A 71,591-nucleotide genomic window follows, 5' to 3' on the forward strand; every position below is an offset into this window, starting at 1 on the left:
CCCTGCCCTGCTGCCCTCCCAGCAACCCTCCGCCCGGTCCAGGGGCTTCTGCCTGCACACTGCGTTCCCTCCCCCTCTGGGTTCTAGCGAGCTCCATCTCAGGTTACAGCCTGGATGGTCTCTTTATGTCGGACTTTGAAAATGGAAAAGGAAGAAAAACATTTCAGACTTTGTCCCTTCCCATCAACTCAGAGCTGCATGTTATCAGCTAAGAGGAGATCTGTTACCTGAAACTACACGTTTGCAATACAGTCAGTGACATCCTATCAGGGCCTGATCTCTGGCTGCAGGACCATCGTTACTAGGACGGTCAAATCCTTGGAGCAACTCGGAGAGGCTCTAGAACCCCTAGCCCTCTGTGTACTCACTCCCCGCCGGCCCTGTCCCCTAGGAACCTCTCCTGGGCTGGCGTTCCTCTCCTTGTCTATCAGGACACTCCTCTGCCTCTCAGCCTGCTCTCCTCTCTCCAAGAAAACCCAGCAGAATCTTCGGGTTTTACATTGGAAACAAAAGCCAGGACAGGGGCTTCCCTGGTGGCGCAGCAGTTGAGAATCCGCCTGCCATGCAGGGGACACGGGTTCGAGCCCTGGTCCGGGAAGATCCCACATGCCGCGGAGCAACTAAGTCCATGTGCCACAACTACTGAGCCTGCGCTCTAGAGCCTGTGAGCCACAGCTACTGAGCCCTCGAGACACAACGACTGAGCCCGCGAGCCACAACGACTGAAGCCCACGTGCCTCAACTACTGAAGCCTGCGCACCTAGAGCCCGTGCTCCACAAGAAGAGTAGCCCCTGCTCGCCACAACTAGAGAAAGCCCGTGCACAGCAACAAAGACCCAACGCAGCCAAAAATAATAAATAAAATAATATTTTTTAAAAAGCCAGGACAGGAGGTGTTTGGTGACAAGGACGTGCAGAGCTGCTCCCACTTCAATGGCAGGAAATGGGAAAAACACATCTCAAAAGCTTGGCCAAATGGGGCTCTGTTATACTAATTTTTCTACTTTTCTATAGGTTTGCAATGTACCATCATAAAAAGTTTTAAAAGCTAGAAAAGAGACGGACAGACATACACACAGAGATAGAGAGGAGAAGGGGATGGGAGGGGAGGGAGAGAGAGAAGGAGGGAGGGAGGGAGGAAGGAAGGAAGGAGGGAGGGAGGGAGGGAGGCAGGCAGGGCAGGTCCCAGGGCCTCGCAGCATCCTGCGGCTGCCCCTGGCCCAGGTAACCCCCCAGGGTACCACCAGGTGGTCCCCCGCAGAGCTGCCATACTTACGGAGCAGAGAAAGACACCTGCCCTCACCCTCACAGATGATCACCCTCCACCCTTCACCTACTGGAAGGTGTGCTCTCACCTAAAGGTTCTCTGCACCTCATCGTGGTTCGTTCGGTGGAAGCACTGTTTGTCTTTTCTCTATGCTCGTCAGCATCACGGACAAGAAACTGCGTTCACTCTTGCTCTGATCCTACCACAGCACAGGCTGGTCTCTTCCCCTTAGCTCATAAATGAAACCTCAGTTCAAGATGCTTATTTATCTTCAACACCTGCATGACCGCCCAGCTCCAAGGTGAGGTTGATGGCATGGGAACTACAGTAAGTACCTCGAAACGGTTCCGTTCCCGACTCGCTTCTTCCTCGGCTTGTAATTCCCATCAGGATCCCACCCCTCCGAGTGAAAACCGCCAGAGAGGCGGTCATGCTGGGTCAGACTAAAGAAGGTACCGGAACATTTCCTGTTCGCCTGTTACCTCTCACTTTGATCTTTAGTGTGCCCGAGCGCTTGGTAAGAAAAGTGCTGTTGATTTGGATATTAGCAACAGGCCTGTGACCAAAACGCTAAATTAAAATACCTGAGACAAGTTGTTGCCCAGAAGCCCAAACAATTTTAATCTGATTCAACCTCAAGACACACATGAAAAAAAAAAATTCCTTGCACCATCTGTTCCTTTGGTTAAGCATGAAATCACCCCCGTAATTATGTTGTAGGGAAGATCGCTCTTACAGCGTAGAGAAGGGAGCAGGTGAAGGGCTCAGCCAGGACTGACAGACGCATGGACACACAGGGATGTGTCTTTTACTCAGTGACCCCTTCTTCTGTGCTCCAAGAAGGACTTGATCCATGAGGGCTTCACGCATGCCTGTCGTGGTCCTTGCTCCTTAATCCAAGAGATAGAAATCCATAAACTTGAAACAATGAGGGATGTGGATTAATGTATTAACTACTACTTGATTATTTACTAATGCCCTTCTTTGTACCAGGTCTTGCACGTTTTTACAACGCTGGGGTTAAATGTGCAGTTATCTCCATTTCATAGATTGGAAAACTGAGGCACAGAAGTATTGTATCATGCTAACACAAGCATTTGTCGTCTGCAGAGAGATACTTCTCACTTATAAAGTAACACACCAGATCTCTGATTATACAGCCAAGGCTCCACGAGTCTGGATGACTATTCCCACCACAGAGATGAACTCGTTCCGGGCGTGCTCGGCCAAGGCAGGGTCTACACCTGGAGCACCAGGGGCTGGGTGGACCTGAGCTAACATCACCAAGACATTGCCACCCGCAGAGCCTTAGGACTAAGTGGTCTGAGGCCTCCTAGATTCCTACATCACCCCAGCCCTTCAACTTGAGATCTCTGTGATAAGGACAACTCTAGGGAAGTTGGAAAAAGAGATGCTTCTTGCCGGCACAGAAGAAGAAGTAGGCATGAGTAAGTGGAAAGCAGGAGGGCTTCCAAAAAAGAGAAACGTCAGCTGAGGTGTCTTTGGAAGCTTCTACAGGTCTGCTGCTCTCCTGGCTCACACAGTTTGTCTCTGGCAGAAGGTAAAGGAAAGAAGAAACCATTCCAGTCTCCTTCGAACGCTTTCGTTCCTGGACCACCACCTGCGGCAGGGATCTCCACTTGGTCACGCGTGTTCTTTCGGTTCCTGGTGGGCACTGCCTGCACCAGCCCAAGCTGGTCACTGCCCACGTGATCCCCCCCATGGCTCGTGGGACTTTCCCAGGGGCCTGGTGCGGCCCGAAGCTGCTTGCCCAGCCTCCTGGTTCCATGGCCACTCTAGTCACCTACATTCTCTACTGCAACATTCTTTTTAGTTTTTTATTTTTTTTGCGGTACGCAGGCCTCTCGCTGTTGTGGCCTCTCCCGCTGCGGAGCACAGGCTCCGGATGCACAGGCTCAGCGGCCATGGCTCACGGGCCCAGCCGCTCCGCGGCATGTGGGATCTTCCCGGACCGGGGCACGAACTCGCGTCCCCTGCATTGGCAGGGGTACTCTCAACCACTGCGCCACCAGGGAAGCCCCTGCAACATTCTTTTTATTGAAATTATGAAACATTTATTTCTCAAAGGAAATAAAGATTGGGCCTGTAAAAAGAAAATTTAGTCAAACTGTTAGTTCATTGGAGTCTTACATTTTTAAAATTGTATTATACCTTTAGGTAATTTTTAAACAAAGTATATACCAAATGATATATTGTTAATAATTCTAAAGCTTCTTCCATTGTATATATACACCACAGTTTCTTTATCCATTCATCCACCAGTGGGCAGTTGGCTTGTTTCCATGTCTTGGCTATTGTGAATAATGTCCCGCATGGTGAGTGCAATTAACAAGACTGTATTATACACTTGAAACTTGTTAAGAAGGTAAATCTTAAATGTCATCACCACATACACACCAAAAAAAAAAGATAATTACATGAGGGCATGGAGCTGTTAACTAAGTGTATTGTGGTCACCATTTCTCAATATTATACGTGTATCAAATCATCACATTGTACACCTTAGACTTACATATGTTACATGTCAATAGTATCTCAATAAAGCCCAGGTACGAAAAGAAAACAAATAAGCAGCTAGCTCGGTGCACTGCTTGCTGTGCTCCCAGCACTGTGGGCCCGTCCCCTCCTGTGCTTCCCCTAATAACCCTCCCCGAGGGCACTGTTGTTATCCCCACTTTACAGATGAAGAAACAAAGACTTAGAGAAATTAAGAAATAAAATCATCCATTGGTAGGATCCATCTGAATCCTGGGCTGGGTTCTTACACCCTATTATATACTTAGCACTTCTTTTTTATTTAATTTATTTATTTTAATTTATTTATTTTGGGCTGTGTTGAGTCTTCGATGCTGCATGCAGGCTTTCTCTAATTGTGTTGCGCGGGCTTCTCATTGTGGCAGCTTCTCTTGTTGTGGAGCATGGGCTTCAGTAGTTGTGGCACGTGGGCTCAGTAGTTGTGGCTCACAGGCTCTAGAGTGCAGGCTCAGTAGTTGTGGTGCACGGGCTCAGTTGCTCTAAGGCATGTGGGATCTTCCCAGACCAGGGCTCGAACCCATGTCCCCTGCATTGGCAGGCGGATTCTTAACCACTGCGCCACCAGGGAAGCCCCAGCACTTCTTAAAGATGAGTTATGAGGTTGGTATAATCCTTACAAATTATGTGAAATACTTATTTAACATCTGCACTGGAAAAAGAGACCCACTCAAACCACTTTTTTAAAAGGGGAGGTCCAACCTGCGTGAAGTCAAGTGATAGATATTTATCTCTCCTCCTTTAGGCAAAGAATAGAAGACTGCAGTGAATGTACTGACCATGCACTTGGCGGTCATGAAGGTTTATGGTCCCAGAGGGCAGCCCTCCTCTTCCCAGCACGGGAAGCCCTCGGCTTGGGGCTGGCTCCGCACCTGTGCACCCTGATGCAAGGCTGGCCCGCACTGGACCACCCCCGGGCACATCACACAGTGAGAGGGTGGGTGGGAGACTGCCCCCAGTGGCCCCCCTGCCTTGGGAACTCGGCAGGATCAGGACTCAAGATCGCTAGCATGGGCTTCCCTGGTGGCGCAGTGGTTGAGAGTCCGCCTGCCGATGCAGGGGACACGGGTTCGTGCCCCGGTCCGGCAAGATCCCGCATGCCGCGGAGCGGCTGGGCCCGTGAGCCATGGCTGCTGGGCCTGCGCGTCCGGAGCCTGTGCTCCGCAACAGGAGAGGCCACAACAGTGAGAGGCCCGCGTATCGAAGAAAAAAAAAAAAAACCATGACGCCGAAGTCAGAAATTAAATAGGACTAAACATAAAGTAAAAAAAACCCTCAGAGCACAGTGTAAAAAAGAGTCCAAAGCAGACAAATTAAACACACACACACACACACACACACAAGGGAACACAACATTGTAAATCAACTATATTTCAATGAAAATTTTTTTAAATGAAATTTTTTAAAAAAATAAGGGAAAAGAAAAATTAAGGCCCAATCAGTGAGGTCCAGCACCTACCTGTTAAGTATTCTCCACAAAGATCAAAAGGGAGAAAACTAGCAAAGATGTGAAAAAGGAAACTTTCTCAGAGTTGAGGGGCACATGGCTTTGGATTTAAAAGGCCCACTGAGTACCCAGCACAACAAACAAGAAAAGACTCATATCTAGACACTGCCTTGTAAACATTTTTCAGAAAGAAAATATCCAGCCTTCAAGAGGCAATAACTTGTCACCTGTGAAGGAACAGAATCAAACCCACTTCCAACCTGACCCCAGCAATGCTGAATGCCAGAAGGAGCGACGTCTCCCAGCCTCTGCAAGGACATTCTTTCAGCCTCAAGTGGACAGCCTGCCAAGTCATCGGTCAGTGGGAAGCTATGGAATTTGTATGTTACAGACGAGAAGGTAACACCAGCAGAGGTTAAGCAGCCTTCCGGAGGCGCCCAGTGATGGGAAAGTGGTGGATTTCACCTGCTCAGGCAAGCTGACTTTGGACTGAGCTACAGAACACCATCCTGGCCACACCCGTGAAAGAAACACGAAATGAAAGATAACAGCATCTTTTTTTTTTTTTTAAATTTTTGGCTGTGTTGGATCTTCGTTGTGGTGCACGGGCTTCTCATTGCGGTGGCTTCTCTTGTTGTGCAGCACGGGCTCTAGGCGTGCGGGCTTCAGTAGACGTGGCACACGGGCTCAGTAGCTGTGGCTTGTGGGCTCTAGAATGCAGGCTTCAATAGATGTGGCACATGGGCTCGGTAGTTGTGGCTCCCGGGCTCTAGAGCGCAGGCTCAGTAGTTATGGTGCACGGGCTTAGTTGCTCCGCGGCATGTGGTCTTCCTGGACCAGGGATCGAACCTGTGTCACCTGCATTGGCAGGCCGATTCTTAACCACTGTGCCATCAGGGAAGCCCCGATAGCACCCTTTAAAAGGGTTTATCTGGGGTGAGAGTGTCCTCCTTTCATCAGTGTTTCCAAAAGTAACATTCTAGCAGCACTACAGTTATCCAAAGTGTTACCATTACGGGAAACTGGGGGAAGGGTACATGGGATCTTGCTGGATTATTTCTTACAACTGCATGTGACTCCACGCTTAAAACAAATAGCAGCGGCATCAACTACCATTTACTTACTCCACAAAATTTCTGTTGAGCATCTTCTCCGCTGGGGACACAGCAAACAACACAGACAAAACCCTGCCCTCATGGAGCTGGCTTTCTACTGGGGGTTGCCTTGTCCAAAGCTTCACTGGATCAGGCTGTTTATAATTCAAGTTATAAAATACATGCTGATTATGGAGATGTTGATTACAAAGTCTGGTCCCCCACAAGGTGGGTCTAATCAGGTTTCCCGGGTGATGTGACAAGGCTCGGCGTATTTGTGAAGACCAAGCCTTGTCCCACGTGGTAAGTAAGTGAGTCATCGCCACTCTGATGTTGAAAATACCTACAAAAGGCAAAAACTGCTCTATTCAACCCGTGCTTGGAAGGTCTAACCCCGTTCTCTTTCGTGCTTCTTTGCTCCAGGCCACTGAGAGCGTCCAAGTAGAAAGCTGCGGACACAGTCGGTTGTCACGGAGATGATGAGGCTGTGATTGATGAATCGCAAATCCCCGCCAGTTGCTCCCAAAGAGGGAGGCTCCCCCAGGCTTTTGCAGCGCCCTCCAGATCCAAGACAACCGGGAGGTAGATGCAGCCGGCAGGCAGAAGGCTGCAGCCCCCGAGGCGCTGAGGCCCCTCCCTCCCCCCCTGCCCCAGCTCCAGGATTTCCTCCACGATGGCCTGTAACCGCTCGTCCATCGAGACCCACGAATACCTACTGCCCAACGGGAGCCACGCGGCAGACCCCGGGCCCCCCGCGCCACCAGCGCCCCTCAGGATGTCCCTGGCGGTCCTTATGATGCTGATGGTCGTGGTGGGGCTCCTCGGCAACGCCGTGGTCTGCGTCATCGTGTACCAGAGGCCGGCCATGCGCTCCGCCATCAACCTGCTGCTGGCCACGCTGGCCTTCTCGGACATCATGCTGTCCGTGTGCTGCATGCCCTTCACCGCCGTCACCCTGGTCACCGTCCGCTGGCACTTCGGGGACGCCTTCTGCCGTCTCTCGGCCGCGCTCTACTGGTTCTTCGTCCTGGAGGGCGTGGCCATCCTGCTCATCATCAGCGTGGACCGCTTCCTCATCATCGTGCAGCGCCAGGACAGGCTGAACCCCCGCAGGGCCAAGCTGATCATCGCCGCATCCTGGGCGCTGTCCTTCTGCGTCTCGGCCCCGTCGCTGGCCGCCTGGCCGCTGGTGGAGGTGCCGGCGCGGGCCCCGCAGTGCGTGCTGGGCTACACCGAACTGCCGGCCGGCCGCGCCTACGTGCTGGCGCTGCTGGGCGCCGCCTTCTTCGCGCCCTTCGCCGTGATGCTCGGCTCCTACCTGGGCATCCTGCACACGGTGCGCAAGAACGCCGTGCGCGTGCACAACCAGTCGGACGGCCTGGACCTGCGGTGGCTGCCCCGCGCCAGCCTGAGGCGGCTCCAGCGGCAGCAGCAGCAGGTCAGCCTGGACCTGAGCTTCAAAACCAAGGCCTTCACCACCATCCTGATCCTCTTCGTGGGCTTCTCGCTGTGCTGGCTGCCGCACTCCGTCTACAGCCTGCTGTCCGTGTTCAGCCGGAGGTTCTACTGCGGCCCCTCGTTCTACGCCACCAGCTCTTGCATCCTGGGGCTCAGCTACCTCAAGTCCGTCTTCAACCCCATTGTCTACTGCTGGCGAATCAAGAAGTTCCGCGAGGCCTGCCTGGAGCTGCTGCCCCAGACCTTGCAGATCCTGCCCAAAGTGCCTGAGCGGATCCGGAGGCGAATCCAGCCGAGCACCGTCTACGTGTGCACCGAAAACCAGTCCACCGTGTAGGGGGTGGCGGTGAGCCCCCTGCCCCCCGCTCGGCTTCCTGAGACTCCCGTGCACTCAGCACTTGGTGGTGGTGGGGCCTCTTAAGCACAAAGGGACTCATTTGTTACCGGGTGAGCTGCGGCTCCCAGGTTGGCACGATGAATTATTTTTGTTTCTCCCTGCGGGTCTGATGGAAACTGGACGGCCGTCACGACAAAAGGGGAAACGGGTGGGTGATGGAGGAGTCGGGCCCAGCGTTAGGGAGGCGACGGGAGCAGGGAGGGAGGCTGGCTGCGGGGCAGGAGGTCTGTCTAAAGAGCTCTCTCAAGATCGGCCTCGGAGACAGCCGTGGTGCCATGTTCTGATGCGAGGAACCCAAGTAGGTTCATCTCTGGGTCCTCAGTCAGTGTGCTGGGCGCCAGCATTCTTCAGAGGCGTTTGTGTCTGTGGCACACGTCGTGGACACATGCCAGGTTCTTTACAGTGGTCAGATGTGCATTTGGACGATGCCGAATCATCCGTTCTATAAACCAAAGTCACGCGGGAAGCAGAGGGGCCCCTGGGCTTTTCAGCTGCCCCCGTGTGACACGTGGGAGGCCTTGGTGGCTTGAAGCCCAGAGAATGTTCGGGGGCAGCTCGGCTGAAATGACAAGCCCACCCCAGCGCACATCCTCAACCCTCCTCCCTGGACCGGCCCACCTGGACCCTCACCCTGAAGCCTGTCACCTCCCTGCCTGCCGTGACAGCCCCTGCCCCTTCCCTCTCTCTCACCTCTGGTCCCCGGGCCCCCCTTGTCCTCATTCCGTCTGTCCCCGTGAGTAGGAACCACACTCCTTCTCCTGTGATCCATCTTTTCAGCAAGTACTTGTAGCGACTTGCTTTCAGCCCCAGAAGCGGTCGGGGGCTCTGTCTACAGCGCTCTGTCGACGCGCTGAGGCTGCTGCTTCACCCCGTCCCAGGACCTGCGGCGGGGACGTAACGACCCACTCCCACCGACCTCTGTGTTCCTCTACCTCACTCAGGGCCGCAGGGGTCTGACCGCTGCCGTCGGGGCCACCTCCCCGGGACCTTGGTCCCCCAGCCCAGGCAGGATTGGGATCCCAGGAGGGCAGCTGCCTAGAGGGGACCTGCTTGTCTCGTACGCCCGGCCTCTACACCCAGGGCCCCCTTTACCACTGGGAGCTTCTGATGGGGGAGGTGACTTTCCTGAGGTCAGGGCACATGGTCGAGTTCACGGAGCTCTCTTTACAGCTTCAGATCTGAAGAGAGTGGGAAATTTAAGGATAAATGTAGAAAATATGGTTCTAAGTCTAACCCCATCAGGAAGTAGTCATGTGACCTTGCTCGTTTCACCCCCACTTCTCTGGGCCTCGGTTTCCCCATCTGCCAAGCGAGGAAGCAGGCCTAGAGGGTCTCCCACATCCCTGCCGAGGTCCCTGCCATGTGCATGTTTTCCACTTGCAGTCACCAGATCCCCTGCCTTCGTTTATCCATCCATGCAGTGAGCATTCATTAAGTGCCTACGAGATGCAAGGCACTGGAGGGGACCGTGATGGGTCACGCCCGTTTGGGCCCAAAGGCACGTGTCTGATTTATCTCAGGATAACGGTAACTCACACACACACACTCCCCTCTGTGTTTTTCTTCTCCTTTCCTTTCCAAGGTTGTATGAAGAGACCAGCTCCCCATTCCCATGCTTACCTCCTGTGACAGAAGCAAAAAAGAAAGATAACATAATTCACATTAACCTAAGTCCAGACGAGGGCTTTTCCAGAAAATAATTGGCACTTTTTCTCACCAACTTCACCCTCGTTTTACACCCAGGCCCAGACCCCCCAGACCATTGTATACCTAGAGTGAGTGGGAGGGAGAGAGAGGAGAGAGAGGACAGGGAGACAAACAAGAGAGGAGAGAGGAGAGGCACAGAGTTTGGTTGAAGATGGTCAGTGGCATGTGACTGATTGAGGTGGATCCCCTCACTTCTGTGTCCCGAGTGCCCGCCGCGAGGCAGAGCTGCACAGCCAGACCACCACGGGGACCAGGCCTCTGTGCACCTCCCCTCCGGTGGGCATTCTATAGGAGCCTCGTGTAAAAGAGAAATCACAAAACTGAACGAATGAAGGTACCAAAATGTACATCAATCAGCGTTATTTGATGTATGTTGGATAGTAATATATATGTTTCAAAGTAATAATTTTGTATATATTTTAAGTAAAGTAGTATTGCTCTTTCGGTGTATAAGACTGTGTTTCTTGCCAAAATTAGCACCAGAGCCATGACTAGTACACCAAGAATCTGGGGTCGGACACCTCCTAAGATACACCCACTTCGGGAAGTCTGGTCCAGAACCTGTAAGCCACTAGCCAAGCTGCAATGACTAAAGGGCATTACTGAAGACAACGGGAGACTGCACAGTGGGAGGGTCACAGCAGGGCGCCCACATTTTTAGAAGCTCCCCACCCTGCTAGATAATTCCAGACGGTGAGTTTCACCTCTGACTTTCACTCTGCCGACTTCCTGATTCTCTCCAGCCTCGCTGGGCCTTCAAGGAACTTCTTAAAATACTACATAAATAGCAAGTTCTTGTCTCCTGCCCTGATGCCTGCAGGGCGACCACTGCTTCTCTGTATTATGTTTTCATCTTCTCTCTGGCCCTGGACTTCCCCCAAACCCTGGGCGCTGAATTGTTTCTGTGGGGTCCTGGGCAGTGACTGTGGTGGTGACGGCCCGTGGGAGAGCCTTGCCTCAGAAAACGAGACACCGTAAGTCTCAGAAGTGTCATCCTAATTCTCACCACCCGGGAAAATCCACTACTTTGTCATCATGAATCTTGGCCCCCTGCTGTTGGGGTGAAATAAAGGCAAAGGTTCTCTAGGACATTCTGACAACCAAGATGAAGAGCAAAATCTAGATCAATTCCTACTTGGCTACTCTGAGCCCTGGCGTAGTTCCCCCTGACATGATTTACAGTACACGCTTTTTTGGGGGACTAAAAATCTGCCATGTTAAGTATTTCCGACGTTGCTATGTTCCCCTTGCTCACACAGTCAGCAGCCTTGCCTCCAGCAAGTGATTCCGTGTCCAGCTTCCTGGCCTCCTAAATGAGGGAGACACTCCCAGCCAGAGGCCCCCGAGAGAAACACATGACAATGTATATGAGGATCTAGTCCCACGCCTGGGTTGGATATAACGGGGCAGTAATCGCTAGGGTTGTATTGTCAACCTGCTTACGTCCCAGCTTTGTCCGCTTGGGGCAAGGGTAAAAATGTGTTTCAGAAACTGGCTGTCCTGCCCTTTCCTTATCTTCATGTGCTTGTAAGATTTTAGGGTCGGCTGACAAGAACACAACAGCTACTGAAGCCAGAAGCATGGACTCGATGGCCTGAAATGACCACTTCATTCCGCTCAAAACGCTCCCAGGGCTGTGAGTCAGCCTCCCTGGGCTACTAGGGGAAGGGGTGGGTGGGTAGTGCCACCCTATTCCCAGGCTGGAGAAACAGCCTGAGGCCACACCCCCACTGTTCTCGGTGGTTCTAAGGTACGCAGACAGCTGGGTGGCGGAACCGGGAATGCTGGGATGCAGGCGGGAGGGAGGCCGGTGGGGAGGCAGTGGGCTAGGGAAAATGGGCAGGGCTGCTGTAACCGACACCCCCAGCGCTAACTTTAAAAAATAACCCCGCCCACTCTCACGGAAGTCCAGCTGTCAGGTGGGCTCCCTACCCACCGGGTTGTTCGGGACTCAGGCTCCGCCCATCTCGGTGTGCATTGTCCCTGGGGCACCGTCCTCATCTCTGTGGTCAGTGCAGGCCGCAGCCAGGTCGGTGTCCTGGCTCCTCAGGAGGCGACAGTGTGCAGGCACATCCACACTCCCCTGGTCTTTCCTGGTCTTCCCTGGTCCAGAGCCCAGTCACATGATCACGCCAGCTGCAAAGGAGGCTGGGGGATGAGTCACATGATCACGCCAGCTGCAGAGGAGTCTGGGGGATGAGTCACATGATCACGCCAGCTGCAAAGGAGGCTGGGGGATGAGTCACATGATCACGCCAGCTGCAGAGGAGGCTGGGGGATGAGTCACATGATCACACCGGCTGCAAAGGAGGCTGGGAGACTGAGTCCCTAGTCAGGTGCCCACGTGTCCAGTCAAGCCTCTCTCAGCACAGGAGAGGAGGAGGTGGGGGACTGCCAGCAGTCTCTGCCAAGACTGCACGATTTTGAAAAACGAGCGGCCTTAGCACACACAGACATTCTTAAGTCCTAAGTACAAATTTCATAACTGAGCCTCTTCTCAATGTAAAATAAACACAATCAACCCAAGATGGTACCTCTCTCTTTACCTCTAGCCCCCAGCGCCTGGGGATGTGCGTCCAGACACAGAAATTGCATATGCATTGATGACTGGGCTGAGAAGAGAGTCGCCACATTTAACCTTTTAGGCACAATAGGTGTTTGAAAATTTGCAGCCACAAAGAGATGACTTTTGCCAAGATAAAAAAAAAACTTATAATTTAAAACTGCAATCAACAGCAATTGAGACCGAGTCTGCCAAGAATTTGATTATGCTTAAGGAAAGAGTATACTTTCAAAGCTTCGCCTATTGGAAGGTGCAGACCGTTTGCTGATGGCAAGGTGGACCTGCAGAAGGAGGGCCAGGGCCAGGCCATGGCGATTGGGCAGCTCAAGAAAACAGGGCTGGGGACCCTAGGGGTGGTTACATCTGGATTGTGTAAGAATGAAAGGATGTTGGAACACAATAGCATGGTGTGTGCGCGTGCACGCACATTATTTGGGGCGGGCGGGCAAGAGCACTGTAGCAGACAGTCTCGGTTTACCTTCCGCCCTCCGCCCTTTCCTCCTGGAGGAGCCGGGGGCGAGGTGATCTAAGAATAGGAGAGGTGCCAGCGTGCCTGGCTAAGAGGAAACCAGGGAGGGGCTGCAGCACAGAGGGATTTTTCCTACTTAGTCTGATAGGAACAGAAAGAGCTCACCTGTATGAGAAACACACAGGTGTCACCAGAACGTTACCTTCTGCAACCAGGAATCCGAGGGTGCTGATATGCCAGCTCAGCCTGGAGGTGTCCAGGTAAACGTCTGACCATCCCCAAGGCCAGGGTAATAAGGCCGGTCCCTTGCACGGATCTGCGTGTTCCAGCTCCCCAGCGCTGTCTCCTGCTGCCTCTGGCAGCTGCTGTCCCTTTGCCAACCATCCAGCCGGAAAAAAACAGCCAAGCTCATTTCCAGAAGCATTTTTGAAAAGACAGGTTTGCTGTTCCTTATTAAGTGTCCTTTGGGGACTCACTTCTCATTTCCTCCCTCATTGAAATGCTGTTGCAGTCTCCCCTCCTGGCCGTGCTTTGCTGTGGTGTCATGAAGACTTCGGATGTTTTATTAAACCATGAAGAAAGGGTCACTCACCTCACCATAAAAGACAAACAGGACTGAATAACTTTATAAATGCATATGGAAAAGTGCAAAGCGTAATTTGCTTTCAAGGCGTGAAGGGAGAAACACTGTGGCGAGCAGGAGGCTCTGTCTCCCCAAGGCTTCGATTGTCACGGGATTTGCCGGGCCTCTCAGGAAGCAGGCAGTCCAGGCTGCTAGGAACTGCTTTCCCTGGCGGGGAGCCCTGGGACCACTGAGATGCATCCGCTCAGACGTTCTCCAAGGTGAGAGGTTCCACCAGGTTTTTGTCCCCAGAGTCTAAATCTCCATTATACCTTCGTGTGAACCTACAGACCCTCTTCCTCCCCCAGATCCTCTTCACTCCCCGGCCCCCTGCTCTGTTTTCCTCGAATCTTTCCTTCTCAAATGATGCAATAAGCAGATATGGGTAAGTTCTTAACTAGACATGAGGTGATGCTATACCTTAAAGTTTAGATTTAGATTCTGTAAGAGAATGGAGTACTTTCCATCCTTAGGAATAAATGTTCCCAAGTCTTAGACAAGTTTTAAAAATCATATCTACTGATTATTTTTTATTATAGAGGTAATTGGCTCCTTGTAGGAGTGAAAACTTTTTACCCAAACGCATAAAGAAAAGTAAAGATATTCTAGTTTTTATAACTTACATATAAAAATGTGTATTTCTTTTGCAAAATTTAGATCATACTATCCCACAACTTAGCTTAGTGTTTTGGTAGGTTCTTTTTTCATGTTTTGAAGTGATTTCTGCTGGCTGGGAGTCATCCATTATGTGGCTGCACCAGAAGCCAAGTTACTTAAGTGCTCCCTGTTTGGTTTTATTTGTTTTCCACTATTAAAAAAAAAATCCTATGAGTATCCCCTACTCTGGGCAGCTGTTAGAAGTACGTTAAACTCGTCACGTTCAATTCTCTGTCCTGGGAAGCTGAGTACAATTGGCCACCCCAGTGGTTTAATCAAACATCTGTATTAACCACGTCTTTGATTTTCTGTATTCTGATGCTTTGACATCCAGGCCCTGGCTGACCCTGGAGAGGTTGCCGCTCCCAGGACTGGCTGGCTCCTGGGGACGGTGAACCATTCGCCTGCGAGCGCCCCTTCAAATACAAAGCAGCCCAAGCAGTGCCCACACCCCACCGCCTTCTCTGTGAGTGCTCACACCCCGAGCTGCTATCCGCCTGCTCTAATCCCCCAGGGCCAGGGCCAGCCAGCCAGGGGCAGCCCCTGGGCCCAGAGCCCATGGAAATCATTCCAACTCGCCAGCCCCAAGCCTGCCCAGCTGCTTCACCCCTTCCTTCCCTTGGAAGCCACAATAAAGGCTCCTGCCCACGTTCCCCGACCCGCCCTGTGCCTCCTGCCTGGCCCTGGTGCCTCCCCATGTGGCTGGTGTGCCCCGTCCCCTCTGAGGAGGGTCTCCGGGATCCGTGAGTATAAAAACTATCTTTTCAGTGGCAATTGTCTCCTGATCTGTTGGCCTTACTATACCTCCAATTTTTTATCCAGGTACTATATTTTATTCTTAAATTTTTTTTAAATTTTTTTATTTATTTAATTAATTTACCTTATTTTTGGCTGCATTGGATCTCCGTTGCTGCGCGCGGGCTTTCTCTAATGGCGAGCAGGGGCTACTCTTCGTTGCGGTGCGCGGGTTTCTCATTGCGGTGGCTTCTCTTGTTGTGGAGCACAGGCTCTAGGCGCATGGGCTTCAGTAGTTGTGGCACGCGGACTCAGTAGTTGTGGCTCACGGGGCTCTGGAGCGCAGGCTCAGTAGTTGTGGCGCACGGGCTTAGTTGCTCCGCGGCATGTGGGATCTTCCCGGACCAGGGCTCGAACCCGTGTCCCCTGCATTGGCAGGCGGATTCTTAACCCCTGCACCACCAGGGAAGCCCTCCCTGTACTATAATTTAATACAAGGGACTCTCCAAATAAACTGGCCACAACATTCTGTTTCTTTTTGGGGGGGCGGGACTCCTTTCCCATGTAATTAAAAACCGTGTAAAGACCAAGATGAATGGACCCAATACCAGATGGACACGCTGGCTGAGGCTGCCCCTGGTGGGGGAACTGCTGGTCTCTCTACGGCACAAACACCCGTGTTTCTCTTCTGCCCAGAACTGGGATAAAGCCTCGGCCTCCAGCCTCATCTATCACTGTCCCCTGCCGCCTTCCCAAGCTGCAGAGTCATTGGATCCTCTTTCTCTCCATCCCCACGGGGCCATAAGCCAGCTCACCCCCCCACCCTGAGTGCAGCACTCTCCCTCCAACTCCGTGCATCTGGTCCACCAGCACTGCACGTCCTCTGGCATTTGTCCCCCGGGGCTGTCATTACCTCCAGCAGGGCTGAGACCAGATGTGTCTCTCACCAGTTTTTCTGCAGAATGGAGCACGATGTCTGGCACAGAGCATCTTCCACTATATACTTGTGGAATGAATGAATGAATGAATGAATATACGAATAAATGAATGCATGGATTCAAAGAGGAAAACTGCCCCCTTAGCACCTTGCGTACAGCTCTTGGTAAGGTGTCTTTTAGCCCCTCAGCTCCTGGCCCGGTGGGTGTGCACCCTGGCACGGCCGAGGCGGGTTGGGAATGGCTGAGCTTCTCTGTCAGCTGCTACAAAGCAGCGTATTTTCTAGTATTTGTACAAACACCAGATACCTGGAAATTACACCAGTAAATTACACCGTAATTAAACGTAAATTAAAACGTAGTGAAGCAACACCAAAGGATTTGAGGAACGACCAATGCAAGTCCCCGCAGGAGCTGGAAGGCACCACCAGGGCAGATGACTAAGTTGTATGGCCCCTTGGGCTATAGGTGCCATGCAGCAGAAAGCATCACGTCACCAAGATAACTTTTATTTAAAAAACAATTACAGGAGGGACAAAGAATCAAAAGAATTTTAATAAAATCAACAAGTTTACATTTGTACACCTTGTGTATTTGGGATCCAACCAGGGGCAAAGGGTAAAGTTGAAAGGACCAGGTTTCCATAGGCAAGCAAGGGGGAAGCCCAGGTTACCCCGGCTGTGTGACAGGCAGTGACTCAAGGGTGGTACCCAGGGCCCCTGGAGCCCCACTGCAAGCACATCCGGGGCTCAGGCCCGGGCCTTCCATCTCTGAGCGCGGGCTCATGGCTCCATAGCCCACGTGCCACTCCCACGTGGATACCGGATAAGCGACAGCAGATAACCAGCTCATGAAATTGAAGAGTCTTCCCCAGAGAATACTAATGTCAGCTGAGTCCAGTTCGTGCTATTTTAACTAGGATGGTGACATCGAAGCGACCCAGGGGGACAAGGGCCGAGTGATGGTTCTAATTCCTCTAGCCAATGGTACAATCACAACAGGTCTTTAGAAAGAACCACGTATTTCTTTAAAAAATATGATTTGAGAAAAGGGCCTTGTGGGAGTTGGAGAAAGGCAAGGTTTTTAACAATTCTGCACAGGGTCAGAGAATTCTGCTGCATTAGAGGATTCTAGAGTAGAGATAGAAAACTGCTCAACTTCCGTTCCCATCATTCTAAAGGATAACAAACATTTCAAAAGATTGATCAGTGTTCAGAGCAAAGAGAGACCAGTGCCCCCAAGTGAGAAAGGAACAATCCGAAGGCTTTTCCAGGATTGTACCCATCTCGTGGAGAGAAACAGTGCTTTTAAAGGTGCAGTTTTCCGTGTCCTAGTTGCTTGTTCTCTGAGGGATAACCCCAAACTCACGAGTCGTAATGGTCACATCCCCAGTAACACGGCCATTCCTTCACAGCCATCCGCAGGGTAAGACTCATGACTGGGCTTTCATTCACAACAGCTTACACAGCACACGGCTGAGCTGCAAGAATTTCTTCATTTATTCTTTAGAAATCGAGACACAGTAGGGAAGAGTGCATGGATGCCTTTGCTTTCTGGACCCCCTTGGAATCACAAGAGGAAGGAGAACAGTGACCGTGATCAGTACAGAAAGCGTTTTCACAGAAGTGAGGATGAGCTCTCCACCCCGTCTGTTAAGGCCTGGGCCGAAGGAGAGGGGCCGGATCCCGGGGTCCCCTCGTCACACGCACGAGCTGATGCACGTTTGCCAGGCGTCACGGCATCTGTCTTCTTAGTCCCTGATAAGAGTCGATGATCACCAGGAAGAAATTCAGAAGAGGGCAGTGAAGTAACAACAGCGTCAGCTTCTCCGCAATGCTGGACAGAGACGTGGAATGGACGCGGGGTCTGTGATGCGGGGAGGTGACTGTCCCGTGTGTGCAGGAAGCCGCAGGGCAGGCGTGTAAAGTGCTAGAGGTAAGGCAGCCTGCCTGGACTTCCTCTGGGGGCGGCGCTCCCTCGGGAGGGGCGACTTCCCGTCGCGCAGGGCAGCCGTCACCCACGGCCCGCCCTGGCCAGCGTGAAGATGACCACCAGCCGTCCCGGAAAACACGCTTGGCGTGTGCTCACGACCTTTCCCTTTTAATTTCTCGAGGAATCAATGGGGGGGGGCGTACAAAGAAAAACGTCCCTAATGAACATGATGGAGGTGAATTTCCAAAAGACAGAAGGATCACGAAGAAGATATAACGCCAAATTAAAAGTTCTAATTGAACATGTTAATCACAGAGTTACAAACAAACCGGCGGGCGACGCACCGTGCGCTCCTGTCCCCACCGGCGGCTCCAGACCTGCGAGCAGTTCCTTCTGGCGCATCACAGCTTCTCGGGGCCTTCACTTGCGGGGCAGCCAGAAGCGAAGGAATTTACCCCAAAGGGAGGGCCTGGGTACCCAGGCAGATCTTTTAGGGGTTGGAAGCCAGATGGGAAGTGGGAAGGAACAAAGATACCTCCCTGGGGTCAGCTGTCCCTCAGGGCAAAGGCAGAGCCCGCAGGGTGGCCAGGCGGTGATGATGGAGAGCTCTGCGCCCTGGCCACTCGCCCGCCAGGACGCGGTCCCCTCCGTGCCACCAGAGCAAACGTTTCCAGTGCAAATACGTGTCTACAGATCGGGGCTCGGGGTGCGGGGTCTGGTTTGTCCAGGTGGCACAGGAAGGCTCATTTCCTTTCAGAGCAGACATCTGTTTTGGGTGGCGATGTCCCTGGACGGTTGAATCTGGCATGTCTCTATTTTGGGGATTATCCATTTCCATCCGATGCAGGGGCTCGGCCGCATCCCATTTCCCACGGACCGAAGCCCCCCAGCACCCGATGACGGCTGACGCGGCTTCCTGCTCTGTGCACCCAGCCGGCTTGGTAAGGAGCCCTCGGCCCAGCCTCTTCAAGTCCGAGCCCCGGGGCCGGGGGAGCTGGGGTTCGTGTGCCTGCCAGCCGCACAGTGGGTGTGGACGAGACCACCGCTGGGATACCTAACAAACACGGGCTCGCAAAAGGGGTTTTGGCACATCTGGCAAAGCTTTTTGTCTGAGAGCCGAACTGAGCTTCCTTTCAGCTTCATCTGCAAAAAGAAACAAAGACAGGGACGCCTGTGACGTAAGTGACACCGGTTTTCAGAGCTGACACGCATTACCCCATGGGTTGTTTTATCACTGGTGAGAACAGCTTTAATATCAATTTCTCGAAACAGAGTATCAGCGGTGAAAATAAACAAAAGCATCCTCCGGAACTGGAAAAGTCAAAAAAGCTACAAAACTGCCTTCTTATTTTACAAAAGTAATTGCTGCTTGTCTGGCGGAGGAAGTTCTCACCAAGGTCTTCTTTCAAAGATTCTCTGAGCTCTGATCTATTCAAGCAAGGCCTATTGCAGAATCATGGGGCGTTAGAGCCGACAAGACCGTGAAAGCTATCGAATTCCCTGCTCCCCTCCTTTGCAAACAAGAAAAGTTAAGGCCCAAATATGAGACTGAGTCAAACCCATGGGGTTGATCCGTGGCACGTTCCTGACCGGCCCCAGGAAACGTCATTTCCTTTCTTTAAATATAACTAACAAAACTAACAAAACTTTATTATTTCTTGTCCGATAAACAGGACTTGAGTTCTGCAAGCTAAAAGCCTTTCTGCACAATGTGCATGTATCAGCCGAGCGAGTCAGCCTAGCGGCCGGACAGAGTGTCAGCTTAGTGAATTCACCCTACTCGTTAGTTTCTTTAGTCATTCAACAAACATTCAATGCCTTCAAGATGCCAGGTTGGCTCAGGAATACCGAGATCAGTAAAGGAAGTTCCTGCCCTCAGAGAACCCAAAGCCTAACAGGCAAGGGGACAGCTACGGATGCAGCATGTGAGGCAGCATGCGGGGCACCCGTCTGCTTCAAGGGATGGGAAGGTTTCACAAAGGAAAGACTTGGGCGGGGTTTCGAGTACGCGTTCACCAGCCACAAAAGGAAGAGGTGAGCCGTCTCAGGCAGAGGAAACGGTGGATTCAAAGGCCGTACGTATGAAACGGCAAGTCCACTGGGAGGTTCTGAGCTCCCTGGGATGGGCGGGGACAGGCCGGAGGAGGGAGGCTGAATCTTGCCGGCCTCGGCTTCTCCACTGGGGAGTCAATGAAGGCTTCCCAGCGGGAGGAACACAGCGGATTCCTGATCTGGAAGGACACCCAGCTGGCTGCGGGGCGTCTGGGCCTCACCAGAGAGAAGCCTCCTCTGGATGAGTTTGGGGATGTTATGGACTGAATGCCTGTATCTCTCACCAAACGTTGAGGCCCTGACCCCCAGTGGGATGGTGTTTGGAGGTGGGGCCCCAGGACGGCCTCAGGGCCCTTATGGAGGAGGAAGAAACCAGCGCTGGCTCCCGGCCCCGTGAGCTCAGTGAGAGGGGGGCCTCACGGGGCCCCGAATCTGTTGGCGCCTGGATCTCGGGCTCCCAGCCCCCAGACGGTGAGAACTGGATGCGTGTCGTCTGAGCCCCCGGCCTGTGGGATTTGTTATCATTAGTCACAGCAAGCCCAGGAGACAGAGATGGGGAACGTGCGGCTCTGCATCGGCCTGCAGTCCACAGCCGGGATCCTGTGTCCTGTGTCACCTCCTGGCGCCCCTGCCCCCCTTCTGTGACGGGGACGCAATTGTGCCCGGAAGCGCTGTGCGGATGCAGTGACACCGTGACGTGCAGCGTGGACCAGGGCCCAGAGCGCGGTTCTGCGGACCGTCAGTGTCTAAAAGGGGCGGGAAGCTGCCCCAACCGTACACCTGCCGGCCTGGCTCCCGCCTGGGCTCGCACACCTGTGTCTGTGTGAAGAAATCACGTGTGTTGAAGTTACAGAGAAGAAACGGACAAGGACTATTTTTCCACGGGTAAAACCGACCTGAAATCACACGTCTCGCCCGAGAGGGCCGGGGTCTCACCTTGTCATACTTGTAGATCAAGTTTTCGGACTTGGCCAGGCCCATGGCCACCTGAGTGGTCCTCCGGGCGTGGACGCTGGCCCTCATGGCCCCCATCAGGAACGGGCAGAGCAGCTGCACCGACCACGTGCCCGGCAGCAGCTGCAGGACCCAGGCCGCGTCGAACTCGGCGGCACGGCGGTTCAGGAGGTCCACGGCAGCCACAGCCAGCTCGGGCGCAGAGGGCCCGGGGCCCAGGTAGATGGCCAGCAGCAGCTGGAAGAGCCGCCGGCGGTAGGGCAGGGCCCGGCCCTCGGAGCGCCACAGGCAGTAGTCCTCCGCTGCCGGGAAGTCGGCCAGCTCATGGACCAGGATGCGCAGGGCCTCCTCATGCTGCTCCAGCTTCCCGTGCAGGATGGCGCGCTCCATGGGGAGCCCGGCGTCCTGGATCCTGTCTGTGAGGTGGGACCTGCTGGTTAGAAACGGTAGGGCCTGCGCCGGGTGGTGCCAATCCAACGCCGCAACTGCATGAGCCATGAGCTTAAGAACGGGCAGAGCAAGCCTGGCTGCCCGGATGCCCCTGAACTCTGCCACCCAGGCTGCCTGGACGCCCTGGCCTGGGTGGCAGAGTTCAGGGGTGTCCACGTAGCCTCCCAGGAGGGCTGCCATGTGCCTTAGGACAAAGTCCACATGTCACACGAGCATCATTCAGGCTTGAGTCACGTGCTGCTGGCCACGAGCTCAGTGTCATCGAATCAACAACATACATTAAATAAGGTGTCTTTACGCAGAAACACACATAAAGAAGGTTACATATTGATTGGTTGGTGAAAATGATGTGACCAGAGGTTCTCAGGAGCCTGACCCTGCATTCCTGCAGGTATGATGGCTCAGTGTCCGTGAACTCAGCTATGGAGACTCTATAGGACACAACTACTGCGAGCAATTAGAATGGGTGTAGTTAATGGTCAGAGAGTGGTGTTAAAAGCTGCTAAAGAGAAATATATTAACCCAGTAAGGACAACCTGGAAACTCCACGGTGCCCGATACAGCAAGAGACAAGTTCAGTCTGCCAGGTGCTGCTCTGAGGCTCGTACACAACATGGACAGTGTGGTTCTGCCCTGGAGGAAATGAAAACCAGATCCCCTCCAGGACCCCCGTCTTCCTCCAAGCCTGGGGCAGCCGAGTGGACTGCTGGGGGCAGTGCCACCTTCAAAGCCGTGATCAGAGCTGGAGCCTCAGAAGGAACTGACCTGAGGGCTTCAAAGCCGAATAAACAAGTTCAAAGCAGCTTGGCTCAGCAGACATGCAGACCTCCCAATGCCCAGGGCAGCCTTCGTGTCATCAGCTAAGGGGCCCTGTCCGTTTCCAGAGGGTGGAGGCTCGCCTGCCCTCAGGAGGCTGACTTTGTGCCACAGAGGCTCACAATCCAACCCCTGCCCCCCGAACAGAGACAAACAGAGGCCAAGGCCTCCGTCCCTGCCCCCACCCCCCACCCCCGCCGGTGACGTTTATCCAGAGAGATGCACTCACCCAGCAGAAAGTGGACTCGGTACAAATCGGATTTCTGGAGCAGGCGGCGTAGCTTCGCCTGCGTCTTGGTCACCTCTGCATCCTTGCCACTGGCGCTGGGCCTCTGCTGCAGCACCTCGTCCAAGTAGAGGACGGCTAAGTGCGTGTGGTACTCCTCCTTCTACAGGACAGGAGGACAAGCAGACAGACAGCATTTGCTAGGGGAGCCCAGAGAATGTCCCCCAACCAACCAGCCAGCAGGTGCCCGAGACTGCACGTGCAAGGTGAGCGGGGGCTACAGGACAACCACAGAATACACGTACTGGGGCAAAAGCTTTCAGAAACCACGACACAGAGAAGCTGAATCTAAAACCTATGGGAGGGCTTCCCTGGTGGCGCAGTGGTTGAGAATCTGCCTGCTAATGCAGGGGGAACGGGTTCGAGCCCTGGTCTGGGAGGATCCCACATGCCACGGAGCAGCTGGGCCCGTGAGCCAGAACTACTGAGCCTGCGCGTCTGTAGCCTGTGCTCCGCAACAAGAGAGGCCGCAATAGTGAGAGGCCCGCACACCGCGATGAAGAGTGGCCCCCACTTGCCACAACTAGAGAAAGCCCTCACACAGAAACGAAGACCCAATACAGCAAAAATAAATAAATAAAATAAAATAAAATAAAATCTATGGGAAAATATCTCATTTTGAGAAGGGCCACAGGATTTAGGTATTCTCCAAAAAAGGGACAGCTTTCCTCATTTCCTTTAAGAATAACAACAAGGAAAAAAAACTCTAAAAAAAAAAAAAAGAATAACAAGGAAGGAAAAGAGAAGAAAATATAAGCAGAGGGGACAAGAGATGGAGGGTGAGAAAAAAAGCTACTTAGGCGGCCGGTCTCTTTCATGAACATCCGGCTCCCTCCCTGACCTCCCACGCGTACAGACTGAGTGCCGGGAACACGAGACATTGCGTTAGACCCGTGGGCCAAGTTCAGGTCCCGGTGATGCCACCGCAGCCCACGCAGCTCATCCTGCGCTCTGGGGCCTCACCTGCAGTCTCCTGTCCATGACCAGATGTTCTAGGTACTTAACCAGGGCTTGCGGGTATTTCTTAAGGCAACTGATGATATCATCTGGGTTAAATCTACTCTGCTGTTCATCCACAGGTCTCTTGGTGAAAACTTGAACTCCGACCTGAAAGAAGAATAGCAATTTATTTATCGTGCTTTGCAAAGACCCCATCTTATCTTCATTCTGAGCACTGTACGCTTTGGGTAAAACCACTGTCAAAAACATGATGATTCACGGGACTTCCCTGGTGGTCCAGTGGTTAAGACTTCGCCTTCCAATGCTGGGGTTGCAGGTTCGATCCCTGGTTGGGGAACTAAGATCCCATATGCCTCGCAGCCCAAAAACCGAAACATAAAACAGAAGCAATATTGTAACAAATTCAATAAAGACTTTGAAAATGGTCCACGCTAAAAAAAAACAAACAAAAAAACATGATTCGGAAAAACAGTGCAGATGAAGCACTGACAGAGACAGGAAATGCCGCAGAGCTCCAGCTGGAATTCCTTCTAAAAGGGTCGGAAAGTAAGGAACCAAATATTTATTGGTGGTAGGTTTTGACAATCCATGAAGCAACAACTCTGTAACATTTAGATCATCCAAAGCAAGGACGGTCACTTGCTGGATCATAAGTGAAAGAAGATATAAGCGGCTGAAGATTCAGTGAACTCGATTCTCCAAACGCCCATACCCACCGTGTGCATTACCCACGTGGGACCCAAGCCCACGCACAGCAACAAAGACCTAACACAGCCAAAAATAAATATATAAAAATAAATAAGTTTATTTAAAAAAATACTAAAAAGAACCCCTTTCATTTATTATTGCCAAGTAATATTGCATTTTGTGCATATACATTTTATTTATCTATTCATCAAGTGACGGACACGGTTTTTTCTTTCTTTTGGCTGTTGTGAATAATACTGCCATAAATATTCATATACAAGTTTTTATGTGAATAAAGGTTTTCATTTTTCTTGGATGCATACCTAGGAGTGAAATCACTGGCTCATACGATAACTGTTTAACCATTTGTAGAACTGCCAGACTGTCTTTCAAAATGACTGTACTGTTTTACTTTCCCACCAACAATGAATGTGAGTTCTAATTCCTCTGCATCTTTGCCAACATGTACTATGGTTGTCTTTTAAATTTTAGCCATCCTACTGGGTGTGAAATGGTTTTGATTTACATTTCCCTTAAGGATTAATAAAATGACTGATGAAAACAAACAAAAAAAAAGGGCTCTTCTATGTCCCCAACCCACCACCCCCAAAGGGGGTTGGGGACACATAGAAGCAAGGGCAACGCTTTGCCTGGTGTGCCCCGGGCCCGGCTCCACGCCCTGCAGGGCAACAGTCTGGTCCTGCTCCAGCCCACAGAGAATAAGGGACCAGATGCCGTTAGGGGTGGGGGTCAACACACAGGTGTTTAAGAAGATGCGAAGACCTGACCTGCGGTGCTTTCTGCTTTCCTACACAGTGGCCTGCCCCCAACACAGGTGTGCAGAAGCACTGAAATGCAGAAATTCCTCGAGAGCTGGGATTCAGACGGCTCAAGCCATGTATTAAAAGGAGGGGCGGGAAAGAAAGTGGAGAGAAGGGTTAAAGTGTAGCTTGTTTTCCCACCTAGAATCAAGTTTTCTGTCCATTTTCACCAGCCCCCCTGCCGCCCCTGAACGAATGCGTTTACGAAGCACAAACCTCCGGGTTTTTCTGCAAGACCCAGTCAGCATACTGCCACACGAGGTCCGGGTCAAGGCTGTAGGTGAGGAAGTCCACGATGTACTCGTACAGGTCTGAGCGCGTGGAGTCGTGAATATCCCCGTTCACGATGCTCACCCACAGCTGGAGAGGAAGAAAAAAGAAGGTAGGGAAGGTTACATACCTCTTAGAATTAGCTCAGAAAGGCCATGTGTTTATTTGTCTGGCCTTTCAATATTTCAAAGTGGCAGGAGAAACTTTAGAGGCTTAAATCCATTTTAATTTTTTCACACACACGAGAAAAAAAAGAGGGGACACGGTCCAGGAAATCAGGAACATAAAGCAACAAGTTCTTTTTCTTTCCTTTTTAATGAGATCACAGTAATACAAATACTAAATGTAGTATATGAGGAGACTTGGATGCATTAAAAAATATCTCTTCCGGGGGCTTCGCTGGTGGCGCAGTGGTTGAGGGTCCGCCTGCCGATGCAGGGGACACGGGTTCGTGCCCTGGTCCGGGAAGATCGCACATGCCGCGGAGCAGCTGGGCCTGTGAGCCATGGCCGCTGAGCCTGCGCATCCGGAGCCTGTGCTCCGCAACGGGAGAGGCCACAACAGTGAGAGGCCCGCACACCACACACACACACACACACACACACACACACACACACAAAAGTCTCTCCCTGAAATAAAATCATCACTGACAACGCTGGGACACAGAAGAAATTCACCTACATCCATCAGCCGGGCTGTTCCAGCCTTCTCCGTCATAGGAATTTCTGATTTTGAAGACCTTTTGGGACTGTGAGAGTCTGATGTGCTTTCAAAACCTCTGGTGACCCTGTGCCCTGGTGTTCCTACTGTCTTTTGCATGGGGGCTCAGGGTTGATTTTAATAATAAAGTCCTTTGCTATTTCATCCACACTTCCCTGCCGTGTAAACTGAATCTTTTTTTTTTTTTCGGTACGCGGGCCTCTCACTGCTGTGGCCTCTCCCGTTGCGGAGCACAGGCTCCGGACGCGCAGGCTCAACGGCCATGGCTCACAGGCCAAGCCGCTCCGTGGCATGTGGGATCTTCCCAGACCAGGGCATGAACCCGTGTCCCCCGCATCGGCAGGCGGACTCTCAACCACTGTGCCACCAGGGAAGCCCCCTGAATCTTTTTTTTTTTTTTTAATGCTCCACTGTGCATATGTACTATTGTTTTTATTTTTTTTAACTTTAATTTATTTTATTTAATTTTTATTTATTTTTGGCTGCGTTGGGTCTTCGTTGCTGCGCACGGGCTTCCTCTAGATGTGGCGAGCAGGGGCTACTCTTCGTTGCGGTGCGCAGGCTTCTCACTGCAGTGGCTTCTCTTGTTGCAGAGCACGGGCTCTAGGTGTGCAGGCTCAGTAGTTGATGCTCGTGGGCTCTAGAGCCCAGGCTCAGTAGTTGTGGCGCACGGGCTTAGTTACTCCGCAGCATGTGGGATCTTCCCGGACCAGGGCTTGAACCTGTGTCCCCTGCATTGGCAGGCGGATTCTTAACCACTGCGCCACCAGGGAAGTCCCTGTAAACTGAATCTTACTTTCAGAGCCTCAGAATGAAGTGGCATCACGAGGTGTGGCAGAGATGGGGGCTGCCTGAGAGCCCCCCTGCATCATCGTCTGTGCCGTGCTCCTCACCCACCTGTCCACACTGACTTCTGAACCACACCATACCAGCAAGCAGCCCAGGAAACAGGCAGGCAGTGTAAACAGCTTTAGTTTTGTCACAGGCAGCCGTAATTCTGGTAGCAGCACACCAATTTTTTTATGTTACTAGTTTCTTCAGCGCTGAATTCCCCAAATCAAACAAACTATTCACACAGCCATTGAAATGTGTCATTAAAAAAATTCTGCCATATATGGTGATTTATTCCATATTATTTCAATTTTGTAAACTCCTGTCTATATAGCTTTGCTGATGTTATTAACGCACTTATAACAAATTCTCAGAACATGGTGTTTTAAAAAAATAAAAATTTTAGCTCTGACACCCAAATCTGCTCTTAGCCATGGGGAGTATGTTGATGGGAACCTTTTTTTTTTTTTTTAACCTATCCCACAATCATGTTACCATGGTAATTTCTCAAAGCAACCAGATATGCTTGGTGAGTTTGGTGAGCACTGTTGATGCTCTTGGCCGCTCACAAAAGATGCAAGACAAGAGACAAGATGAGAAATTTGGGCGCAAGAGCCCCTGCCAGGGCCCTGAGCTCAGTCCCCAGCTCTCCTGCTGAGCAGTGGTGCCACCCGGGCAAGTGACTGGCCTTGATCAGCTTTAGTTTTGTCACAGATGACATGACAACCCAGCTCTCTGGCAAGACGTATTGTCATTAACAGTGGAAATTACAACCTGTTACTCACAGCCTTAATTTTTGATAAGGCAGTGGAGTCACAGGCTTTGTGGCTCAGTAAGAAATCCTATTTTTCTTACATTTTAAACAACTCAGTCTTGACAATGTTCTTTAAAGAGATGGAAAGACGAAGAAAAGAAAATTCTTGGGGCTTCCCTGGTGGCGCAGTGGTTAAGAATCCGCCTGCCAATGCAGGGGACACGGGTTCAAGCCCTGGTCTGGGAAGATCCCACATGCTGCAGAGCAACTAAGCCCGTGCACCACAACTACTGAGCCCGCGTGCCACAACTACTGAGCCTGCTCTCTAGAGCCCGCAAGCCACAACTACCGAGCCTGCAAGCCACAACTACTGAAGCTCGCGTGCCTACAGCCCGTGCTCCACAACAAGAGAAGCCACCGCAATGAGGAGCCCGCGCACCGCAACTAGAGAAAGCCTGTGCACAGCAATGAAGACCCAATGCAGCCATAAATAAATAAACAAACAAATAAATAAATAAAAGAAAAAAAAGAAAATCCTTGGACAACATTTCTCAAGGATTCGCTTTCTAAAACAGTACTATTTTTGTTTTGTAAAAAACGTACATCAGGCATGACTGGTCTCTAACAATTTGTGATTTTTTTTCAAACATGCTCAGTAGTTGTGGCACATGGGCTTAGTTGCTTAGCAACTTCGTTGCTAAGCTAAATGATGGTGGTTTTTAAACAGTGCTGAGATGCCTTTGAACTCACCTGAACGGCAGCAGCGTCTTGGTGGTTGTAATGATAGAGCAGCCCCAGTGCAAAGTACCTGGAAGAAAACTCGGGGTAAGTGCACCCTCTCCTGACCACCCACTGCGGGCAGTACCCCCACAGCAACGCCCTCGGCCCTGGGCCCCCAGCCCCAGATGTGCTATTCCACTCAGTTCAACAACAAATTTCAAGCACCAGAAAGATCCTCCTTTCTGTTTATTTACTTATATTCTGAAAATGTATTCCCTATCAATTTCCAGAAAGGACCGTATTCACATCTAAGGTGAACTGAAAAATAAAACTATAATGATACTATGGAAAATCACATTTGGAATTGCTTTACAACTTGCTTCAAATACTAGTATGATTTGCCATCTCTTCAGTTAACCATTATTAACTTATCACGAGGTATTAAGACCGTTTGGAAGGGTCTGAGCCATTCTGGGGTAAGGATTTTGAATGGCAAGAAATGCCAACAGTATGCAGGCACTGCAGAGAAAAGAAGGTCAGGGAGAGTCTGGCTGGGGGGACCCAGAGTTCCAGGCCCTGACTTTCAATCCAGGCTTCATTACTTAGGGACTGTATGACCTTGAGCAAGTAGGTTACCTTCCGTGGCCCTTGCTTCCTCATTTATAAGTGGACAGGATCAGTGACAACACGGGCATCGCCCGGGCCATGAGCTGTCGCCACCCTCCCACGCTCACAAGTGTGTCCTCTCCTGGTCCTCTTCCCCAGCAGGTGACCGGATCAAGCTGCCCCAGGGGGCCATCGTATCTCTTCCCTCAAAGAGCAACCTCTCAAGATATTGAACTATTCCCTAGAACCCTTGTCTTCTCCCGAAAGCTTTTAGAAAGTTACACTGACTCCGCCAGACCCTGACATCCCAAGTCACTGCCATAAGGTGTCAGTGCATTTTCTGGTTCCTAAATAAATCACTCCATTCCACAGTGCCTTCGGGAGACTGAGGGAAACGGCTGAACGAGCCACTTCCCACGTGCAGGCCAGTCACCAGCCCACGACGTCCTGCATCTGAACAGGGTCTGGATCGTGAGCCTGGGTCTCCGTGGAATTTCACCAGCACCTCCGCCATGTCAAATGCATACCAAAAGGCACAGACAAAGAATCTCACAGGGAGCACTCAACCCCCCCAGGCCTAGAAGGGTTAGACCACCGCCTGCCCCCAGGATGGAGAAGCTGCCAGATCTAACCACGTCATCACTGCAGACGGGCCCCCGTCGTACCCGGTGGCCGGTTGGCAAGCGGGTGGGTGCCGACCAGCTCACGTCTGTAATGAAGAAGTTTGACCCCGTAACCTTTTATCCACAAGATCCAGAAGCCTCGCTCTCTATCTGTTTATCCAGATGCCCATCTGTCCATTCCGTCTGGCCATCAGTGGCTGAAGTGTGCTATCATTTTCCCGACACGCATGTGGCATCTCGCACAGCTGAGTCCCACCCAGATGGAAACTGGACAAGCACACCACTGACTGACAAGGCCTATGACTGTACAGTCTGTCATGAAGGAGCTGGCACCAGAGTTGTGCCCTCTAACACCCCTGCGGTGGATCTGCAGACCGTGATGAGGCTGACAGATCCCGAGGGTGCCGGGTGGTCCCTTGATGAACGCGTGGGACTCGGAACTCACGCCGGTGCCTAAGCTGCACGACAGCTTCCCGTGGGTGGGGACGGGGAAGGGTCAGGCAGGGAGCCCTGGGTTCGGTGGGGGGAGCGTCCGGGGGACAGAAACACTCACTTTTTGTGCTTCTCCAGCCAGGCGGCGCTGTCGGTGAGCAGACAGAAGTTCTCGGTGACCAGGAGGTCCAGCAGGCTGTCGTGGTCAGCCTCCGTGTACAGCTTGAGCAGGGCCGTGTCGATGTCCTCCTTGTAGCCGTTGGCCACCTCCGTGCTGCGGACTTCGTTCAGGTAGCTCATGAGGAAGCGCTTGCACTTGGCCACCTTCTCCTGGTCGCCCTGCGTCAGCTGGTTGAGGTCTGCAAACTCGTGCAGAGGAGGGTGGGACCGGGTAAACGAGGAGGACGTGGGCAGCAGGAAGGGGTACAGGGAGATCAGCTCCCGCACGTCCAGCTGGCCGCTTCTGCAATTACAGTGTCAAACTAAATGCAGCAAGACGAGAGAAAGGGTGCACGCAGGCACGCAAGACGACACTGGACGGGCGCGCCGTCTGCACGCCGTCTGCAGCTGCACAGGCTGCAAAGCACTGCGGGCCGGGCACCGCCCACCCCCAGACCCCACGACAGAGCAGAGGGCTCGGTGGCCACAGACGTGGCACCTCCAGGGCCGCCATGGGTCCCCGCAAACCCAGGCGGGGGGAACAGCAGGAGGCACAGCAGCTCTGATCAAAGGCAGATTCGGAGGAGGCCCCGTGTACATCTCCTCCTTTACGGCTCTGAGTCGTGCGGAATCTGTTCTACGCGGACATTTGGAAAACTTCATCTACAGGCGATGCCTTTGTGGGACACTGAAGGGCGATCACAGCGGGTTTAAGTTCATCTTCTGAGCGAGCGTGAAGAGCCACTGCTTCCCAGGGCGCACCTGACCCCCAGCCCAGAGGGAGGGCTGCCGGAGGGGGGAGGGGCTGAGACAGGCCTGGGCTGGGGAGGGAGAGGGGTGGGATGGGTGCTGGTGAAGGGGGCAGCCCATGCATGCAGGATCCATGTCACGTGGAAGGGACCTCAGCTTCCTAAGACGGTGGACCAGGAGCATGCTGTTTACAATGTCCTCAGAAGAAGAACAGTTTTTCAAGTCTTCCCAGAAGCACCTGCTCTTTCTCTAAACTCAGAGCTTTTGGTAAAATCTCTGGAGGAAAGGGAAAGTGAGCCATCGTGTTTTCCTAGGAATCCTTCACAGGGCATCAAACACGCTCTTTAGAATTGCCTTCTCGGGCTTCCCTGGTGGCGCAGTGGTTAAGAATCCGCCTGCCAACGCAGGGGACACGGGTTTGAGCCCTGGTCCGCGAAGATCCCACATGCCACGGAGCAACTAAGCCCGTGCACCACAACTACTGAGCCTGCACTCTAGAGCCTGTGAGCCACAACTACTGAGCCTGTGTGCTACAACTACTGAGCCTGCACTCTAGAACCCGCGAGCCACAACTACTGAGCCCGCATGCCACAACTACTGAAGCCCATGCACCTAGAGCCCGTGCTCCACAACAAGAGAAGCCACCGCAATAAGAAGCCCACTCGCCGCAACTAGAGAAAGCCCACTCGCAGCAACAGACCCAACACAGCCAAAATCAATAAATAAAATAATAAATTTAAAAAAAATTCCACGTTCCTTATAAAAAAAAAAAAAGAATTGCCTTCTCCTCTCTTAGAGGACCACTCTGTATGCCCCTTAACTGCCCTACCTTCAAGACACAGGACAGTGACCCTCGGGCTAAGGGGGGCAGGGGGTGCGAGGGGTGTACACACGACGGCCTCGCTACTTCTCCCCGGAGCACAGCACCCGTGGCAGCCTTTCCCATCACAGCCACAGTGGAGGTCTGACCGCGGAGGGACGCTTGGAAGGCTCGCTACCGACACCTCAGATTACCTGAAGAGTTCTTTAGCCTCCAGGAACTGAAGCTGCGCAAACTGTATGAAGCCCGCCTGCTGCAGGATCCGGCGGTACATGACCTGCAGGGAAAGACAGGTTTCATTACTCTGACCTGCCCTGGAACCACGACAGGAGGAGAAGCTAAGCGTCTGGTCATAATCCAGGCTAACTGTTAACTATTACACGGAAACCTGAAGTTACAAGGTAAGGAAAAAACGAGGCTTATGCGAAATGATTTTCAACATAGACACGTATACATGTCAATCAACCCCTCATTCCCGAGACCAAGCTGTTCTCTATCTAAGCATCGTTCTTTCTTCTTCGTGGATTTCCCATCCATCCCGATCCGTATTCCTCCTCCCACACTCCCTGGCTTCCTTGACTGCTTCCACCTCTGGTGCTCAGACGGATGTGAACATCGCCGGCGTCCCTGGGAGCCCAGAAGCTGCCCATCCTTCTTCATTCTTGTGGAACTGACTCTTCACACCAGCACTTCTGAGCATCCCTCCAGAGCACAAGGCCCACCCATTTAAGGATAAACAGATAAATACGCACGTTCTCCTGCCGAAGCTTGGGAGACACTGTGCATTCTATCCCCTCCCCCCAATGGTGATACACAGCCACATCCGCACCGCAGCCCGAGGATTCCTGCAATAAAAGGGCCGTTGATCTGTGTCTAATCCAGTCCTACCCAAACTTCCTGGGCCACAGAGCCCTTTGTTCTGGTAACTTCCAGAAATAGCAACGCACTTAAGGAAGATGCGCTGTGGTGTCTGTAATTCCACCCCCTCCCTGTCACTGTCCAGCCGGTCAGCTTCAAGCTTTGTCCACCTTTGTCTGAAAGGCCTTGTGGACCCGTCTCTGCTCTGTCCTTACTGGCTCCATCACCTCAGCCCGGGCCCTCACCACCTCACACCTAAAGACTCTAACTGTGCTTAAGACCCTAGGACTTCAATTCCTCCCCTTTCCAATCCATCCCGCTGTTTGATACGCCATAAATCCCTTGAAGGCATGTACATAATTCATCTTAGCATCCCCACACCCTGGCAGGGTACCTGCCATTTAAGTAATCACCTATTGACCTGATCAGTTTTTATGAAACTCCACTTTGTCACTCGCTGAGCCCGTTTTACAGTCAGGAACATCCTGTTCAGAGATGCTAAGTTTTTTGCCCAGAGTTACTAATGTGTAAGTGGTTGAGCCAGGGTTGAAACCCGGACCTTTCTGCTTCCAGAGCCCAGTTCTTCCCGCTCACTGGCTCACCCAGGTACACAGCAGGAGGCTAACACTGTTACCCCTGAAGAAACGAGGGAGATGGAGACACCTAAAGGCTGTTGCTTCCGATCAGCTTTCAGGGGGGCTTGTTCTCCAAAGCACAGCAGCATCTCCTCCCGTCCCTGCAGAGCAATTCCTGCAGAGATGGCAGGAGAGGCAGCTGCTTTTTCATGACTCTCTTCCCCGACACCAGCTACGCCTGACGGGAAAACTGGCCTCTGTACGCCGCCAGCAATAGGTAGACAGAAGCGAGGCCAGGTTCTGTTGGGAGGGGATGCCAGTTCCGTCTCTGAAAGGAGAAGCAACAAAGGCCAACCACTTAGCAAGAAGGATAAAAAGGACCCATCAGGGGCTTCCCTGGTGGCGCAGTGGTTGAGAGTCTGCCTGCTGATGCAGGGGACACGGGTTCGTGCCCCGGTCCGGGAAGATCCCACATGCCGCGGAGCAGCTGGGCCTGTGAGCCATGGCCGCTGGGCCTGCGCGTCCGGAGCCTGTGCTCCGCAGCGGGAGAGGCCACGGCAGTGAGAGGCCTGCGTACCACAAAAAAAAAAAAAAAAAAAGGACCCGTCAGCTGTGGCAGAAGAATTCTCATTCACACCCAGCCTTGCTGACGAGAAATCCGCTGAATGACAATTTTTTCCTCGTGGCTGCAGGATTCAAATGTCACCCACTCTTCCCCTTCCTAAAGGGAAATAAAAACTACTTTTGCGGGGCTTCCCTGGTGGCGCAGTGGTTGAGAGTCCGCCTGCCGATGCAGGGGACACGGGTTCGTGCCCCGGTCCGGGAAGATCCCACATGCCGCGGAGCGTCTGGTCCCGGGAGCCATGGCCGCTGAGCCTGCGCGTCCGGAGCCTGTGCTCCGCAACGGGAGAGGCCACAGCGGTGAGAGGCCCGCATACCGCAAAAAAACAAAAAAAACGGCCCTGGGTCACAGGTTAACACGTGTAATTGTGGGAGCCCAGAGCAAGCATTCAGGGATGGGGGGGGACTCAGAGAAAAGGCATATGTGAGCAAGGTATCGAAACCTGTACTCGGTGGAGTTTAGAAGTTCACTCCACTGATAGAAAATAGCACAAATAATAAGTAAAGAAAACAGGGAGGGCGGGGAGGTGGGTGAAAGCACGTGGCACTGATGGGGCAGCGAGGCTGTCCCGGCTTTACCCAGGGATGCCCAGAGGCCAGCCATCTCTGCAGTGCATCTTTGGATGGTGGCACTGGCTATTTTTTACTTGCTTTCAGGATTAGAAGTGTTTTAGGATGGCTCCCAGAGTGCCTGCACAGTGCAGGGCTCAGGCAGGGGACAGCTCAGGTCGGGGTCACGGGGGGAAGGAGGCAGCGGCGGGGGCGGGGAAGTGGGCAGGGCCTGGCCGCGAAGGCCACCTGGTGCAGACTTGACTGTGGGCAGGGAGGCACCCGCGGAAGGATTTCCAGCTAAGGGTTTGGTGGGCACGTCAGAAAGCACCTTCCGCGGGGCCGTGGAGGACGGACTGCAGACACGCAGGCAAGGGGCTGTGAAAACAATTCAGGCACAACGGGAGAAGGGTCCCCAGCAGCCACGTGGGCATGAGAACGAGAGCCAAGTTCAAGGTCACTGGGGGTGCACGTCTGGGGCACATACCACAGGGGGAAGGTGGGGAGCGTGCTAGGTGCACAAACCCCAACTGGGATGGCAGACGGCAGAGCCAGACGAGCACTAACACCATCCACTATCCACTGCGCAGCTGCTCTCAGGAAAACGGCAGGAGAAAAGCAAAAGGCCAAGAACACGGGCAGCCTCTCTAAGAAAATGGGACACACTTGAGGTGTGCCCATGGGTGTGTGCAAGGAGGGGGCACCCGACACGTGCCCGTCCAGACACCCACGAGCTCCCGGGGCCCACCCTCGGGACGGAGAGGAGCTGAGAGCAGCAGAGCAGAGGCCAAGGCTGCCTCAGCACCCGCCTCCCCACGTGGATGCGCAAGGAAAACGCGGCAGAAACAGGCGCTCTCAGCACAGAAACACGCCCTGAACTGACGGGCTTCTTCTTTGTGCTTCTGCTGCCCCCTGCTGAATGCTCACAGATCATCTCACTATAAAATGAGGAACACGATGGGCGAGGGAAGGACTGAGAGTGTGCGCTTAGCAGATGCAAACGATTCTCTGTAGCACGAAGGAACAACAAGGTCCTACTGGAGAGCACAGGGAACTACAGTCAACAGCCTGGGATAAACCATCATGGAAAAGAATACGAGAAAGAATATATACGTATAACTGAGTCACTCTGCTGTACGGTAGAGATGAACACACATTGTAAATCAACTCTACTTTAACAAAATTTTTTTTTAAATGAGGAGTAAAGATGGAAAGTTGATCAATATTTATCCTGTGACCATAAGTGACACGTCCTGACTTCTTCCACCTTCGGAATCTACCCTCTGCAGCATAAAGCCACTGAGGCCAGAAAGCACAGCTTCATTCCACAAACCACATCGTCCTGAAAATCTGGCCCACAGAAACAAGCAGGGGATTGCTATGAATTCATCAGAGCTTTTAATGATGGACTTAGATGTTAACATGAAGTGTGCACACACACTATTATTCTCAAATACATAGAGTAACCCGAACTCACCTTGCAACTGATCAGGGAGAAAATTTTTAGGAAACCTGATTTCATCAGACATGAGAATAATTTGTGTTTGTTTCATCAGTTATATTGATCATACCAACGATATTAAAGTTAGCATTTCTAAAATGCATTAAAAGTTTTCTCCTAAGGAAATGAATTAGATGGATTCCGGCAACATTAGATGGTTTTATCGGTACGGTTCACAAAGCTTTTTCTGTAGATAACATAAACCTAAACTCTACAAATTCAACCCCATCCCAACAAATATAAATTCTGAACTGGGAGACAAATTAACCTGAGGTTCCTCTTTTCGTCTGTAACCACTGTGCCCTGAGGCTCCTCTGGAAGAAGGATGCTGATTAGAAATACAACTTGGTGAATTAGGCACGGGAATTATGTCAGAGGTTCAAATCCCGACTTGGCCTCGGCCAGCAGCGTGACTTCATCCAGCTGTTGGTCCGGCTGCTCTAAGACCTGCTTCCTTATCTGTACGTCGTGGAGACGCAGAGAAACTTGAATGACGGACAGGAAGCGGTCTGCAGGGCCCGGAGCGCTTAGATCCTAACGTTTTCTAAGCCGGTGGCCTGGGGGCCCGCGGATTACAAACCTGAAATTTTTCCTTTGGAATGTTCCTCCGGGCGCCTTTCGCTAGAACCAGAGCCTCCTCCACTCTCCGGCTCGCTAGAAGATCCTGTATTTGTTTTTCCAGAGGTAACGGAACCAAGACGTAAACTCCTTTACTCGTGGCGACGATCACTCTTCCTGGGAAGAAATGGAACACGGTTGGGAAGGGTAGGAACGCAGCGCTGGCAAGAAAACACACCCCCTCGCCTGAAGAGGAGCACGAGCGGATGTCTGACCAATGTCACCACAGCGCCCCAACCCCGAGTCCCCACAGCAACCAGAAACGAATGCTTCTCTTTCCCTCTTCCCACCATCAGAAAAGGGCGAACTCTTTTTTTTTTTTTTTTTTTTTTTTTTGCGGTACGCGGGCCTCTCACTGTTGTGGCCTCTCCCGTTGCGGAGCACAGGCTCCGGACGCGCAGGCTCAGCGGCCATGGCTCACGGGCCCAGCCGCTCCACGGCATGTGGGATCCTCCCGGACCGGGACACGAACCCGTGTCCCCTGCATTGGCAGGCGGACTCCCAACCACTGCGCCACTAGGGAAGCCCAAGGACGAACTCTTAACAGTACATTTCCGAAGTATGGGATATTGAAATGTTTGGCCTTTTTTTTATTCTGAAGTGCTGATAAATTTAAAACCAGTTGAGTAGGTCCATGATGAGGCTATAGTGCTCAGTCCTGGAAAATAAGCAGTAAGAATTATGCTATCCCTCATATAAGACTTCTGAAAAATTCTTTTCTCTCCAGGGTAGTCAGTTTACAGGAAACTAAGATTACAACGCAACGTTCGGAACCATAAGATAACATTTCACACTCGCCCGTCATCCAAAATCACCCGATCTCGGCATTATCTTCTCCCTTCCCCACTGCCCCCTGGCACCGTGATGCCTGGCATGGTCCACTGGGGAGTCGGACCTGCCACCCAAGACAGCCCTTCCTGCCAAGCTTCGAGAGCGATTTCTGCTCCCTCTGGAGACACGTTTGAAGCTAAACTATCACCTGTTCCCAGGGAGCGGTAGAACGACCTTGTCTGTCCTTCTGAAGGTCGTTCAGGGTCAGCAGAGCCTCTTCTTCTCCCTCTGCTCCTCCCTCCTTGGGGATCATCGTGTCCATCCCAGTCTCCCCGCCTGGTCTCTCCCCGCCTGGATCTCCCCTTCCTGGCCTCCCTGCCCGGCTCTCTGTCTGCATCATCTGTCCTCCATGTCAACCGACGTCACTGTCCTCACGCTCAGATGAGGTTCTGCCCCTGCTGTGCACTGGTGTCCCTCCTTCTGGGAAGTCTCCCCGTGTTCCCGCCGGGGGTGGGTTATGTCGCCAGCCTCTGTGTGCCCGTAACCCATCCCCCGTGCCCACCTCCACCCCTCAGTGTGCACAGCACGTAACACTGTCATGAATGAGCTCTCCCAGCACGCGTGTCAGGGCCCCCGTCAAGCCCTGACACGCTTCACGTGGGACCTCGAGACTCAGCATCTAACACAGGAAGGGCAAAGTCTGGGGAGCCCCAATCCCGACACGGCAAGGGCAATGCACAGATCTAGATTAGCTCCTGGTTTGAAGAGAATATCATCAAGGGCATTCTCAGGAAGCCGGGGAAATCTGACCACAGGCAGGCGCTGAGAGCACATTTCTGGGGTGTGATAAGGGCTTTGTGGTCACGCGGGAAAACGCCTGCTGAAGGATATTCTGGATTAAGTGCCATGGTCTCCTCCACTTACTTCCAAACTGCTCAGCGGAATGTGAACCAGTACGAAAAAATCTAGGTGAATGGGGGGCAGGGATTCACTTTGTTTTTCTTTCAACTTTTCACCACGTTGGAAGGTGTTCATAATAAAATTTAGGAAAAGTAAAATAAATCCCTCCCTCCCTGGCTGCCCTGGTCTGCTGCGGCCTCACCCAGGCCAGCCCTCCTCATACAACAGGCACCACAGTCCCTGTGAATCACTTGCGTGGCCCGGAGCCCAGAGTTCCTTCTTGTGCAGATTTGCATGTGCCTTTCTCTCTGCCTGAAGGTTCTTTCACACCACATCCACTTGGCAGATTCCTACTCATCCTTAAACGTTTGGCTCAAACACCATCTCCTACAGGAAGCCCTCCCTGATACTTCTAGGAAATACTTCCTCCTCTGCTCTCCCAGTTGGCCTTATTTTGTTGCCATCAAGCTCTCAAGCTGCTGTGGTTATTTGTTTCACTATCTCCCTTTAACCTCGGTGCCCCTGAAGCGCAGAGACTGTATTACCACTGCCTGTGGATCTTCCATGCTCAGCAAGAGGCCAAGTTCCCAATGGACCCTTAATAGCATTTAGTGAAGAAATACAAGCATAATAAAAGATTGACAGCTAAATGTTGTTAAGATTCCGTGGAAACTAGTACCTTCAAAATCCTGGAGGATGTGACCTTCCTTAAAGGGCAGGGTCTGCTTTTGCTGCTGGTCCAGCATGCTGTGAACGGTGATGAACTCGCTGTCGAGGGCAATGACGTATGGGAAGCAGACGGCCGCTCCAACCACGTTCTCTGACCAGTGCACGGGCGCGCGCTGAGATATCCCGGCCACCGTGGCAAACATGCCTGGGAAAACAGGAAGGGTCAGGAGGGCTTCAAAGAGCTGGGCTTTGCTTGTTTGTCTTCTGTAGACGTGTCTGAACGCAGAATACCTGCCCCTTCATTACATTTCAAGACGGGAAAGATAATATAACAGCAGCGTGTGCAAAGGACCCTCCGTGACTATTCTCGTGAAGAGAACCGCTTTCCCCAGGATGTCTACATCAGCATTTCCTTCCAATTAAACATGACGTTAAAAATGTGTACATGTACCCACATGAAGGTGTATATAGCTCATGTCCTCACATGTGGGGAAAAGTGACTTTCACACAATTTAAGAAGCTTCACAAGCTTGCTTCCATATCCAGTCCTCCAACGGGTTTGCGTCTCTAAGTGCCAGCTCTTCCCTATACGTTCATTCAACACTGAACGCATTCATTCAGATACTTATTGAGCACCTACTGTGTGCCGGGCACTCTACAAGGCTTCCTATCCAGAACTGTCTCTGTTCAGAGTTCAAGTCTAATTCTGGATACACGTTCTCTCTGATGCAGGGATACAACCAATTTTGCAACTGAAAACAGAGAGCTGTTAAGTGTTTGTCAATGATAACTTCCATAGTCAACCACGGTTCATCTGTTTTGTGAATAAAGCACTAAACGACATTTCCAAATGAGCTGGATAGAGTCCATAGATACTGGGGTTTATGAAGATTCACATTCACCCAGTGAAGTCAATCCATTTTAAGTCAGTTTTCAAAGTGCTTGACATAAAACACCTTTAAAGACATGGTATGTAAATCAACTATACTTCAATAAAAACAAAAAACAGCATGCTATTGCCTGCAAATGATTAGATATTCCTACAGTAGAACAACGGTTTCTATTACACAACAGAGAAGCGGGGAGAGGGAGACAGAGAGAGAAATACAGACAGTACTTTAAAGCAATGGAAGGTATCTCAAGTATATGATAGGAGCAAAATTCCTAAGCCTATGAAATCACTGACCCTCCTAAATTTTCCATGGTTACAAAGAGTGAAATGTATTGCACTTAATCAAGTACAAACATAGCTCTTTTCCTCCAAAGTAGGCTGTTCTTGAAAATGGGTATCAGGGGCTTCCCTGGTGGCGCAGTGGTTAAGAATCCGCCTGCCAATGCAGGGGGCACGAGTTCGAGCCCTGGTCCAGGAAGATCCCACATGCCACGGAGCAACTAAGCCCGTGCGCCACAACTACTGAGGCTGCACTCTAGAGCCCGTGAGCCACAACTACTGAGCCCACGTGCCACAACTACTGAGCCCGTGCGCCACAACTACTGAATCCTGCGCGCCTAGAGCCCGTGCTCTGCAACACGAGAAGCCACCACAATGAGAAGCCCACGCACCACAATGAAGAGTAGTCCCCGCTCGCTGCAACTAGAGAAAGCCCGCACGCAGCAACGAAGACCCAACGCAGCCAAAAAAGTAAAATAAATAAATTTATAAAAAGAGAAAATGGGTATCCAGTGGGATCACACATGCGTGGCGACGCTGTGCTCTCGCCTGACACAATCTGGGGCACCTCCTGCAGGGGCCACTTGTACGTACAACACTTGTTTGCTTCTGCTTCACACTTAAAATATTGGCTCTTGTCACGTAAGTAGCACCAACCAAAACCCTGTCAAGATGACAGAGCAGTGAGCCTTAGAGAGACAGTGAGAGAGAGAGTGTGTGTGTGTGTATGTGTGTGTGTGTGGAGAGTGTATCTCCTACTAAGGAAACACATCCCTTCCCCTTCAGTATTTCCCTTCCACCCTTAAAAGTTTCTTAAAATCATTCCGAAAACGACCAACTCAAGAGAAAAACAAAGGATATGCATCAGTAATTCACAGAAAACAAAATGCAAATGGCTACTAAATTCCTGAAGAGATTCCCATATTCCTTAGTAACCAGGGAAACAGAAATTTAAAAAAAAAAAAAAAAAGTAAAAAACCAACTTACACCCATCAGATTGGCCAAAGGCTACAGACTAACAGCACCAAGTGTTGGTTTGGTATGAGGAACACTTCTGGAGAATAATTCTTTATCAGAACTGAATATACACTGACATGTTAATCTGGTGATTCTACTTTTAAATCGATGGCCAATTGACAAGCACCATGGTCACTGGGGTGTTTTTAAGAATAGTGTAAAACGGAGAATAATGCACCGAAAGAGTATGTGACTTCGGGTGAACCCACCACGAACGGAAAAGAAAGCTCATTTATTAGATGAGAACAAAAAAAAGAGCTGTAAGGCAGCATGCTGAGCATCAGCTTAGAGCGGCAGCCGACCTGAGCCGCACCCGGGAGCTCCCCAGCAGTGAAGGGGTTCAGGGAGATGCCTTGGTAACTACCTCCCAGATAAAAAGCAGACACAGGAGGATGACAGGAGGCCAGTGGGGCCCCTGCAGCAAGAAGCACGAGGGTCCCCAGGATGCAGGGAAGTGGGTATGTGGCCCTGGAAGAGAGCAAACCCTGCCTGGGATGCTGAGGGTCAGAAAGTCAAGTTCAAGTTCGGGGCAGAGCAGGAAACGCTGACCAGGAAAGTCAGGCTGAACTTGTTACAGGGTTACAGGGGCCTTAGGAAGGCTGGCCTGGCAGGAGCCAGGAAGGAGGGAGGCCAGGCGGCCGCCAGCCACCAGGAAGGAGGCCTGAGTCAGGCCAGCCGGGGGGTCTGACCGAGGAGGGGTAACTTCCAGGGCGAATCAGGGAACTGGACACCTGGCTTGGAGGGAGCAAGCATTAAGGCCACTGCGTGCCATCAGAATCAGGACCAACACAATCGGGCAAGTCTGGGACCAAGCCGGGGTCAGGATGCAGGGCTGGCAGGGCATGGACCTCTGGGAGGGGCGCCTGGAGCTCCAGTGCATCCTCAGCGGGGAGGCCAGGCCATGGGGAGAGGAGGTTCCTCTGAGGCTGGCGAGGGCTCCTTACTTCTTTCCAGAGCAGACGAGGAGTCAAGGAGTTCGGTGGAAATGTGGAAAACCGCGGAAAGCTCAGCGCCAGCAAGTAAGAGGGGCCGACAGGGCAGTGGGTTCTGAGCCAGGGGTGGAGAGGGCACAAGAGTGAAGGCACGGACTTTGGCATCTCTGATACTGTACAGTCACAGAGAGGACGTAACTAAGGTCTGAATTACCCCATGACTGCATCGCCAAAGTATTCAAACAGCATGAAACATGTGGAGGGAGAGAAACTCGAGGTGCAAAGCTTGAGCTTTGCAGGAGGAAATGAGGTTTGCACTCTCTAGAATTTTCCAAGCATTTAGAACCAGCCAGCGAGAGAGCCTGAAGGGAGGGAAAAGCACACCATCTGCACCCAGACATTTGGCAAATGTAACCTGGTGACGGGACACGCATACAGCAACCCCAAGGAGCCTGTGAATTTCAGGTCAAATAACCATGTTCTGGATAGCACAGCTCTCACGGGAGCACGGACACCAAAACGCTGTCCAGCCTCGCCCTGGAATTAAATCAGGGTCGCCGCACTTACCCGCTAAGGCCGGGCATCATCCGATCAGGGACTGTGCAGCACAGAGGCCCAGACATGAATGTTCTTGCAATGAAAAGGGCAGAAACCAGAGATCAAGAACAGAGGCTTCTACACAAAAAGAAAAGCAGAGGATTTCACTGGAATAAAAGAGCAGATCAGTAACTGGCAACCAGGGGTCCAGGTCAGGCGGAGTTAAGGTGCCACAGGTCCACTCAGGAACAGGGGCACCGTTGTGGACACACACCCACTGATTCTATGCTTGAAAGCAGGTGACACGCGCTATTGTTTCTATATTGTCAAAGGCGCACAAGTGCTGTCAACCTGCAAATGTACCGCGTTTGTAAATGGTACACCTTTAAAAACCATTGTTTTCCACTGGGTTATTTTTCCATTTAGACGGTTTCCACCCTTTAAATATCAGTGGACCCCCTTATCTGAGCTGGGGGGGGAAGGGGGACCATGAGGGGTACGGAATAGCTGAATTATCTGCATTTTTCAAGAAGCATTATCCAAGGATAGAGTTTAAAGTCACAACAATCAATTGTATTATGAAATTTTCAACAAAGCACTGCTTAAAATAGTACAGTTTAAACTAAAGCAGGGAGTTCCCTGGTGGTCTCGTGGTTTGGATTCTGGGCTTTCACTGCTGGGGCCCAGGTTCAATCCCTGGTCGGGGAACTGAGATCCTACAGGCTGTGCGGCCCCGCCAAAAAACCAAAAAAAAACAAAAACAAAAACTAAGGCAGGGGCTTCCCTGGTGGCGCAGTGGTTGAGAGTCCGCCTGCCGATGCAGGGGACACGGGTTCATGCCCCGGTCCGGGAGGATCCCACATGCCGCAGAGCGGCTGGGCCCACAAGCCATGGCTGCTGAGCCTGTGCGTCCGGAGCCTGTGCTCCGCAACGGGAGAGGCCGCGGCGGTGAGAGGCCCGCGTACCGCAAAAAAAAGGGAAAAAGGAGAAGAAAAAAAAAAAAACTAAGGCAAAAAGTTAAGAGCAATTTCTCATGACAGGGGAGTGGGCACATGTGATCTTCAGGGGGGAAGGCAGTGGGCAAAATGAAAACATACAGTGCTCGTATGTCTGATGGTGCGTATGCATTCATTATAGTAATTTGCTTGAACTTAATTTCTGAAGCCTTTTAATGATGGCGGTGATTTACTGTCTTGTACACAGAGCCTGCATATAGAGATGTATTACAGAGCTTACAAGGGAGCTCCAATTTGCTTATAATCACACCTATTACAAGCAGAACAACAATTAAGAAGGTTGGTTCATTTACCATGATGGCCAGGTAGTTGAGACAGATTAAGTTTGAGGAAAAATGAGGCCTGAACATGACTGACTACCATTTTTTTTTCCCTTCAATCTGAACACTAAAACCAACACAAGGATACTGGAGTCAAATGTTTTCACAACAAAGCCTTTACAGCTAAGGCAGGCTCTGGCTCATCAATAAGCAATCGGACCAACGGAACAAAACAGGAAGCCCATTAGGTGAGGCCCAACGGGATAAGGAAACTGACTGTACCTGAGAGGCAGCCACCGCCACCAGCGAGGAAAGACAGACTCCTGAATCAGGTGTGGGGAGAATAGACAACTATACGGACAAAGATGAAATCGAATTCACTCTTCACTATAAGAAATGAAACCATAAAAGTACCAGCAGAAAATGTGGGTGAATCTGTCTACAACCTGGGAGAGAGGGAAACATCCCTAATGATTATGACTCAAAAAAGAAGCAATAAAGTACAAAGGTTAATACATTTGAGTATATAGAAACGTGTAAGAAACGCTTTTTCAGGGTAACAACTGGAGATATTTGAAACATGCCTCAGACAAGTTGGTATCTCAAATATATAACAAATGCTAAAGTAAACAGCTAGCGAGAAGGGATAATTCCCATCCAAAGAAAGGCAAATGGCTCTTAAATTCTTGAAAAATGTTCCATCTTGCTCATAAAAGGAGAAATGTGATTAACACCACTGAGATACCATTCCTCATGTGCCAGACGGGCAAAAACACAAAAGTCTGACAATATATGGACGCTGCTGGCAAAGCTGAGGGGAAACAGGCGCCAGGGGAAGAAAAAATGGTACCTACCACCTTTGTCGGGGTGGGGAGGTGGCAGTGTCCCCCTCCAGATTCACATGCATTTACATGTGGACTCAGCAACCCCATCTTTAGAAAGATTTCCCACAGACACACTGGAAAAATCCAAACAGATAAGCTCCTACTAACACCATGGACTGGAAAAAACCCCAGTGCCCACCACCAGGGCCTGACTGATGCACGGTGGTCCCTCCACACGGGAGAGACAGCCTGCAACTCTGAAGGAGGGAGATACACATATCTACATATTCATTTATAATTTTTCTTTGAAAGTGAAAGGACAAACACTAATAAAGGTTACCTCTGGGGGAAGGAAAGAGTAGGTGAATGTACCTTGCTGTGTGGATCTGACGTGGAAACCTGTACATATTTACAGAAGAAAACAAACAGTAAGAGAAAGCAATTTCTAGAAATGAAAAGTGAAACGAAACACATCTATCTAACTGAATATCCCGTTGTTGGCAGAGCCACAGGGATGGGAACGATTCCCAGTGACTTTAAATGCAGAAATGTGACCGCACGTTCCTAGTGGGTTACACGGCCCGTACCCTGAGGACAAAAAGAACTACAATCAAACGTTTTCTGGTGATTACATGGCGGGCGCAGTGGTGTCGGTCCTGTCCTGCTCTGTGTCCTGTGGGGCAGATCAAAGGAACAACCACGTCACGGTGGGAATTTACTAGGATTTGGGGGTGGGCAGGAGGAGACACAGGCACGCAGAAAGACGGGGTCAGGGCCCGGTAGCCCCAAACTTGTTCCATCAATATGCTCTCATGATGGGTTTTATCTTTAAATAATGCATACTTCCCAGCTCTGTCCACCCAAGAGGCCTAGAAACAATGGACCCCAAGCACCTCCAGCACCCAGACTGTGGTCTCTAAACATTAGGGGTCCTTGGAGAAATGGCGGAAACCAGATCTAGGGCAGGAAACGTACAGAGGGACCCCGGACACCTTGTCCCAGCAGAAGGCAAGGAAGATACCAAAGTTCCAGGGCCGTGGGGAAGGGGCTTGCAGTCCACCTGAATAAACCACCCCCAAGGGCAGATGGACCGAAACACCACAAACATTTACATCCATGATTCATGGTGACACTTCACTTAGGGAAGACAGAAGGGTCATCTTTCCGAAAACCCCCTTCTCCTGCCTTTCTTATACGATGATCCTGGGGGCAAACCAAGTTAATGAGAAGCTTCTCGTGCAGAAGGTTCCGGTCGACAGGAAGGAGGAATGGACAGCAACAGAATGCTGCCCTTTGGCAGCCCCTTGTGACTTAAAGGATCCAGGCACTACTCATCCATAGCCACGGGCATCACAAAGTTATAGGAGGACAGGAAGACAGGTTAAAGACTATGGGTGTTAAGGGACACTCACTCGTCTCAGCACCTGCTTGTCCCAGACACACACACTACGAACCATCCACGACCATGACCGCAGATGACATTGCCAGCTCTGATTCTTAGGAGGCAGTGCAGAGAATGAGGAAGGCCACACCAAACAGCTAAAGCCCTTTTAAGGAGCTAGCTGCTAGACGCTTTTTGGTGGGACAAAACTGCAGTGAGAGAAAATCAGGGACATACCCTTGGAGCCTCCACCTTTGAAATCACCTGTTAAGTGAGCTCCCTCAGCTCCTTTCAGAATGGAGAATAAAAACAATCCGCTAGGAAACCCACCCACAGGAGAAAGTCTTATAGAGAAGTCTTACAGATTCTTCTTTGTGGACTTAGCCGCTTAGTGGAATTCTCTCCCCAGAGCCACCTTCAGGCTCTACTTTAGCACAAAGGAAATGTGATTCTAAGAGTGGTCTATTTTTGTTCCATTAAACCCACACTCACAAAACAATCTAATGAAAACTGTGCAAGCACTGGGCGTGCAGTTCTGTTTGCACGTGTCTAGTTTTCAGAACCACAATCTCCCTCTCCGATCTCAGCGTGAATTCAAGGACGGAACGCAAGGAGACCGGGCAGAGGTCGGCGAGGTTAGCCAAGGCGCCTGGCATCCTGCTCACCCAATCCGCCGGGGCCTGCCAGGAGGAACTCCTGTCTCCCTATCCTCTTGACGATGGGCCGCTTCTCCTCGCTGCAGAAGGGAAACAGGTCCTGGGCGACGCCCGTGCTGTAGTTGAGGATGATGTACTGGGTGGTCAGGGCCAGGCACAGGAAGTGGCCATCCACCGCCACTGCCAGGGGCTGCTCCGGAGTGGACACCTCCCTGACGATCTGCACGCGGTCCTCGTACACCAGGAACACCTGGATGGTTCTGCGCTTGACGGAGATGATGCACACCTCCACGCAGAAGGGGTCTCCGCTCACCGGGTTCTCATTCAAGGCGAAGGCCGTGGCCCCCTTGATGCGGGCACCCGAGGGCACGGGCTCCAGGCTCAGCATGTGGACCAGGGTGATGGAACCGTCACAGAGCACCAGCAGCCGGTGGAGGGCCGACGCCGCCCGCAGCTCATTCACCGGCTTCTTGAAACCCAGGTGTCTGTGCAGCTGCTTGGTGGCCGTGAACGTGGCCGACCCGCCAGGCACGGTCTTCTCCTCCAGCAGGAAGTGGTACACGAAGCAGTCGCTGGTGCCCACGTACAGGTTCCGGCCGCAGCACTCCACACACTCCAATGACACCCGTTCCCTGTCGCCCATCAGCTGATCCCGCTCGACGGCGGGGACCAGGGTGAAGGCCTTGGTGCTCATCATGTCTGCGGCTGATCTGCAGGAGAGGAAAAGAAAGGTAAGTTAGAGGAACGAGGACTAAGCAGAACCATTTCTGGTCACGATAAATATACGTTGATTGCCAGCTCTGATTTCAGTGAAAGGAAATCATTCGACACTATTGGAAAAAAGCGAAGGAAAGAAAAGATTTCCCACTTGGTCTCCTCCCACCAGGCAAACAGAGACCCTGGCAGGAGAGCACACGCGTGCTTCTAATGAAGTGCGTGCCACCCTGCTCATTCTCAAAAGAGCTGAGGGCTTCCCTGGTGGCGCAGAGGTTGAGAGTCCGCCTGCCGATGCGGGGGACACGGGTTCGTGCCCCAGTCTGGGAGGATTCCACATGCCACGGAGCAGCTGGGCCCGTGAGCCATGGCTGCTGAGCCTGCACGTCCGGAGCCTGTGCTCCGCAACGGGAGAGGCCACAACAATGAGAGGCCCGCATACCGCAAAAAACAAACAAACAAAAAAAACAAAAAAAGAGCTGAGATTTATAGGGAGTCTCCTTACACTGTCCCTGGGAAACACACCTGTGGGTAGAAGACAAGCACACCTGTTCACACAGACAACGCAACAAAAACACTTCAGAAAAAGGCAAAAGTGACCCTCACTGATGGTCCCCTGAGCCTCACCAGCCACTTGGCTCGGTGTCTAAGTGAATGGTGGGGAGCAACCTATAGTGTGTGTTAATTCCTGCCCCTCAGATCTCGTAGGAGATGCAGAGGCAGGAATCACACCCCAAATTCCCTTGCATTTTTCCCACTGAGGTACGCACGTTGCCCCAGCACCATATTTGGCTCCCAGAGGAAGCTTGTTCACGTGGAGCAGTAAAGACGTGCCTCGGGACTTCCCTGGAGGTCCAGCGGTTAAGACTCCACGCTTCCACTGCAGGGGACATGGGTTCGATCCCTGGCTGGGGAACTAAGACCCCACATGCTACACGGCGTGGCCAAAAAGAAAAAAAGAAAAAAAAGAAAAGATGTGCTGCAAATCTCCAAGTCTTGCAGGTGGTGAGTTGAGGTGCTTAGTGGATTGGTGAGGTTACTGACAGGTCAGTTAATGGATTACTTCCACCGGAAGACAGACTGCCCCACACTCTAACCCTGGGCTTTCTACTTCTTCCTCCGGAAAGGACTCTGGTTTCACACTCCACAAAGTTAGAGGCAGCAGAAATGAGCAAGACGGCTTTTGCCTGATGTCTCCACTGTGGCCAGAAAGCAGACTCACGCCCAGTAGTCCCTGATAGCCTCAAGCAGGAGAGGGGGATTATGCGGCTCTAAAGAGAACTGCAGGGCCTGATGAAGTCAGAGGGAGGCTGGCTGGACTTCTTCTCACTTCCCGTATCCAAAAGCATTGCCTCATAAGAGACCAAACCCCTAATTCTTTGATGCGTTCCAGCAAAGGCTGGAAGTGAAAGACCTGTACAATGAAAGCTACAAGATGTTGATGAAAGAAACTGAAGAGGACACAAATGGAAGGATACCTACGGAATATGTTCATGGATTGGAAGAATTAACATTGTTAAAAGGTACTCACTACCCCAAACCATCTATAGATCCAATAAAATCCCTATCAAAATTCCAGTGGCATTTTTTACAGAAATAGAAAAAATAATCCTAAAATTTGTATGGAATCACAAAAGACCCAAATAGCCAAAGCAATCATGAAAAAGAAGAACACAGCTGGAGGCATCAAACTTCCTGGTTTCAAGCTATAATACAAAGCTATAGTAATTAAAACAGTATGGTACTGGCATAAAAATAGACACACAGATCAATGAAACAGAATAGAGAGCCTAGAAATAATCCTCCACTTATACAATCACCTAATATTTGACAAGGGACCCAAGAATACTCAATGGGGAAAGGACAGTTTCTTCAACAAATGGTGCTGGAAAAACTGGATAACCACGTGCAGAAAAATGAAATTGGACACCATCTCACATCACTCACAAAAATTAAATCAAAATGGATTAAAGATTTAAACATAAGACCTGATACCGTAAAACTGAAACAAAACATAGGGAAGAATCTCCTTGACTTTGGACTGGCAGTAATTTTTTGAATATGACACCAAAAGCACAAGCAACACAAGCAAAAGTCAACAAGTGGGGCTACATCAAACTAAAAATCTTCTGCACATCAAAAGAAATAATCAACAAAATGAAAAGGCAACCTACAGAATGGGAGAAAATATTTGCAAACCATATATCAGATAAGGGATTAATACCCAAAATATATAAAGAACTCATACAAATCAATAATAATAACAACAATAACAACCAAACAATCCAATTAAAAATGTGCAGAGGAACTAAATAGACATTTTTTTCAAAGAAGACATCCAAATGGCCAATAGGTACACTAAAAGGTGCTCAACAACACTAATTATCAGGGAAATGCAAATCAAAACCCCCATGAGATATCACCTCACATGTGTTAGAATGGCTATGATCAAGAAGACAACAAGTATTGATGAGGATGTGGAGATAAGACAACACTTGTATACTGTCGGTGGAAAACTGGTGTAGCCCCTATGGAAAACACCGTGGAGGCTCCGCAAAAAATTAACAATAGAAATGCCATATGATCCAGCAATTCCATTTCTCGGTATATATCCAAAGGAAATGAAAAAAGAAGTTTGAAGAGATCTCTGCACTCCCATGTTTACTGCAGCACTATTCACAATACCCAAGATTTGGAAACCACCTAAGTGTCTGTCAATGGATGAATGGATAAAGAAGATGTGAGATATATGGACACACATACACGCACACATACACACATATACGTCTATACAAGGGAGTATTATTCAGCCATGAGAAAAACAAAATACTGCCATTTACAACAGCATGCGTGGACCTTGAAGGCATTATGCTAAGTGAGATAAGGCAGAGAGACAAACACTGACTGATCTCACTTACATGTGGAGTCTAAAAAAGCTGAACTCCTGAAAACAGAGAGTAGAATGGTGGTTCCCAGGTGCTGGGGGCATGTTGGGGAGATTTTGTCTAAGGGTGCAAGTGTGTATCTAGTGCTAGGTAAGTCCTGGAGAGCCAATTCACAGCACGAAGGTCAACAATAGTGTATTATGAACTCTAAAGTTGCTAAAACAGAATTCATGGAGGTAAATGAAAGCTGACACTGAACATTCTGATACTTAAAAATGATTTATTCCTTTAAGCAGCAGGAAAATTTCCTCCATGATCTAGTCACATGATAAATTTACCTGGATAAAATAATGAATCACAGAAAGATAAACTTTAGGCTGTACCTCCCTATATTAAGTCCAACTTACTGGGGTCTGAATTCAGAGAGGTTTTAACATGGTAATGAGATTAAAAATTTCTCTAAAGTGTACAATTCATACTTTATCGTGTGATCGCAAACTGATCTGATATTTAAACTAACTTTTTCTTGGAACTGCACCTTAAAAGCATGGCTGTAATTTAAAAGATCAATATTTCAGTTTTCTCAAAATTGCAAAATATATACCTAGAGAAAAAAATGGAAAAATATTAATACATGCATGGACAATAAAAAAAGATAACATTACATATGCAACAAGCACCTGTATGTGTGCAAAAAAAGTTACAAGACACTGTGCCTTTCCCAAGAGTCTCCCAATCTCATTAAGGACATAATAGAAAACTACACAAGTAACAGTATAAAGCAACATGTGTGCTAAGGGTCAAAATTTAAATATTAGTGATTACTTTCCACCAAATTAAGAATATACACACCACCACTAGTGATAATCAGAATCTGAGTGTCTTTGAAAATGTTAATGTAAAAATACTAGTTTTCTTCTACAGATGTACACAGTATCTTTTAGTTACACCTGAAGCCACTGTGAAAAGAACCTGTTGGGTTGGCAACTTCCTAGGTCCCTAAAGGTTTCCTAGGAAACCTCAGTTCAATAAGTCCCTTCTTGCTGCTACACAGAGAGCTGGGCAGCAGACTCTGAGATTACCCATAAGCTTCAAAAATGTTTTTCTGTGTTCTTTACTTGAAGAACTGTTACAACAGCCGTATAGGCTTCTAGAGGCCCTACTTCTCTTCGTAGCACTTGGCCGAGCCTGGGAGAGCTGATGCATTTACACAATGCGAGACCTCGGGCTATACTCTGATTTCACGGACACTGTCCCATAAAATAAGCACCAGGTCCAGATGGATCTCCTAACAGTTCTACCAGACCTTTGGCAATCGCATAATTCCAACTTTACACAATACATTTTCCTGAGAATGAAAAAGAAGAAGGAACGTATCTTACTTCATTTTATAAAGCCAGTGTAAAGTATAACTTTGATATCCAAACCAGATAAGGATATAGGAAAAGGGAAAATCATAGATCAGTCTTATAAATAACATGCAAAAGTATTAAATGTTAGCACACTGAGTCAAGCAATACACATATGTGTGTGTGTGTGTGTGTGTTTATGAACACAGTATGAATAAGCTGGCATGCAATATTGGTTTAAGGTAATAAAATCTGCCAGGTTAACTGAGCACATTTAAAGATTAAAAGAGAAAACACATAAAAGAAGGAACAAGACCCTTATCGTCTCTTGTGGGTTGAATTATATCTCCCCAAATATGTTAAAAAGTCCTAACTCCCGGGCTTCCCTGGTGGCACAGTGGTTGAGAGTCTGCCTGTCGATGCAGGGAACACAGGTTCGTGCCCCGGTCCGGGAAGATCCCACATGCCGCGGAGCGGCTAGGCCTGTGAGCCATGGCCACTGGGCCTGCGCGTCGGAGCCTGTGCTCCACAACGGGAGAGGCCACAACAGTGAGAGGCCCACGTACCGCAAAAAAAAAAAAAAAAAAAAAAAGAGACTGACAACACTAAATGTTAATGAGGATAAAGGACAACTAGAAACCTCATACTTTGCTGGAAGGAGGATATGATGCTGTTGCCTTGGAAGTCTGGTGGTCTTTCACAAAGTTAAACATGCATGTATCCTGTCACCCCTCAGTTCCGCTCTTAAATGTTTCCATTTCTCCGGAATACATGCCAACACCCACAATAAGACTTGTACAAGAATGTGCATAGCAGCCTTATTCATAATAGCCCAAAACAGGAAACAGCTCAGTTTTACCCATTTGTACCCATACGTGGAGTATTCACAAAGCAAAATACAACTTGGAAATAAAAAGGATAAACCACGGCTAAAGCCAACAGCATGGATGAATCTCAAAAACACGGAATGAAAGAAACCATACACATATATGTGTCTGCATGTATATGAAGTTCAAAAGCAGGCAACACTCATCTATAGTGATAGAAGTCAGAACGGTGGTTACTTTGGAAAGAAAGGGGTGACACAAGGGAACTTTCTGGGGTGACACAAATATCCTGCATCTTGTTTGAGGTATTGGTTGCACAGGTGTATGGGTTTGTCAAAATTCACTCAACTGTGCACTTAGGTTCGGTGTATTTTACTGTACGCAAATTCTGCTTCCATGAAAAGCAAACTTGCCCCTAAAAGACCCAGAGAAAAAAATGCAATTCCAATAAAATTGTAACAGGTGTATATGTGTGTATCTGTGTGTGTGTGTATAACTCAACAAGAAGACTATAAAATTCATATGCAGAGAAGGACCAAAAAAAGCAAGACACTTCTGAAAAAGGTAAGGTAAGGGGACTTGACAACAGATAAGATGTAATATAAAGTGATGGCTATTAGGATAATGTGGTGCTGGTACAGGACGAACCCAAGAGAACATACCCGAGGGCTCAGAAACAGACCATGCATATACGGAACCTAGAAATATGACAGAGGTGCTACTGTATATCACAGGGTGTATACAGAGCACATACATGCTCAATAAACAGTGCTGGGCAACTGGATATCCACACAGAAGAAAAAAGATAAACTAGAGTCCTACATTATACCATACATCAGAATTATTCCAGATGGATGAAGATTCTTAAGTTTGGAAGGCATAACTTTAAAACTTTGAGAAGAAAATAGGGGAAAATATGTTAATGACCTTAAGGTAGGGAAGAACTTCTAAAATAAGATAAAAAAGCAAAGCCCTAGGGAGAAAGATAAATTTATTCACGTTAAAATGTAAAACCTACGTTCTTCAAGAGATACCATCAAGAAAGTGAAAAGTTAAAATGAAGAAACATGAGGATGGGGGAGAAGACGCTGACCTCACGCGTCTGACGAAAACACGCCCAGATGGTCCAGAGAACTCGCACAGGAAGAAAATAACACGAATCTCACAGAAGAACGGGCAAAAGGTGATCCGGCTTCTCATAGAAGCGGAGACGTGAATGGCCAGCAGCCGTGGAGGAGTGATCAACCTGCAGAACCACCTGGAATTGCAAATTGCAGCTACAAGGAAACTTCGCTGCATACCCATCAAGCGGACAACACCTCTGAAGTCCTATGACTTTGGGGATTTGCAAGAACCTGGAGCAATGGAAATGCTCCACGCTGCGGATAAAAGTCACAGCAGAAAGAATAAACATGGAATAAAAGCAATGTTTGAAGTAGAAAGATTATCTAGACGCAGAAGGACACTTGTAGACCCAAGGTTACAAGATTAAACAAAGAAAAAATATATATATATATACATATAGACTCCCGCTCTGAACCAGAAATAAATATATCCTGCTAAAAGAATGCTATGACAAAGTGCTGTTTATTAAGATGGGATCCTCGCCAACAATTACTTTTCTTGAACCAAAGGACACTGTTACCTCCTGTCACAGAACATTCACATAATATGAGAACAGCCTTAAGATGGGCATGGCACCCTGTGTGTCTGCAAAGAATCACACATTTGAGGATTACATCGACACTTTAAAATAAAACAAACTCTATAGAGCCCTACGCAGCATATGTGCATCAGAGATGTATCACTTTAGAGGTAAAAACCCATCAATGGGTATCACAGCCCTATCACAGGAGGTGCTTCCCTATGGACCAGCTAAAGATTAATTCTTACCTACCTTTTAAAAAGGACACTTTACCTAAAGGCAGATTTGCTATTGTCCCATTTTACATTTTTTAAAATTTTCTGATAGTCCTTTCTAAATGAATAGAGATCAAACGGTCATTCTAACGTTTAGACCAGAGCCAGGCCTGATTCTAAGCCAACACAGGAAGATGGGCAGGACCATGGACCTCACATCTCAAACATCACATCATCACCCCCTTTAAAGCGCTTCGGAAAGTGTGCCACTGCCTAAAAGATAAACTCCAAACTGATCACAAGATGCGAAACCCTTAAAAATGTAAACTTGGCCAACCTTTCCTCTTACTTATAAAGAGAAGTTACAGTCATTAACCTATTCATATTATTCCACATCAGTCACTTGTTTTATAAGCTACATTCAGTTCTGAATCCTTGAATTCCTCAGGCACTTGAGCTGGAAAGCCATGTCTACGTCTGCAAGCATGTGAGGTACTCTACAAACCCACCAGTTGTCAAAAGGGATCGGGGGCAAAAACCACTCCCTGGGCACCGTTTCAAGGGATGGAAACTATTCATCAGAAAATAGATTTCATTGGTGGTCCAGTGGTTAAGACTCCACGCTTCCACCGCAGGGGGCATGGGTTTGATCTCTGGTTGGGGAACTAAGATCCTGCATGCCGCAGGGTGCGGCCAAGAAATTGAAAAAGAAAGAAAGAAAGACCCTGACTGGGGGTCAGAGTCTCAGAAGTGGGCCCAGGGAGCATGGCAGGGACCCTCGGAGAGCCCGCCACTGGTCAGAGAAGTTCAGGCGTTAGCTGTAAGAGAGCTTGCATTCCTTGAATCTGCCTGTCATTTACAGTATTTCTACAAATGCAACTTTAAAAAAAATTTTATTTTGCCATTTTAACAACAGAGTTTCATAGAAAAATGTCTCGTAAGAAGTTTCTCGATTAACCTGGGTAAACACATTTATAAAGACCTGAGATACCAATACTCTAGAAGGGGGAAATCTTTGGGAAAACTGAAAATAGCAGTTCTACTGAAATCAGGTCTGAAAATATCAAACCTACAAGGGAATTAGAGTTGTCACACATTCTCATGTTCCAGGAAAGGGCCGGGGGGAGATACACAGCCTCCCAAGTTTCACCGGCTGTTTTCAACCCCACGTCAACAGGTTATCACGTTGGTCCCATAAGATCAGGAGAGACAGCTGAGGCCCAGAGGACGGAGCTGAGTGGAGAGGCCGGAAAGCAGGTCTCACGACACCGCAGGTCACCTGGCCTCTCTCCCATGGAGGCTAAGAAGCAAGCTCGGGGCCAGTTTCTCGTGGACCCAGGAAGAAGACTGAGCAGACGCTGGACCAGGGGAGCCGGGAAAGTCTGGGATGGACTCAGGTGGACAGAGGGTGTATTCCTGGCAAGTCACTTAAAGCCTCTGGGCCTGTCCCCTCCTTGAATCTGGGTGGATGACACGCTCCCTCTGGGCTATTCTCTGGCTCCTGTGGAGGACAGGGTAGTGATAACAGTATCCTAGGGAAGCCACAATCCCTGGGATGCTCCTCACATGCCAGGCTCCGGATCAAGTGGGCTCTTCCAGCTCACCGCGGTGGCCGACCAGGCCAGCACTCTCATCACTCCACTCCGCAGGGGGAGATGGAGCTCTCACAGGCTGAAGGACCACGGGGAGCGGGCCCCTAACCATTGCGCTACACTGCCCACCCCGGGGGCAAGGCCGCTCTGAGTCTGGATGAAGGATGAGCACCAGCTGATTGCGGCCCTGGGCCCCGGGTTTGGACGGATGCTTCGCTCCGAGAGGCGGGTGTCACTGCGGACACAGAGGCTACACAGCCGCAGGTGAAGAAACTGGGACTTCGCCCCCATTTCTGTTTCTGACTCCAAGGCCATGTTCTTCCTACTGCGTTGACCAAAGGGGGCGAGTGTGACTTCGGATTCCCGAAAAGAACTCAGACAACCCCAGACACGGGGGGCACCATGGTGTGAGGCCCACAGGTGGGGTCCTCCTGTGGCTCCTCCCGGGGGACCCTCAGCAGTAGGTCCTCGCTTTCCATCCCGAGGCTAGAAGAGGGCCCCCAGGACCCGCCTCACCCTCCCTTCTTACGTTTCTCTGTGGCCAAACGCCTCGCCCTCTCCCCACACCCCCTAAACAACCTGTGTCACAAATAAACGCTTCTTCCCAAATGGAATGCAGTCAGCACTGCCTTGCTCAACCTCAGATACAGAGTGACACGCGGACACGTTTCTCCGCTAACCCGGTAATCTTATCTACACGGGACACACGTTTCTGTGGCGTCAGTTGTTCTGAGGGACTGCAGCCCATGCTGCCCCTGTGCTTCTCTCAGCTCTCACAGCCGGCTGCTCAGTGACCGGGTCCTGAAATCTGCCAGGAATCGACAACACATTTACTGACCTGCACCAAAGACCACTTTCCCCCCTTTTGAAAATCAGGACACCACTGGATGACCATTTAATGTTCTCTTTTGCACTCATGTGACAGAGATATTATAAGGCTAGTTACATCAAGATAAACCTGTTTCAATGACCTGAAAGAGTATCTTAAAACAGAAGAAGAAAAAAATACAGCTAAGGCCGAACAACTAACTTGTCACCTTGATCGTTTCCCAGTACGTACCTATATGTAACTGTTCATAGTTGGGACCCTTTTCCTGGGCAATACTAATCAGAATTATTTAAATACGTATATATGTAAATATACACACGCAAGTGTATGTACACATACATATATACACATACCACATATATGCATTTGTGTGTCTCTGTGTCTATATATCATATGCGTCCTGGAACAGCAACATCAGCAGTTATAACTGAAGCAGGGATTGGGGAAGGGCAGGGCAGGGGAGGTGGATAAGGAACAGAGGAGGAGTGTGGATCTCCAGGGCATTTCCTTTGTAACATCTTCCTCAATACTGGACCTTCAAACCATCATAAGAATTACTGAGGGCCTACTGGATGCTAGGCAATGGTCCTCTTTCACATGTTATTTTCCCTGAATCTTTAATTTACCCAACAGCAGCTACTTGACTATCAAAAGATCTTGATCTCAAATCATCTGCACGATTTCACAACACGCTCAATGACTACTCCTGCCTTTCTGCATGGAACACTCCAGCTCACTCAGGGTAGCCCCAAATTAACTTGTTACTTCTACGTTCATTTTGTAGGACGGTATTGTTTAAGAAAGAAAAATGGGTCAGGTTTGCCACAGAGGAGATGAGTTATAAAGTACAGGCCAAACTGTTGGGCGGTATACAAACACCTGGCTGCCACAATGATTAATGTATTTCTAATGAGAACTGAGACCAAGATGAAGATGCTTAACTCATTAAGTCAAATTTCCTCGAGTTTTTTTTAAAGGATCACAATATTTTAATATTAGCATGAAGGAATAAACCATAATAACTACTTTTTTTTTATGAACAGAAACGCTAGCTGCAAATCAGGCCTGGAAATTTCACGTTTTTTAAACAGTGAGCTCTGTGCTTTTAAAACTTGTCAACTGGAGCTGCCTGAGGGAAGAACAGGCTCCTGACAAAAATCCCTGTCACTGGAGGGTTAGGCAGAGGCTGGAGCGTCCTGGGAGCCCGCAGTGGACGGCAAGTTGCCTCCACCTGTAGGACCCAAGGACTGCTGTTCACCGTCTGAGTGGAAGAGAAAAGGCAGAGGACGTACCTGAAGGCGAGGGCTAGCACCACACCTGTCCCCCGTGTCTTTGTAAAATGTGCACAGCAAACTGGAGTTCAGAGCCCCCGGGGAGCCTCGTCCCAGAAGAGAGCCCTCACTGGGTTAACAGCTACTCAGAGCCAACACCATGGACTTCAGAGCTGAGAAGCTACCACCCCACATCCTAATTTCCACCTAGTAACAATAATTCATCGAGCACCTACTAAGTGCCAGGCTCTGTGCCCAATGCACATTTTCTTCCTATTTTGATTGAAGAAATTGAGGCCCAGAACGTCCAGTGAATGCCCTGGGCTCCCAGTTACGAAGTGGCAGCGTCAGGGTTTGAACCTGCAGCTCCACGCCCACCACCGCCATGGAGCAGCACTGCCCCTTTTCACAAAGGAACGGGGCCTGCGAAGGCTAGTGGCAGACGGCCTCTGGGGCCACACACCAAAGAGGCCGCTTCAGTGACCACTGAGGCTGTGTGGCTGTCAGAAATGGAAGGAAAAAGAAAAGGAAGCAGCTGGCCAGATGTTCCTTCCTATCTGACCATAGGGCTGGAGTTTCCGGCTGACCAACAGAGAAGCGCGGCCAGAGGAGGGGTAGTGGGCTCGGGGGGCGCTTCCAGCCGTGAGCTCTGGGCCAGGGTCTGCCAGCTCACACCGCAGCGGACCCTCCTCACACATTCTCCCCGGGGTCTTCACCTGCCACCACTGTCCCCGCGGCTGCCTGCCCTCCCCAAGCGCTTCCTCAAGGATGGAACCCTGATCCGACAGGTTGGGACCCCAGCACCCAGTACAGTCCGTGTGCATTAAGAGGCGCTGTGTGAACCCCCATTTCCAGCGGCCAGGTAGGGCCTGGGGGGTGATGGTCACCCAGCAGCCCGTGGAGGAAGCAATGGCAGGTGCGGGCAACTGCAGGCGGGAGCTTGTGTCTTGAAAGCCACCCCTTAAAACACAGGAGGCGAGAAGCGGAGAACTCAACTTCCTTCCAGCCGCACCTCCGTCCCAGGGGAGAACAGGGGCGAGGTCTCCCCTCCTCCCATCGCACCCCTGCCCCGTCTCCCAGTACAGGCCAAACAGGCCCGAATGTGGCCCGGAATCTGCACTCTCAAACCCCACGAGCTCCAGGAAACGTCAAGCACAGCGACAAAACCATCGCACGCACGGGCGGAGGGGAGACGGGCGAGGGGCACGGGGTGTCGTCCCGCCGGGCTCCTCCCTCCAGAACAGCGAAAGCCCACCCAAACCCGGACCAAGTCTCGGGTCTTCCCTGCCCCGAAAGCGCGCAGCCGCACAGCCGCCCCCTCCCGGCGCCGCGCGCCCGCCACCCGCGCACCTGCCTGCGCGCACCTGTCCGCGCACCTGCCCGCAGGCCGCCGCCCCGCAGCCCCTGCCGACCCCAGCCCCACCCTCCCCGCGCTCCCCTCCCGCCCCGCGCTCACCGGCCCGCGCTCCGGCCGCTCCGGGCCCCGCGCCCCGGGCCGCGCGCTCCTGGGCCCCGGCCCCGGCCCCGGCTCCGGCCCCGGCTCCAGCCCGGCCCCGCCGCTTCCCGTCACGTGGACGGCCGAGGGCGGGAGCGCCAGGCTCCGTCCGGCCTGCGGCCTCGCGTCGCCTGCAGACCCCGCCCCAGGCCGGGCTACGGGGACGGAGGCGCCCCTCCGGTCTCAGGTGCCGCGGGTCTGCAGGGTTCCCGGCGCGCCTGCCTCGGGGATCCGGGGGGAGACGCGCCGATCCCCGCGGGCGCTCGAGCGGAGCCTACCGGGCGCAGGGCGGGGTCGGTAACGCGGCGAGGCTGCCGCTGTCGGGGCCGCGCTTTCTCCTCCCCCGCGGCCTGCCGGACTCGCTCTCCGCCCTGCTTCTAGCACCGCGACGGCGCTGGGCAGTGCACCTGCTGAAGGAATGAATGAATCCATCCACCCATCCATCACTCCTGGGAAAGGCTGGACGGCGCTGCCACCTGACGAAGTCGGGCTGTAGGAGTGGACGGCTGCTGGTGGCCCCGCTGGAACCGAAATGTAGTGCTGGGCATGAGCCGCCCGCCTCCGGCCCACCGCTGGCCCCGAGCCCCAGGGGCAGGGTATTCCAAGGTGTCCTTATTGAAGCAGGGAGTCCTGGGACTATTTTACCCACTCTTTAAGGAAAGCTCATCAATAGCTATTCCTTTGGGTCAAGCGACAGTGAAGACTCCTAGGTTACGAACAATCCATGCGCCTCTCTTCAATATATAGTCAAAATCCAGTTTCACGATGAAAAACTTAGAAAACTCCCTCCAGAGCTGTCAGTGCTCACTTATCAGCATAAATTATAAAAAGCCCAATTTTCTCAATGATTGTCCCTGACTTTAGAGGTCCCCTGTGACCTCAGCTTTCCTCCAGCCCCTGGGGATTACAGAATAAAAACGTCCTCCAGAGCCAGGAGTCATACCAGATTCTACTCTGTGGACTTCTGCCTCAAATGGAGAAAAACAAATGACCCCCCCCCCAAAAAAGTTAAATGAAGGAAATAAAGAACCATCAGGAATTAATTTTCTATGGCCTTTTACGCCCTTCCCTTCTGAGTTCATGGCCACACACGTGCCCCAGCCCCAGACAGTGCTTCAGCCCTGACCCAATGGATCCAGTGTCACTGGCCCAGCCTCCAGGTGGGGAAGGGGTTTCCCAGAGTGTACAGCTATGTGTGCTTCAAGGACAAGTGGCAATGAATGGACTCCCGGGTCTAGTGCAGCCAGGGAGCTGGAGAACACCAGAGTAAACACAGCCATCTCCTCATTTTGCCCAGGCTTGTGGAGAATATGTGACTGGTCATCAGCTCATCACTGGCCCAGCAGGGGCTTGAATCCACTCTGCACTTTTTCATTTCAGCGCTCTACCACGGCCTGGCGTGAGATTAGGTGCAGAGGTGACACCGACTGACTGCCAGCTGGACATTGGGTTAAGGGGCTTACTGCAGTGATCTCATCTAAGCCTCGCCATATCCTTAGGAAGTAGGCACTATTGATTTCTGCATTGTACACGCGAATTCACAGACACAAAGAGAAGTGAAAGGCTTCTCCCAAATTCCATGTTAGAAAATAGCAAGGATAAGAACCCAGAACTCAATAACACCATAACATTTTTATACATAAAATTAAGTTTTGTTGGTTGAATGGTTTATGGAATATTTGTGTTCTGCTTTAAATAATCTAGGAGTGCAAACGTGTTAACGAAAAAGGGGAGTAAAAGGAGGTAATTCAGAAATAATTATTTCCTGTTTGAAAGGATTTGCCATAAGATTCTTAAAATGGCAAACTCCACATGTGCTCATTATTCCATCTAGAAACATTTGTTCTTCCTGAACTTCCTGAGAAGTCTATTCCACATATGTCCGGCAGCTGTATGTAAGTAACTATTCCATAAATGTGCAAAGATCTGCATCAGGCTAATTCAATATTTCTCATGTTGTTTAGATTGGTCATATTTATGAATTATCAAAGTCATATTTTCAAAGGAATTATTAATTAATTTCATTTATTATATTTATTAAATATCCCTTGGGCCCATACTACACGTTAGAGTATTTTATAGAGTTTGAAAAAAATGGTCTAATAGATTAAGCATTGAATAGGTACAACCGAATACTTTAATAATAGTTGCTATCTACTCCCAAAACTTAACATCCTCACTTACACATAGCACAGCCGTGGTTCTAAATAGCTAAAAACATGGGTCCAAAACGTGAACTGTTTTTTGTTATATTCACTTTGAAGCATTTTATGGACGCTCAGATATAGTTGACAATACATCTGATAAAATACTTATAAGTCTCTTAAATATTACACTGCCAACAAGAGGAATCAACACCCCAGGTTCTCAGTTTATATCTTGTTCACGATTCATTCATTCAGCAGACACTTACTGAGTACTTAAGTACAAGCGCTGTGCATGCTAGGGACCGGGTGGAGATTCCAAGGACACATATGCACCCTGTCCCAGAGGAGCTCATAACCCAGTGAGGTGATGATGCCAGGCAGGGCAGTGTTTGTTGGTTTCCCTCAGCTTTGTTCTTGTCGACTACAGGCACCAAATAAAAATGTTAATGAAAACCTCATGATATTTGAGTGAAGGGAAAATTCTCATAATAAAACTTAAGCATTTATGGTTACTATATAATACTCACAGATAATACTGTAGCAGGAATAAACTTCAGTCTACAAACTTAAATATGCAACAAATGGAATTTTTTCTGTAACTGAGCTTTATTTCTACTTTAAGCCCCCACTCAGCTGCAGTGACAATAATCTTATCAGCGGAGGCCGGCCCCCTTCCTCAGGACTGTGTGAAGGGAATTTGTGAAGTGCCAGAGATGAGGAGAAGCGGGAGAGGTCAGGTCCTCGCATCCCTGGTCCCCACACAAATTCTGAGATGCTCTTTGGCCACTCTGGGGTTTGGTTTTCAGTCTTTTGGTTTTGGTGCTGACAGGCCTGGCCCTTCCAATCACGGTAAATTCCTGGCTTGAAGGCCGGGATACCTGTAGCTTCCTTGTTTCGATGTGACAGGAGTCTCTGTGAGGTGGCCCTTCTGTCTGGACACATTTGAAACATCACCTTAGAACTTGTTAGAAACGCAAATTCTCCCTGCCCTATTTCCTACATCAGAAACTCTGATTAAAACACAGCGGACCACATGTTCTCGTAGGCTCCATTCTTTAAGCCTCTGCCCAGGATGGAGCCGGGGCAGGTGTTACCAAAGACATAGTCTCTCCTTCCCTGGAGCAGGGAGGGGTGTTAGAACCGAATTCTACTCCCTCCTCTCTGAGTCTTGATTTTTTTCTTCTGCCCAGGGGACGCTCCCTCTATCCTGAGATGTTTGTTTCAGAGGCACCAAGAGTTATCTTAATAGATTTAGTTTTAAGCAGGGAAGTACTTTTAGCTTTAAACTGGAAAATATCGGGAGAAAAAAAGCGCACAGATCTCACCTGCCATAAAACATTTTTGCTGATGAAGAGCCTGAGGCTTCAGGTTAAGTCCTGAAAACCACAGAGAGAAAGAACACAGCAAGAACCAGTAACCCCATTTTCAGGCTCTTACAAATTCTCTTCTCCCCACCTACACCACCGTCCTGCCACCTCTCTCCCCTGATGACAGTCAACAGGCTACAACAAATGTCCGGGTAGATAGAGGTAACAGGGAAGGGACTTTCCCTGCTTTGGCTCCAACCTCACAACACTGTGAGGTGGCGTTATCATTCCCATTTCACAGCTGCGGAAGCTAAACAAAAGTGCGGCCGTGTCCCCGGTGCTTCTCAGCCGTTATTTTCATGTTTGAGCAGTTTCATTCCGAGTGTTATTTCAGGGAACAAATACTTGAGCGCTTACTATGTGCCAGGCGGTGGGGTTTCAGGGAATTAAACCCTCTGGCCTTACGTCATACTGAAGGAGAATTAAGAAACAAACAATAAAACGGTTAAAAAAAGAAACCCGAAACGCTTCCTACGCCATATTTGGGATAACATCTATCTGCTTCCCGCGCCGTCTTCCCGCGAGGCCGTCCTGGGGCTCCCATTGGTCTCTGCCCCTGACGTCACAGGAGGCGCGACCGGGCGCGACCAATCGTGGACCGCTCCATGAACTTCGCCTTTCCCTCTCTTCCAGCCAGACTGGAAACGCCAATCGTTTCCTCGGCAGAAAGACCTTTCACTTCTTTCTCCCCCGGGGGTATTCCCCGGCTAGAGCCCATTCGGCACCCCAGCCGACCCTGAGAGGCGGAACGGGACGGGCGGCGCACCCAGAGTGACGGCGCACCCGAGGCCGCCGCGTCGGCTGGGACGTCACTTCCGGGACGCTTCCTCGCGGGCCCTTGTGGGTAGCCGGCCAGGGTCTCCTGGCGTCGATGATGGCGGGGGATGTGGGCGGTCGCAGCTGCCCCGATTCGGAGCTGCTGCTGCACCCGGAGCTGCTGTCCCAGGAGTTCCTTCTCCTCACCCTGGAGCAGGTGCGGCGCGCCGGGGCGGGCGGGCCTGCTTCGGGGAGGCGCTGGGACTTGAGCTCGCCCCGGGGAGTCCTCGGCGGCGCCGGACACACCCGCCGCCGGCGCGCCTGCCGCCGGGTTGAGCCTCTCTCCGCCTCGCTCGGACCGGCCGGGTCTCCTCACTACCCTGTCCGGGAGAGAGATGTCCTCAGAATATCAGGAACTCCCGGGAGTTAGGACTTACGTTTTTGAGTCTTGATGACTCGGAAAGGGGAGTCCAGGCGACCCCCGCGGCCTGGATGTAAGCAAGGGCCTCCGAAGAGAGGGGCTGGGGTAGGCCGTAGAAGAACGGAAATGACGGGTGGCGGTCCCTGACTGCCAGGGCTGGAGGGCATCGGAGAAATCGACTGTTCTCCACTCTCACCGCGTTCAAAGATGGGAAAACTGAGTCCCAGAGAAGTGGCATTACTTCTGTGGGGTCACACCGTCGGTAGATGGTGCAGACAGGCGAACTGGCTCTCAGTGCAGCGTTTGCTCTTTTTCAGCTGGTGTGGCCTCTGATAGCAGAAGAGAAATAAGACCAAAGAAGTGATGAGTTTTGTTCAAAGTGGTAGAGAATTACTGAAAGCTTTTGAAGGGGTTTAAGTAGCATGTTTTGTTGTTTTCCTTGTGTTTTTCCCCCTCGGTACTCTTCCTCTGGTTTCCTGAAGCTCCCCTGCTAAATAGATTATTTTAGGGATGTCAGTTACCTTTCTTACCTGTGGTTCTCAAACTTTTTAGGTAGGTCACAGTCACCCCGGAGCTTGTGAAAACACAGACTGCTGGGCTCCATATCCGGACTTTCAGATTCAGTAGTTTGGGGTGTGGCCTGGAAATTGCCATTTTTAACGAGTTCTTGCTGCTGGTCCAGAGACCACAGTTTGAGAACCACTGTCCTGGGGCAGTGCTTCCCTAACTAAGGTGTCTATGGATTCTGTAGGAATGTTGTCCAAGAGAATCCCTAGCGTTTCCCCGTTCTTCTGAGTGAGTACAGGTGAAAATTGATAATAAAGAATGGTCCAGGGCTTCCCTGGTGGCGCAGTGGTTGAGAGTCCGCCTGCCGATGCAGGGGACACGGGTTCATGCCCCGGTCCGGGAAGATCCCACATGCCGCGGAGCGGCTGGGCCCGTGAGCCATGGCCACTGAGCCTGAGCGTCCGGAGCCTGTGCTCCGCAACGAGAGAGGCCACAACAGTGAGAGGCCCGCGTACCGCAAAAAAAAAAAAAAAAAAAAAAAAGGAATGGTCCAGTATAAGAGATAAAAGAAGTAAAATTTGTGCTTTTAAATTTTGAAGAACAAAAGGAAAGGGGATCAATTTATCAGAGGACAGATTGGACTTGTTTTGTCAGTTCTAAACACAAACGTTTCCAAGCCTTTCTGAATTGTTGAGCCCACAATCTCCTTTCCATCCTTATCTTCCTTCCTAAATCCAACTCTGTCCGTAACTGCTCCTATGCGTTCTGCCATATGTTTTCTGTTGAGAATAAATCGGAAAGTGAGGTGATGTAGAGAGGGATAGTTGGACGATGACTGGGAGCCATTGAAAGGACTGGTACAGACATGAGGGGCCGCTTTCTAGTGTGTACTGTTATCAGGACCATCATCAGTAAGCGGAATGCAGCTTCCATCCATAGAGCCATTGAAGTCTGGGTGGTGAACTTCAGTTTAAGAAGCACTATCAGGGAAACATGTGGAATAATATACAGGGTGAGACCTCCAGCCCGCTAATCTGATCATGATAGTAACACTCTAGATAACTTTTTGACAGGATGTAGTAATTATTTTCATTGTTTGTTTTCTTTTGTCTGGTCTCCCCGGAAAGTCCCTCATTTTGTTCATAGATTAAGATGCTGCTACTGGAAATGGTCTTTATGCCTCCTGTGTGGGCTGAGCAGTGTGGACAGCTGTCCTTGTCGCACTGAGGACATATGACCACTGTCTTTAAGATGAAGCTGAACCAAAAATTTGAAGAGCTTAGCGTCTTTATAATACTGTTTCTTGCAGTATCATATAGAATGTTAGGCATATGTCTAAACGTGAAAATGGTTTTATACTTGTAATTTAAGCAGTCATGTTTTACCGTTAGGTAGGCAGTTGGTTAGTTATTAAAATGAGAGATGTTGTTTTGAAATTACTTTTGTTTCCTTTTCTACAGAAGAACATAACTGTTGAAAATGACATGAGAGTAAACAAAGACAGTCTTACCGATCTTTATGTTCAGCATGCAATACCACTGCCTCAGAGAGATTTGCCAAAGAACAGATGGGGGAAAGTGATGGAAAAGAAAAGAGAACAACATGAGATAAAAAATGAGACGAAAAGGTACTTTTCCGTCCTTCTGGTTATCGTCTTATCTTATATGACTAAACAATTTTGCTTTTCTTTTTTCCCCAGATAAACTTAGGGAGACAATATTGACTCAGCTACTGTTTATTGAGTACCAGGTACTGTGCTGTAGCATGAATAAAACTGACAGAATTCCTTGCTCATATTTTAATTGGGAGAAACACAATAAAAAAGCTAAGTAAAATACAAGGTATGCTACATTGTGGTAAATGCTAAGGGAAAAGTGAAACAGGGAAAGGGATGACAATTTTATGTAAAGTGGCCAGGAACAACTTCGCTGAAAAGTGACATTTCAGTAGAGAGACCTGTAGAAAGTAGAGGGCAAGCCAGCGTCCCAGGCCGAACCTGAGAACCTGGTCAGGAGTGTGTCCACACGATGTGCCAGGAACAACCCAGAAGCCATCAGGCTGGGCAGGGAGAGTCAAGGGCAGAGCAGGGAAGGAGGTGCACAGGGGTGAGTGCAGGAGGTTGTCAGTCGTTGTAAGAACCTTGGCTTTGCTCCGAGATGAGAGCCATCGGAGAATTTTGAGCAGAGTGGTGACACCATCTGATGTACATTTTAAGAGGTTTACTTTGGCTGCTGTACTGAGAAATGATTTAAGGTTGGGGAAGGGGAATAGGGAAACCACTTAAGGGGTTGTGCTGTAATCCTAGCAGCAGATGGCAGTGACTTTGACTGAAGTAGTGGACTTGGTAAGAAGCGGTTGGGGTCTGGATGTGTTTTGGAGGCAGAGCCAATAAGATTGGTGGAATTGTCAGAAAAAAGTGGAGTCAGATAAGACTCTGAGGTCTTTGAATAAAATAGAAATGAAGAGGTGGTCGTGTAGCTTCAGGTACACTATTTTAAAGTTTTAAATTCCAGAAAATTTTTTATAAAACCACAAGCAAATGAATTTCCTTTTATAAAGAAAGTTACATTTAACTAATCAGTGTAGCTGGTTAGTGAGGACCAAGTATCCTAAGATCCCTAAATGGGCTAATTATTTCTTTTCTTGTGTCCATTTATCACAAGTGGGTGCTATTGATTAATTGCTGAATTTCTTTTTAGAGCCTTACTGTCACAGGCAGTGCACTAGAGAAAGTGGGGGAAGAGGGAGTGAGAGGGCTGGGTGAGGAGAACACAAGCTCTGAGTTAGTGGCTTTAATCTCTAGGTACAAAGAAAAATTCATGACTGATAGGGAGATTGTTCCCCAAGTCTGAGAATAGTTGAAGAACGTAACATGTGTGCTCATCTGTGTAGAGTCTTTTGGAGAAGAGATATGTGTACAGTCTCCCTGTTGGTCAGGAACACATACCGTTCAGGGTGAGCGTCATTTTAACTCTGTGCTTACAGGCCGTGTGTTAGTGTTAACGGTTGTAAATCTGTGGATTATGCCGTGTATACCTTTAATTTCTTTTTGGTGACTCTTATTAAGAAAGTATTTTCTTCTTGTCCTGCACATTCAGGCACATTGTCGTAGGCAAAGCTTTCAATACTGTTATGTTTTACTTCCTATGGTAATCCCTCTTAATTCCTCTATATCATTTTGGAAAGGATCTTTGACTGTTTGTAAACATCACAGTTTGACTCTCAAATCAGAGCATTAAAGCTGGAAGGATCTAAGAGACCATCAGGCCTTCGTGAATTGCTTATGCTTTTCCCCGGAGGAGCTGAGCTCCGGAGGTGCCGTGATGTCCCCCAGGGCACACCACACAGGGCCGGCTCTCGGTGCAGCGCTTCTCCAACTTCAGCGCGCTCCTGAGTCTTAGGCTGGCCTCTCCCCAGCCGGAGTGTCCTGCCCTCAGTCCTGCTGTCTGTTTCCCTTCTGAGGTGGCAGTGGGTGGACAGTGAGCTTGTTTTTCATCTTCTACCAAATGATGTTCACTGCTGACCTAAGAATTGGCGAGTCTGGCCAGTCGCCTAGGATCTGGCTAAAATGTGGATTCTGAATCGGTACAGGTCACAGCCCAGGTGCTGCGTTTCTTCTGAGCTCCCGAGCTGGTGCTGGTGCTGCTGGTGCCTGAGCAGCAGAGCTGAAGTGTTCTTGCGGATGACTCAAGTTCTTTTAACATGTTTATTTTAAATAAACAAGTCTATGTTTCATTTGAGGTATAATTAATAATGAACAAATGAATGCTTTTATTATTAACCTTTATGATTAAGAGTGGAAGTTAGGTTTTCGGAAGCTAAATGTGAAGACTTGCCAAGTTAAAAACTTAAAATTATACAGATGTTACAGTTACAGTTAGTTTAGAAGATGCCATGGCTTTAAAGGCCTTTAATGAATGGAGTAGGATGTCCTGTCCCATTGTTTGTAGACTGCCATTATGGTAGTTTAGTATAGTTTTATAATCTGTTTCCTTTCTAAATAATCATTGATACACGGGTAAGATAACCCTATCAATAGGATGGTGATTTTTAAAAATTAAAAAAAAAAATTTTTTTGTTACTAGGAAATCCTGTTTTAAGTTTTGGGGTTAGTTGGTGGATTGATGCTTTAAAAATAACTATGTACTCATGAAAGGTAACTTTAAGTTTTTGTCAATAAATATTTTAAACTTAAAAGCACTGGAAAATTATCATTTCACTTAAAGTAATCATAGAAAACTGCATTTCTGGTAGCCCTATTTCCAGTAGTCCTACTTAGAATAGATTAGTCTTATCAATAAATCTTTTGCGGTCATTGTTTTACCTTTGAGTCCCAGGGAACTGGTTTGCTGTCCAGAGGGTATTTTTCATGACACATCTCTCCTATTTCAGGAGTAGCACTGCAGACGGGTTTCGGAAAAGACCCCTCATCGTGTTTGACGGGAGTTCAACAAGTACAAGCATAAAAGTGAAGAAGACTGAGAACGGAGACAATGACCGACTCAAGTCCCGGCCTCAGGCGGGCGCTACCAGTAATGCCTTTCGAAAATTGTCAGATTCCTCTTCAGGTGTTTCACCCCTAATTTTGTCTTCCAATTTGCCTACGAACAATAGAATGGAACACAGTAATAATGACACTAAACAGAACCATGACTTAACGCATAGGAAAAGTCCTTCCGGCCCTGTGAAGTCGCCGCCTTTGTCGCCTATAGGAACTACTCCGGTGAAGTTAAAGCGAGCCGCTCCCAAGGAGGAGACCGAGGCCGAGGCCGCGGCCGCGGTGAGTGTGGACAGGAGATGTAATCGTTCTCCAGCCCGTCAGTGATCCGTCTCACTTGTACATCTCATTTCTTGTGTGTTTGAGCCCTGGAATCCATGACGATAAGCTAAGGTTTCTTGAAGTGCACTCAGTTTATTTCTGCTTAAAATGTGTAAAGAGAGTGTCTCTTAGGCCCTTTTCCTAGAGTTTCCTCACTTAGATCCTTTAACTATCTTGGAACTAAAAGAGAGAAATAGTCCTTTGTTAGCAAGGCTTAGAACGTTAACTCAGTTGTCCAGGGTCGCACATTTATTAAGTAGCATTTTAGAGCTTGACCTTAAGTCTGTTTTGCACTTACCTTAAAATCACACCAGAATCTCCAGGAGTTACCCCTTGCCTCCTCTACCCCTCACATGTACCTGTCTTTAGAAGGCCAGAGTCTCCTCTGTTACGCTCTACTAGACTTACCATTTTGATGCTTGGATTTTGTACGGCAGATTTCTATAGTTACCATGGTTTATTTTGAGTTTAATTATGAGATTTTACATATCTATATATATTTGATCTTCCCATAGTCTTCTCAGAAAAGTGATTTCACTTTTAAACATCCAGCAGTTTTATAGCTTTTATTCCTCATTTTAGTTCATTCAGGCTGGTATAACAAAAAATACCATTGACTGGTGGCTCAAACAATGAACACGTATTTCCTACAGTTCTGGAGGCTGGAAGTCCAAAATCAAGGCGCTGGCAGATCCAGTGTCTGGTGAGGGCCCACTTCCTGGTTCAGAGTCAGCTGCTTTTCACTGTGTCATCACATGGCAGAAGGGGCAGGGGAGCTCCCTGGGGTCCCGTATGGGGGCACTAATCCCCTTCATGAGGCTCCGCCCTCATGACATAAGCGCCTCCCAAATGCCCCACCTCCAGGTACCATCACATTGGGTATTAGGTTTCAACAGAATTCTGAGGGGACACAAACATTCCGTCCATAGCATTCCTGTAAGTATACTTTGGCTTTATTATCATCTTCAAGTTGTGTGTCAAAGGGAGCAAAACTGAGTGGTTCAGACCTTCTAAAATAACAGACCCGGGGCTTCCCTGGTGGCGCAGTGGTTAAGAATCCGCCTGCCAATGCAGGCGACACGGGTTCAAGCCCTGGTCCGGGAAGATCCCACATGCTGTGGAGCAACGAAGCCCGTGCACTACAACTACTGAGCCTGCGCTCTAGAGCCCGCGAGCATTAACTACTGAAGCTCATGTGCCTAGAGCCCATGCTCCGCAACAAGAGAAGCCACCACAATGAGAAGCCCGCGCACTGCAACGAATAGTAGCCCCCGCTCACCACAACTAGGGAAAGCCCGCGCACAGCAACAAAGACCCAACGCAGCCAAAAATTAAATTAATTAAAAAAAAAATTAAATAGCAGACCCTGGAAAAAGAAAGCTGCTCCATATCTGAGCCACCCAAAGTTCTTGTGTTAGTTCTTTATTGACTCCTTTCAGCAACCCTGTGAAGGAGGTACAATAGCTTTTCCCATTTTACAGATGAGGGGAAAGAAGCTTAAATAATTTAAATAACCTTGTCCAGGTTCCAGAGTCAGTAAGTGGCCAGCCTGCATTTTGAATCCAGGTCTGTGTGGCCTCAGCGGACGCACTTCTGACGGCACCACGCCGCCTCTGCCCTCATCCCGTCACTCCTGTGGGGCGAGTGGGACGAGCGGTCCAGACCATGAATGTTGTGATAAGAGTGAGCTTCAAGGAGTCATTCCCCAGTCTCTTGGAAAGCATTTTTCTACCCAGAAAGCTTTTACTGTTTCAGAGGTGTGATTTTTTTCTCTTTTAAATCTTGTATTAAGGTCTTAGATTGTGAGGTTGGGAGGCGATGGGCTCGGCAGGGAGGAAGCAGGTCGGGAGCAGTCAGTGGTGCTCAACTCTGCATGTGCCTGAGGTCACCTCGAGGGGCTTCCAGAAAATCTGGCCAGAGCCGGAGCCTCGTCCCAGCCCCCTCCCGTGGGCGCTGACTGAGTCACTTCTGCGATAGGGCCCAGGCCTGGGCATGTTGGTCACCTTTATCGTGGGTGAGTCTGCAGGGTAAACATCTGAAAACCACAGCTGGCAAAACGGGAGCCCGGGGCTCGCCTTCTTTCCTCGCCTTCCTTCGTCGCCTTCCCCACCAGATGGCAGCAGTGCCCCACCGTTTCTGCCTCAGTGGTCAGGCTTGGTTTAAAATGTGCCTTTTGGGTGTTCTCTGACATTTCTGCAAGTGTAAACTGACTTCTTCTCATGTCTTTTCAGAATAACCTGAAGCCCCCAGAAGCAAAGAGGAAGATACAGCACGTTACATGGCCGTGAAGGAAAGTTTCCAAAAATGTAAATATAACTGTAACTAGTTTTTCAAACGAGTTCACATTTA

At 50.0% G+C, this 71,591-nt stretch overlaps 3 protein-coding genes across 3 annotated transcripts; 2 read left to right on the forward strand and 1 right to left on the reverse strand.

Moving 5' to 3' along the window:
- Window positions 1-6,855: 6,855 nt before the first annotated feature.
- Window positions 6,856-8,156, forward strand: GPR45 (G protein-coupled receptor 45; the record flags this gene model as incomplete). Its single annotated transcript, XM_079721431.1, is given in 2 exon segments — window positions 6,856-7,003; window positions 7,006-8,156. Coding segments are annotated over 2 exon segments (1,299 nt in total).
- Window positions 8,157-18,802: 10,646 nt separating this feature from the next.
- On the reverse strand, window positions 18,803-47,100 carry TGFBRAP1 (transforming growth factor beta receptor associated protein 1; the record flags this gene model as incomplete). Its single annotated transcript, XM_079721429.1, has 11 exons — window positions 18,803-18,979; window positions 20,825-21,258; window positions 22,338-22,497; window positions 23,358-23,501; window positions 25,079-25,222; window positions 28,188-28,245; window positions 29,940-30,281; window positions 31,742-31,824; window positions 36,232-36,386; window positions 38,620-38,814; window positions 46,413-47,100. 11 exons carry the CDS (start codon window positions 47,098-47,100, stop codon window positions 18,803-18,805), a joined length of 2,580 nt encoding a protein of 859 aa, XP_079577555.1.
- Window positions 47,101-63,589: 16,489 nt separating this feature from the next.
- Window positions 63,590-71,530, forward strand: LOC307064733 (ashwin; the record flags this gene model as incomplete). Its single annotated transcript, XM_079721436.1, has 4 exons — window positions 63,590-63,712; window positions 65,884-66,050; window positions 68,816-69,203; window positions 71,474-71,530. Exons 1-4 carry the CDS (start codon window positions 63,611-63,613, stop codon window positions 71,528-71,530), a joined length of 714 nt encoding a protein of 237 aa, XP_079577562.1. The 5' UTR covers window positions 63,590-63,610.
- Between the last annotated feature and the right edge of the window lie 61 nt (window positions 71,531-71,591).

Source organism: Hyperoodon ampullatus (assembly GCF_949752795.1).
Source record: "Hyperoodon ampullatus genome assembly, chromosome: 15".
Lineage (NCBI taxonomy): Eukaryota > Metazoa > Chordata > Mammalia > Artiodactyla > Ziphiidae > Hyperoodon > Hyperoodon ampullatus.